Raw genomic sequence first — 72,089 nt, 5'->3', positions numbered from 1 at the left:
GAGCAATGAACGCTTGCTCGAAGTATGGCTGACGTGATGCTTAAAGGGTCGCGAAAATCCCACTAGCGTCTTAAATCGATCACAACTATCCAACTTCTCCAGCATGTTTGGATGGCTTAGATCACGCCTAGGAACATCGGGCAGGAACACATAAGTTCACCGTCTGCCCAACATGGGCCCCACACGGTCGGTCTCCCCAAAGGAGGAGCATAGCCTTCCAAACCGTTTGGACAAAGTTGCGCACGCATGACTAATCCAAAACCCTAATTAGGGTTTGTGGCATTACATATATGTCGCAGTTTGATCATGACCATCCATTTCGACAGATCGGATGGAGGGTATAGATATAGACTAAGGAGGTCCGGAGAGCATCAACATGATCATCATGGGCCCACCTGCGCATATAACCGGTCGGCCAAGGTGGACCATGGCAAGGCGCCTCGAAACGCGTGCCCAAAGATGGCATGTCGTGTCCCCCTAAAATCCTTTGCAGCAAAGGAATTCTGTCGCAAATCGATCACGACCACTCACCTTTGCCAGAAAAATTGAGTGGCCTAGATCGCACCTCCGCGAGACAGAGTGGCATGGACTTGTACACCGGAAAGCCGTCTACATGCGTAGTCGGTCCCGCCAAAAACTTTGTCCATGCTTAATTTCGGTCAAGCTAAAGAGTGATGCTTACGCACCTCTTTAAAACCCTAAAATCCATCAACGGTTGCAAACATGTGCCGCAGATCATCTCGTCCGTCCAACTTTGCCAGCTTGGTCGGACAATCTAAGCTAAGAGTCAAACAGCCAATGAGGCACGTTGGTGATCACCGTCCGTCACTCTACCACAGGGAGTGATCGGCCAAGGGATGGCCCACCCATGCGGCCTTCAAACGATCCCTTGAAGATGTTTGAACATGCTGCTATTTTAAGACGCTTAATCCACGACTTACTCTATTAAGCTTTAAAACATCGATGCTTCATACATATTGATCATATTCGATGCATTACATGCGTAGAATATACACGATATTTTATGAATATCGATTTCTTAAACAACTTAGTTATTTGCCTAATAGCATCACGTGTTATTTCCTGCGGGTCCCACAACTCGACCCACTTACTCGAGACATCAAACATGTCCCAAACTGGGGGATACTTACTGGGGTATTAGTCTGGCGGTTTACAGTGTGCGGCGTGCAACACGCCCATATATAAGAACTTGTCAGGAGGCATGGACGGTTAAGATGATGAGGGAAGTGGGCTAAGACCTGATCGTGCAATCACCTACACGACCCCACTAATCCATCACTCAAATTCCTCCACTTCCTACGAGATGAGGGTTTGAGCTCAATGACTTGTATAAATAGGTCCTTCTCCTATTTCTAAACAACACGAACAAATACAGAACAACACAAGTGTTGTCAACGTATCCAGAAAACAACCAAAACTGATAGCTTACATCATGCAAGCCAGTTCAACATTCTGATAAAATTCATAAATAACCAACACCTTCACAATATCAACACCTTCTTCGCTTCCCTCCCTAAGATGAACCCCATCTCCTTCACTTTGTGACCGAAGCAAGTCTGGAACGACCATTTCTTGGTTTAGGCCACAATTGTACAGATTGATCTCTCGAATCTAAAAGTACTGTCGTGCAGTGCATTTGTTTAGTGTTTGGATTCGTTTCTCATTCACACACACTCCAAATTTACCAAAACCAGCGGAAACAATTTTCATCCTCAAACAGGCTCTATAGCCTCCCAATTCTCCCTACTGGTGCCCCCAACTCTCGATAGACTTTGCTGTGACTTATCCGACCTATTATATACACCACAGGGCCGATTATAACTCCATAAATCTCTTATTTTATTTTCTTTTATTTCACCACAAGTATCGGACTTTCTCTTGTTCTTTTCTCTTCTACACGACTCTGTATTGATCCAAACTTCCCAGAGATAGAATATCTTCCCCTTAATCACACGAGTAACTTCCAAAAATACACACCATTAAAACCCGATAATAACTTATCTATGTTTCATCGAGAATCACCGTGGACATCCCTGTTCTCTTGTTATCAAAGGCCATACCAACTACAGTTCATCGAAACATGCCTAAACAAATCCATATCCACGAAACGGTTGCGTAAAATCTCGTCCGAAATCATCCATGAAAATATGCAGGTTACCAGAACTTCAAACTCCCTGTTTTACTCTTATCTCGAATCCTAGCCAAATTTAATCCAATCCAGTGACCTTACCGGGCCTGTTTAGGTCTTATGAGTTCATTCAAACTATTTCTGCTGATTGAATCTCTTCAGAAATCCCCTAAAAATCCAACCCTAATTTGTTCCGTGAAAACAAGTCTTTCCCGCCAATTTTGAAAATTCAAAATGTAAAAGATAACCCCCCTATCTTGTGCTGGTCTCCCTTTAGCAACTGGGCGGAAATAGTAATTTTGGGGTGCGCAGATTAATTTTCCTGAGTGTCTTTTGAATTCTTCTGGGTGCCTTTATCGCGTCCTCTAGGTGCTTCTAGTAATTCATCTCGGGGGTCCAAATACCACTTTTCGAGCCAATTTTTCCATAAAAGCTTATTTCTCCAAAAACACGTACAAAACAATAAAATAACCAAATAAGTATAAAATCGAGCATTATAAACACAAAGAATTGAAACCATATCATACAAAAAAATGTGTCTATCAGAGGTTGAGGATAAGGAAGAACCTTGGCAGCGACTTCTCCAGCATCTGACTGTGCAATAACCTCAGAGACCGCAGCCATCTCAGTTCCCTCTGTAATATCAACCTCCTCGGGAGGAGGAGAAGGCGTAGCATCAGGATGATCCATACACGGAGGAGGCTCAGCAGACGATCTAGGCCTCGTGTCCTTCTGCGTAGGTTTCTTCGGAAGCCTCATAATTCCTAACATCAGCAGGAAGAACAGTCTTCAACAATGACGGACCAAAAATTGCAGAGGAGATAGAAATGCAGTAGGGGAAAAACTAAAGTATTTTTGGCATGGGTTTCATTAAACCAACCAAGGGAAACAGTTAGAACCAATCGCAAAACATAATGAAGAACAATCTCACATCAACACCAAAATCATGAAACCAAAACAGTCATGAAGGAAGATCGATACATGAAGCAGTTGAAGTAACACCCAATTCCACAAATTACAAGGAGAATACATTGAAGGCCACAAACAATACATGCAAAGATTCAAGAGCATCAAGGATGCTCGGAACGAGGAAGTTAAGGTAAAATCAAGATTAACACAAGTCAAATACACGAAGAATCAAGAAGAAAGACGAAGAATTACTAACCTGTGAATAATGATTAAGCGGAAAAAAGGCAAAACCCCAGAAAGATAGAGTGAAGAACCAAAACAGTGGGCGATGAAAAACTCCTGGAAAGAGGATGGAGAGTGACAGTTCACACAAAAAGAAAGGGAGGTACTGAAATATTTAGGATTATTCTTTTCTTATAGGCGGCTAGAGAATCCAAAAATTTGGAGGGCCCCAAATTCAAGGGGAAGTTATTGCATGAAAGTACATGTAGGGACCACCCAATCGGTACGTGCAAAAATGGCGGCGTTACAAGAAACGTTTTTCTTCCAATCCTACCGGATGGTAGAATATGAAAGAAATGGGGCAAACTATGAATATCAATATTCCGCGGAGCACGTGTCACGATCTCGGCGGTCGTATACAAGATAACTGCATAGCCCTTGTTGTACATAGGAACCTGAGCAGCAGAAGATACCTTCGTAGATCTACTTTATCTTCCCCCAAGAAGAAACGTCTCAACGGTCAAGATGAATAAAGTAAAACCTAGCCTAGGGGAGGCAGCTGGCGAAGGGACAAAGTTAGATAACAAATCTAATCAGAATTAAATGCACAAATCTCTTATCTACACGCATAATAAAAGCACCTGGAGAGAGATGACGTGGCGGGACCCGGTAGGAGAAAGCTAGCGGCGAGCTAAGGTACAATTTGTACTGAGGCTGGGAAGTTCCCGAAGGAACGTGGGTCAGCTGAGGTGGCAGAGTTTGACTGGAGGAAACATGCGGTGAACGAAGGTACTATTTGTATGGAAGGTATATCAGGATAACGATGAACTCCAAGACAACAAAGATATACCTGGAGTCGAAGGGGATATAAATACCAAGCCTCACCAAAAAATTAAGGCATTCAATTCTTAGAGAAGAAGATCTAGTCTTAAGCTTATACCTCTTTAATGTTTAGAACTTAAGTAGATACAACAACTTGAGTTCTCTCTATTACTTTGGGAAGCATTTAAGATCTCTTGTAACCACCTAAACTTAATATAAACAATCACTCATTTCTCCGTGGATGTAGACTAAATAGTCGAACCACGTAATCTCTTGTGTCACATGATAACTTAGCTTTATTTATCTTCCTTATTATTCTTTGTTATTATTTTGATCTTGAGTACTACTTATTTACTTAGCATCATCAGTTCAACAGAGGTATCCACACTACTTAGTATACGATTCTCTAAGTTGTATACATTACGTAGACTATGCAAAAATTAGTAGTCACAAATACGAAGAAACGATGAACCTATGCAAAATAGGAAAGAAAAAAATAATAAAAAAATATTAATTGAGGCACTAAGAGACCAGGCCCACCGGCCGGTCGAACACGCCGCCGTGGCTGGTCCGACCCTCTTCCCATATTTTATCTTATTTTATTATTTTCCTTGATCTCATGAAAACTTCTTCATTTGAACAAACTCCTTCGTTTTAAGGAAACTCCTCAGTTTCATGGTGTTTCCTTCATATCAAGGAAATAATATAAAATCAGGAAAAGTGTCACGGGACAGGGTCTACTAGCCGACATGCCCTAGTTGTGACCGGCCCCACACCTTAATTCCTTAATATTTTATTATTATTATTTCCTTCATTTTATGAAACTCCCCAGTTTCATGATATCTCCTTCACTTCAAGGAAACAATATAAAATTAGGAAAAAGTGTCACGGGACTGGGCCACTAGCCGGCCGATCATGCCCTAGCCATGGCCGGTCCCATACCTTGCGCCCCTTATTTTATTATTATTATTTTATTGTTTCCTTCATCTCATGGAAACTCCTCGGTTTCATGGTATTTCGTTCATATCAAGGAAATAATATAAAATTAGGAAAAGTGTCACGAGACCGGGTCTACTAGCCAGCCGGCCATGCCCTAGTTGTGACCGGTCCCACACCTTAATTCCTTATTATTTTATTATTATTTCCTTCATTTTATGAAACTCCTCAGTTTCACGATATTTCCTTCACATCAAGGAAACAATATGAAATTAGGGAAAAGTGTCACGAGACCGGGCCACTAGCCGGCCGACCATGCCCTAGCTATGGCCGGTCCCTTACCTTGCATCCCTTATTTTATTATTATTATTATTATTTTATTGTTTCCTTCATCTCATGGAAACTCCTTCGTTTCAACAAAACTCCTTAATTTCATGATATTTCCTTCACATCATGAAAATAATATAAAATTAGGAAAGGTGTCATGGGACCGGGCTCATTAGCCGGCCGACCATGCCTTAGCCATGGCTAGTCCCACACCTTGTAATTCTTTATTTTATTATTATTTCCTTCATCTTATGAAGTTCCTCAGTTTGAGCAAAACCCTGATTTCTTCATATTTTCCCAAATGTTGCTCAAATGCACACCAGAATATATCAAAATTCTCAGGACTGAGACACGGACACTCTGGTGACATGGGCATATTACCTTGACCGACCAAAGTTGGCTCTTTGGCTTGCAAGAATCCGGTCCCACATATTTTCGTAACTTGACCTAATTCGTTCACATTAGGTTCAAACTCTTCCAACTTGAAATTTCATCAATCGACCGTCAGTCGGTCCCATGACCAACCAGGACCGGTTTCATGATCCCTCGGTCGGTCCCTTATTCCGTCATAATTAGGTTTTATCACTCATATGAGCATTATTTCAATAAATGATTAAACTAGCATTTAATGATCCTTTCACCAACTGGTATTCAAGAGACTTTGGTGTTGACTCACTCAGCATCTAGGCGCTACATGGTCGACCCATCATCCCATGTAGCCGGTCTCTCTTTCACTCCGTGATTTATTTCAATAAATCATTAATTGATCGACAATTGATCGAAATTAGGGTTTCGGATCCAAGGTTCATAATTCCAGATTCAAACACTAATAATGTTATGTTGATCCCGTAATCAACACTTTAATTATTATACTCGGTTCAGTTGTCAGTATCTTAAATTAATATTTTATTTGGTCTTGGCTACCAATAATTCATCAAACGAGCAACATTTCCTCAGATGAGCAATATTTGCTCAGACTAAGGAATATTGGTTCAACTATCAATATTCAACAATTCATCAAATGAGCAATATTTGCTCACCTTAACTATCAACATCTATTCGACAATTATACCTTTGTCTCAAAAGACACGTTCAATTCATGAGTCCTAGAACATTTGTAAATCATGTTCGACTCAGCAATAAAAATATTCTTTGTTTCATCAAGTAAACAACTGACTAACTAAAATCACGAGATATCAATCATGTCACATGGGGGATATCAACTAGGGTTTTGGTCTGGCGGTCTACAGCACGTGTGTTCATCCACGATGAGAATGTGAGAAAGTCGTGCAAACAGTTAGAGGGGTTAGCAAAGTAGTGGTTGGACAATCAACGAAGTCTCCCACGATGAGAAACTGGTTTTAACACTATTTCCCACTTCCCCACTCTTTGACTCCATCAACTGTCACACTTCATGGGATCAATGTATCTACTACTTCTGGCAATAAAAATAAGTCTCTGAATCCATGATTGAACAACAAGACAACATTTGTCTAATAGAGAATTTTATACGAGCACTCACTCTCAAGAATTAGATCAATCAATCAGAACTTATTCGAACTCAAAAGTTCGTCAAATTTGCAGAAACCTTAAACATTCACAATCCTTGATCACCATTGATCTCACACATTTCTCAGCTTCCCTCCTACAGATCGACTCATCCTCTCTTGTGACCGAATTGACTATGGAATGGCCATTGTCTTGGTTTAGGACGGGGTCCTACAGATTAATCTCTCGAATTCAAAGCACTCCCTTTTTGCAGTGCATCTGTGTGAGGTTACACAGTTCGCTCGACTCAAGGAGTTTCCTCCGCACGGTCATCTCCTCAATTCCTTAAAAACCATCAACTCGTTTTGCCTCATCTACAGAGGTATTAATGATTCCAAATATATGCTGAATATAGATGATGACTTCTTCGAAGTGTCCTACACGACTGTTAGAACTCATCCTGGTCATGTGATAACTTTCCTTACTAATTCATAGGATGTAGAGGTTGCGCCATCAATTTCTCCAGAACGTGTAATAAGGTTCTGTCTCCAGAAGAATGAATACCTAGATTCTCCAGTGGACTTAAAGATTTGTCAAACTCCATTACGCTCTTGGGATGGGTGGATGATATATATGTGTGGTGATGATCACGTCAGGGATAATATGGATAAGGCAAAAATCTCTGAAGTTGTTAAGGCGTCTGCAAAGCTCCATATTAAGAAAGATGTGCCTGGTTTGCTTACTTTCATTTCTCGATGGTGCATTCCTACTCAAGCAACTATATGTAGGTGGGGTGAAATGACTATCACTTTGGAAAGCATAGCTACTATGTTGAGTTTTCTGGTTGTAGCAGGTTTTGACTTTGATTGGTCTGATGAAGATGATGTATGCCACGCAGCCCTGGTTGAGAATATATCTAAGTATAACACGAAGGATGATCCCGCGAAATGTTTCTGTACTTGGCGGGCATCTGAGTGGTTCCTTTTAGTACCAAAACTGGGTCAGGTGCTGACTCGCTCAGTGTTGTCGCGTTCTTGTGCCTATGGCTGTCTAGAGATGTTTTTGACGACGGTTCTGGTATAAAGACAATAAGATCGAAGTTTATTCCAATTTCCATAAAGCCGCCACATGGTGTCGTCTTGCCTATAGGTAGCATGTTCCCTGGTTCCTTGTATTCCCATCTTGATTCTTTAGTATCAAATGTGTACGTCTCCAATGGGTATTTGTAGGTAGAGTCTCATGTTCACATTGCCTTTCTTCAGGCATGTTTATGGGAGAATTTTAGTGACTATGCTCCTACTCCCTGTACTGCATTCTCAGATATATACTGAGGCGCTAGAATACTCCGCAGGTCAGATAGATGCCCAAAGCCTAGTAGAGGACTTATCGATTATTTGCACAAGGTGCACAAAGTAGATTATCGTCCTTGGGCCCCAGTTCGCCCATCCGCGGTTCAGCCAAACGCCCAGGTTGAACCAATTTTCATTTTGATAATGGTGTAGCCATATGCGTCCCTGAGTATTCCTTTGTGATCTCTGACTGAGATGAGAGCATGAGTGTCCTCTTGTCGAGTGATGCCTGCAGATCTAAGAGTATTCAAAGGAATAACATTGATAGTTGTGCCAACATCGACCAATGCTCTCTTGAATTCATTTCCTTTGAGATTGACTGTGGTAAGAATTCCCCATTCATACATCTCCTTGTCAGTAACCGGAGGCTCAGGGAGTGTTTCTGGAATGGACAGACGTTTCCCGGACACTATATGATTCAAATCCGCGAACATGTCCTTCCTTTGGGCCTTGGACAAATAAAGCAATTCACAGATATGCTCGATCAACGATTGAACTGCTTCTTTGACTGGTTGTTCAGAGAGTGTAAAGGTTCTGACTGGGAGAGGATTCTTGTGTACTCCTTCAGTCCCCAGTTCTCCTGAATCGGCCTTCTCTTTGAATATGCGTTTCAAAACTCTGCAATCACTTGTTGGATGATTGACAAACCTACGAAAGCGGCAGTAGCGCGGATTCTCCATTTCCTCCTAAGTTGGCTCTCTCCTAGCAAGAGGTAGTTTGATCGCACCATCTTGGATCCAGACTTCCAATAGCTCGATCACCTCTTCAATGGGGAAAGGAAAGTCTGGTTCTTCTTGGTCATTCTGCTGACACTGAGTCGGTGCTTGTGCATTTTGAGTTTGGTTGTCCTTCTTTGATGCTTTTGTAGGATGGGACGTTGGAGGAACGTTCTTATGCTGTTGCGCTTCGGCTTTCCTCCTGCTTCCTTCAGCAACATTCATGAAAGGTTGGAAAATTGTACTGCTTGTTGAAGTAGCTCTTGTTCTTTCCAATAAGGTCGGAGCAGTAGTTGCTGATCGCTTGGCCGCTTCATGAAGTTCTGAGAAACTCTGGAACCAGATATTTTCTAGCAAGGCTGTGTAGACTGGAATTATTCCATTGATGCACAAGTCCACCAGTTGTTGTTCAGTGACATTCGGGTCATGACAATCCAGAACTTGGACTCTGAACCTTTTCACGTAGTCGTTCAGATGTTCATTGTTCTTCTGAGACATTCTTCCTAAATCAGAGAGAGTAATCTGCTCTGAGACGAAGAAATATTTCCGGTAAAAAGCATTAACCATTTCTTCCCAACTAATGATGCTCCCTTGGTGCAATGTTGTTGTACCATGTATATGCTCGGCCTGTCGGAGACTTTGAAAATTCTTTCAAACGGACGGCATGATTGTGTTCATGCTCTCCTAATACCTCGAGGAATCGAGAAACATGTTCCCGGGCATTCCCCGTTCAGTTTTAAAGTGTGAACATTGGAGAAGTATAACCTTTCAGGAAAGGGTCCTCTGTGTAGCAGCAAGATATGGAGGTTGGTGACGGTGGAAAGATGATGCCTTGGCCTTTCCTCGAGCCTCCAGAAAGCGTTCCAGGTCTTCACGAATGAAACCTGTAGATTCCTTTACTGGTGGGTCTTCTGCAGCTTTGCGGACTTCATCATCATCAGCTGCCGGAGATGTTTCTTTGGATTTTCCTTTCTCCTGAGTTTTCTCTGACATCTTATCTGTGAGAGTAGGGGTGTCAACGGAAAAAAGTCCGTCAGATTTTGACCAATCCGTAAAGGTTAAGGTTAACTCTTATCGGAAATCCGATAACATCCGACGGAATCCAAAAATCCTAATCCGATTCCGTTAGGCTAAGTTGTCGGATATCGGATTTTTTCCCGATAAAATTCGATTTCCGGGGCAAAAAAGAAAAAACTTAATATTAGAGTTAAATACGTCAATTCAGTTCTAAAAATGTCTTCTTCTGTCTTCATACACATTCAAAATGTTCTAAAACAGTGTTCAATTCAGTCTCTCAGTCTCACCCATGAAAAGAAAGTACAAAGACAACCCACAAAGTCACAAACAAATGCAGAACATGCAGCAAAAGAAATAAAAAGTCCATGGGCAATGGCAGACTGCTAGTGCTCTTGCTTGGTTGTTGCATCAACTTCAGTCTTTCCATAGCTGCATACTACACTTTCCATAGCTGCATAGTACACAGTAACACAAACATTCAAGTCAGAGTTATGGAAAATGGAAAACATTCAGTGATTCCAGTAATACTAGACTGCATAGTACACAGTAACACAAACCATTTAACTCTTAGCATATTTAAGCCTGCAATCAACTAGCCTAAGAGTTCCAGTAATACTAAGACTCCCAAGGAGAATGTATCATTCTCTGCAATCAAATGTATTTAAGATTCAAACCTGGAATACTAAGCCTGCAATCAACTAGCCTATTTAAACCATCTTCAACTAAAACAGTCATTTTCAGCACCAACAACTAGAGCCCAATGGCAACTTAGCAGTAGCCAAGAACATGCCAACTATTCCCTCCATATCTATCATGTTCACCCCCCCAATAATGGTGAGTTCCACCTAGCCAAAGGCAGGATTCAAGAAACCAATCCTCGAATGTTTAATGAGCAGTCCCTGTATAAATGGTGCTCTTATTGTTGTTTTTTAAGGCAAAAGTGGTTCATTTTTTTAACACCAAGTCGAGCGCAATTCATGTCCTGGCTTGGCATTAACTACTTCTACTAGGCAAGAAGGTATGCATATGGACAGCATAATCTTGTTCCTATTAGCTGAAATGTCTCTACTGAACAGGAAAATGTTTTCCTTGCTAATAAAAATACATAAAAAAATCTAAATGTGTATTACCTTTCCATTTCATTCCATATTTCAATTTCCCTAACGATTGACCGTTTCTAATATGCATGTTATCAATTTCAAACGAATATGAAGACATGGTGAGAAAATTCCTGGAACTTATACAAACTATTGAAGCCAAAGGGAAAGAATGGAACCAAAACATTAAATACTTTATGAAAAGATCATAAGATAGTTGTGAACCTTTTTGTTGGCGCCATCGTCTTCTGGAGCCATGTCTATATGCATTTCTCTATAGAAGCTAGCCGACTAAAATTCTCTCTGGATACGGATGTTCATATGAGTTCACACAGCGCATATCTTGAAAGTGTCCACGACTTCTCCAATTTCGGTGTTCTCCCCGTGTATCAAATCCTAATGATTCTTCCTCATTTGAAACTGAATCAGATTAACATAATACCATATCAAGTCTATGTGACATTTTCTCGAACAATGTTGTGTGAACTCATACTAAAAGAAAAGCATACCTCCAGACTAAAAGAGAACACTTGAATAAATTATTGTCATTCAGAAGTTTTGACTTGTTTCAGAATATTTGGGGAGGAAGGAGAATCAACAATTCTAGCAACAAAAAGAGAAACACCATCTCCATCAGAATCTAAACACAACGCAAGAGAAAGGGTTTCTACAGAATTGATTAAAACCTAAACATGCAATCGATTTGGAAAAAAAAATCAAAACCTAATTTCTTAGAATCAAAACATAATTCAATCATTACTGACCTTGTTAGTTCTCTGAGAATCAAGATTCAAAACCTAATCGATTTCATCTTCTCTCTACGACTCTACCGATCACTAACTTAACTCTCTCGATCTCCCTCTCCTAGTCTCCTGCTAAGACTAACGAGTATGTTGAATGGAAAATTTCTTGTTTGGTCCTAGGCCCATATAATTATTTATAGTAGGGTCCAACCGGAATTTTTTTAATCCGGAGGTCCAAAATTAATTAAAAACATGGAAATGTCCATAACGCCCATTACTACCAAACGTGTGTGTCTACAATGCTTACAAATTTGAGTACATATCTGGTACACTGCTTAAAAATTCGAGTACATATTTGCTACACTGCTTACAAATTTGAGTACATATCTGTCTGAGTACATATCTGTCGTACTGCTTACAAATCCGATTATATATCTGAATGCTTACAAATTCGAGTACATATTTGTTGCACTGCTTCCAGGTAGAGTACAAATCTGTAAGAATCAATGATAAATAAATTAGAAAACGTATTACATCACATACATTGTAGGATCATACAATGTAGCAACCCAACCTTCTATGTTCCTCCAAATCCATTTGCAGCACACCTTCTTTCAACCACACGTCACAACCAATTTGTAACTTCATCAAGAACACCACCGATTTCACAAGCTTTCAAATCTGAACCAACAACAACTCATGTTCCTATCATTCAAAATCTGTCATTTCTTGCAATAAGTTCTGAACTGCAGCTCCAGATCATCTCCATATCCAATTCCAGTACTGAATCAAACGTAACAAAGAGCATCTATTTCAGTATTTCATATACGTACTGAATCAAACATAACAAGGAGCACTTCCTATGAGTATGCGATACATGTACTGAAGATTCATGAACTACAAATCAACAGTATGACAACAACAGGTGACATATCTATGAAAAATAAGAGAATCGAAAGACATATTACAGTATTTTACATAAGTACTGAAGGGTAAGACTAAAAAAGGAGCAAAAACACAGCAAATAGCACTTCTTATCAGTATTATACATACATACTCATGGATCGAACCAAAAAAATTGGAAAAACTTCAAATAAAACAAAATTAGAAGAGTTTTGTATCAGTACGCCATATATGTACTGTCAATTCATACACGAAAAACAATTGTAACAAACCTAAAAAATGTTATAATGTTGAACCAATGATAAATCACAAATAACCGCTACAGTTTTAGTTACCTGTAACCCTGGGAAAACATCATTATTAATCGCAGATTCCATATCAACCCAAAGAACAGGATCTTTCTTGAAGAAAATCATGCCACCTCTGGGACCTCGTAATGACTGCAAATTGAAACAGAAGACATAGTAAACAACATGACCCTTGAACCTAAACCAATAAAAAAAATGATGCTTGTGTTGGTGTCAGTAGTTGCAGTCTTGCAGACTTCATGAATGGGACTAGGTGTACCTTGTGAGTGGTGGATGTTACAACATCACAGTATTCAAATGGGTCGGCAAGTACAGATGCAGCAACGAGACCACTTATGTGAGCCATATCCATCATGAGAAAATCCCTTACAGAATCTGCAATCTTCAAGAAACATAGCAGGAAAGGGAATTAGGTGTGCGTAATGGGTTAACTAGTCTGATTCTCTGATCACTAAGAATCACAACTGTTGACAATCAAAAGATATGTGTATACCTTTCTCATTCGAGGATAATCGAAATCACGAGGATAAGCACTAGCACCAACAATGATGAGTTTTGGGCGAAAGAGGGTGGCAGTTTTCTCAAGCATAACATAATCAATAAGGCCTGCAAGTGAATTTGTTAATGAATGCGAATTATCAACGAATTATAAATGAACAACAATAGACCACATAGTCATTACACAATATAAGAATGCAGAGCAGCACCTGTTGATTCATCAAGACCGTAGGGCATCGATTCAAAATAAATCGAAGTCCCAGATACCCGTCTTTTAGGAGTCATAAATCCATGTGACAAGTGACCTCCATGAGGAAGATCCAGACCCTGTGCCAGTTACATGAACAAATTAATACAGCCCCATATTTTGAAAGGAGAGTTGATTACATCCCTTAGGGGTTCAAAACTGATTTCAAAAAATTGGAGAGAAAGAGAAAGAGGCCTCAACTTACCATAATACGGTCATGTGGGTTGATAAGTGCAGTGTAAACTTCAAAGTTAGCAGGAGAACCAGACAGAGGTTGGACATTAACTCCCCATTTCTTTGGGTCTAAGTGAAATGCAGCCAAAGCCCTTTGTTGACAAAGTGTCTCTAGCTCATCAATGTACTCATTGCCACCATAGTACCTACATTGCAGAATGAAATGATCAAATGCATTTCAATACAAATACAGGGAAAAAATACAACATTAAGCACCATCTTTACCTTTTACCATGAAGCCCTTCTGAATACTTGTTTGTGAGACAAGAACCCACAGCTTCCATCACTTCGCGAGATGTAAAATTCTATGAAGCAATGAGCTCCAAGCTGTTAAACTGACGATTCTTCTCACTATCAATTATTGAACGTACTTCAGGGTCTGCCTAACTTGAGAAGGTAATCTATCCGCAGTAGTAGTACCCAACTTGGGAAAAAAAGTTGAAGAACCTTTAGTAAAAAGATTGGGTTGTTGTACAGCAACACCCATTATTGCAGCTCCACTGTATGCCTGCATCTTCTTCACTTCTCCTTAAACATAACAAGGAGCACTTCCTATGAGTATGCAATATACGTACTGAAGATTCATGAACTACAAATCAACAGTATGACAACAACAGGTGACAGATCTATGAAAAATAAGAGAATCGAAAGACATATTACAGTATTTCACATAAGTACTGAAGGGTAAGACTAAAAAAGGAGCAAAAACACAGCAAATAGCACTTCCTATCAGTATTATACATACATACTCATGGATCGAACCAAAATAATTGGAAAAACTTCAAATAAAACAAAATTAGAAGAGTTTTGTATCAGTACGCCATATATGTACTGTCAATTCATACACGAAAAACAACTGTAACAAACCTAAAAACCATAAAAGCGTCAATCAAATCGATTTGATTATCAGAATACAATCAAAAAAACAAATCAAAAGAAGAAAACCGAACAAAATAATCAAACAAGATGATTAGAAAGCATACCTGGAAACAGAAAACAAATATTCTCCTCGTAAATCATAAGAATTTTATATTAGTACACCAAATATGTACTGTCAATTCATACACAAAAACAAAACTATAAAAAACCTGAAAATATAAAAATGTCAGGAAAATCGATTTCATCTTCATAATACAATCAATAGAAGAAAAACGAAAAAAATAATCAAAGAAGATGATAAGAAAACATACATGGAAACACAACAAATCTTCTTGTCGTAAGTCATAACGATACATCTTCTTCTTCTTCTTCATTCAAAATAAGCTAAGTTTCTGTCAATACAGGATATACGTACTGTTGTTTCATACAAAAAAACAAATCTAAAAACAACAAAATGGAACTAGTTAGATCAAATCTAATAACGAAATGAACCAAAAACGTGATTATTCATCTAGATCTAGTAAATAATCAAGAAATCAAACATGGAACTAGTTAGATCAAATCTAATAACGAAATGAACCAAAAACGTGATTATTCATCTAGATCTAGTAAATAATCAAGAAATCAAACATGGAGATCAAAATCTTAATCAAACACCACAACGATTAGACCATGGATCGAACAAAAAAACTGGAAAAACTTCGAATAAAACTTGCAGAGCTCGAACAAAAAATCGTTGTGATGATTAATATCGTAAGAACAAAAAATCTACCTACCGATTACACTTGCAGAGCTCGAACTCATGAATCGAACAAGGACCTCAAATAATCTTCACTTGCAGAGCTCTTCTCTGAAAACATAAATTGAGAGAATGAAAAAGAAACGAACGTGTTTCTTAGCTTAAAAAAACTTGCGGGGTGTTTTGGGAATTATGATAATACGTCACATGTGTCCCGCACGTGTACAGGACCTAGGATTAAAAAATTAGGTCCAGTTTCATGTTTTCTTTTAATTATGGACCTATGCTTACTGGGCTTTAGTGGGTGGACCTGCCATTAACTAAGACTACCATAATAGTACCTATTGGTAATTCCTACATGTTGAATCTCGACAGACAGATAATACCCAGGGATCGTAAATTACTAGTACACCCCTGGGCTATCGGATATCGGATATTAGCCTTCCGTACATTGCCTAATCCGGTTCTATTAGAGGCTAAGGAGCAAAATCCGACAACTATTCCGGTTCCGGAACCCGAAATCCGATACGTCGGATTATATCATATAGGATGTCGAATTTTTGGAAATGAATATTGGATTTCGGAACCCCATTGACAGCCCTATTTGAGAGTTTTGAGATAAGTGCATAACTCCTTCTGAGTGGTAGCCATGTCAATTTGATTTTTGGCGAGAGTCTCTTGCACCTTCATGAGATCAGCTATGGTAGGCGGATTATCTCTGATTTCTTCGGGAGACCCACCAAAGAGAGGATTGCTTCCGATGTTGGTTTGAGGAGGTGTGTTACCACCAACACCGTTGTTGGAAGCGGGAATAGTTTCTGGAGTACCACCACTATTGCTAGTGCTAGCATTGTTTGGGTTAGGATTTGTAACTGAACCTGACCTATGTGAAAGTTTGAGATTGCAACCGAGAGATTAATATCCCACTGTAGTCGCCAATCTGTTGATGGGGAAAAACGACTTGCTGGTTTTTCAAGGAATGGAGAGACGACCGTGCGGACAGAGGCTCCTCAACCGAGCAAACTTCTTAACCTCAAACATATGCACTGCATGGGAGTGCTTTAAGTTCGAGAGATCAATCTGTAGGACTCCAGCCTAAACCAAGAAATGGTCGTTCCAGAGTCAATTCGGTCACAAAGAGGGTTGATCTGTAGGAGGGAAGCTGAGAAGTGTGCGAGATCAATGATGATCAAGGATTGTGAATGTGTTAGTGGGTTTCTGCAAATGAAGAATAAGTTTGAATTCTGCTCAATTGAGAGAGATAGTTACTTACACGATGATTGTTGGTTAGACGATGGATGTTGTCTATTCGACCAGTGTTGTTCTCAATCGTGAATTCAGAAACTTATTTATATTGCTAGAATGTATACACATTTATCTCTAGTAAGTGTGACGGTTGCTCGAGTGAAAGAGTGGGAAAGTGGGAAATCGTGGTTTAACTATCTCCAGGTCGTGCGAAGACTTGGTTGATTGTCCATCCACTACTTTTCTAATTCCCTCAACTGCTTACTTGACTTACTCACATTTCTCATCGATGATGAGCACACGTGCCATAGGCCTCCAGACCAAAACCCTAATTAATATCCCCCATGTGACGTGATTGATGTCTCACGAACGTGGAGTCTGCAAGGCAGACGTGTATTTGATCAGTCAGTCGTTGACTTGATTAGACGATGAGTCTAAGTATTATTCAGTCGAGCATGATTCCCTAATGCTCTAGGATTCATGGATTGAACATGTCTGCTGGGACGTATAGTTCTCGAATGAATGATGTTGATAATTGAATCAACATAATGAATATTGAAAGTCTGAGCAAATATTGCTTGTATGATGAATCAATATTCCTCGTCTGAGTAAATATTCCTCGTCTGAGTAAATATTCCTCGTCTGAGCAAATATTGCTCATTTGATGAATTACTGAATATTCATAGTTCAATCAATATTCCTCGTCTGAGCAAATATTGCTCATTTGATGAATTATTGGTAGCGTGACCAAATCAAAATATTAATTAAAATATTGGTAGATGGACCGAATATTATAAAATTAATCCAAATTTTGATTGCTGGATCAACATAAGATTATTAGTCTTTGAACTTGCTCAGAATTATGATTTGCAGAGCATTCGTTCGAAACCCTAATTTTGACCAATTATTGATCAATTTAAGATTTACTGAAAATAATTCACTGAGTGAAGGAGGGACTGGCTACATGGGATGATGGTCGACCATGTAGCGCCCAGGTGCTCAAGTGAGCATGCACCAAAGTCCTTTGTTGACCAGTTGGTGAAAGGATGATCAAATGCTGGTTTAATCATTTATTAAAATAGTGCTCGTCTGAGCGTTAGGTAATAAAACCTAGTTATGGAGAGATGAGGGACCGACCAAGGGGTCATGGGACCGTCCCTTGGTGGTCGTGGGACTAGCTGATGGTTGATTGAGCAAATCCCCAGTTGGTTGGAGAGAGTTTGGAACCAATATGAACTGTTGAGAGATAATTAGGTCAAAATTATGAAAGAGTGTGGGACCGGATCCTTGCAAGCCTAAGGGCCGACCTTGGTCGGTCAAGGTGGCATGCCCGTGTCACCATACTGCTCGTGTCTCAGTCCTGAGAGTTTTTGTATTTTCTGGTACGCGTTTGAGCAATATTTTAGATTTTCAAAAGAGTTTGATCGTGACTGAAACTCTCGATTTTGCTCAAATGATCAAGTAAAACTTTGCTCGTGCGACCAATATTTTGAGAATATTAAAATAATAATATTTTAATTTTTGACATGAGAAGCCTAGTCGGTCATGTGCCATTTGGCTTTTTCATGATTTGAGCAATATTTGAGAAAATATTGAAAAACTAGGGTTTTCGCTCAAACGATGGAGTTTCATGAGATGAAGGAAATAATAATATGAGAAAATAAGGAATTGTAAAGTGTGGGACCGGTCACAACTAGGCATGGCCGGCCGACTAGGTGGCCCGGTCCTGTGACACCTTTCCTTTTTTTTACTATTTTTTCATCCTTTGAAGGAAAATATGGAGAAATTAAGAGTTTTGCTCAAACGAGGGAGTTTGCTCAAATGAAGGAGTCTTCATGAAATGAAGAAAAATAACAAAATAATATAAAATAATGGAAAGAGGTGCGTGACCGGCCACGACGGCATGACCGGCCGGCGGGACCGGTCCCCTTAGGCGCCTCTTTATTATTTTGTTGATATTATTTTCCTCCCTATTTTGCACAGGTTTCCTCGTTTGTCCATATTTTCAAATGCTCGATCGTGCGTTCAGCTTCTCGTTTCTGCATTATTTACTAAGTATACTGATCGCTGTCGTATGCGTCAAAAATAATTACACTTTCTTACTACTCAAAATATAAATATAGCAAGGGCAAGAAAGGATCGTTCCCACAGAGAGGACTAAGGTTGTCAAATTGTTTCGGTTTCCTATAAATACCAGTGGGGGGTTTTCTGATTTTTATATACTAAAATAAAATAAAAACAAAACAAAGAAATAAACAAGCAAATCACATACAACAAATATTGATTAAGGATTCATCTTCATTCACAAACATGCTTTTGAACAATAACTAGAATTGATATTTAATCTCTCTTTTATCAAAGGCCCTAAGATACCTTGATCGCAAGTATATCCCGCAAATCTCCTCTTGTCATCAACAAACACATTAAAAGATGCGAATATGAATTCTATCTTAGAGAACAACCTAACGTGTAAAAGCACTAATCAATTTTAATTCCCTAGATGCATTAAGTTCTATGAAATCAGGCCAATCAAAGTAATCGAACGTGGAAAACGCACTAATCCGATTTAATAAAGGTTATAACTCACTTGTGACTACTAGGATGTATCACTACAAGCAATAATCACAATTATGCTACTTGTATTCAAGGTGTATCACATTTACGTATAATAAACCCTAAACTAGCAATAGATATGATTACAAGTTCTACCAATTTGCAACTTGACAAAACTAACAATTAATCATACATGGCGATATTTCTAGCGAATCATAATCGATAAAACATGAGACAAAACTAATCTATTGAACAAAACTCATGCTTGGAAATCCAATTTATTCTTTAACCAATGATAAAATTCTAACTCGTGTTTTTGGAGTTCATAACAAGAATGAAAAGAAAAGGTTTCCATGTCTAAACCCTAGAACAAAAGTAGAAGAAGAGATTCCCTCCTCTGTATGTTCTCAAACCCTTTTTATACAGCTTTCCAATTCTGCCGTCGACTCCAATTAAGTCTCTCACAGCCCATTAGCCAAGCCCAGTCAAATACAGGTCCAAGCCAATCTCTGCCAACTCGGGATAACCGACTGAGTCAACTCAGCCATAACTCAGCCGAGTTTCTACTGCCGTTTCCAGGCCAATTCTCCTCTCCTGTGCAATGTCATTAAGTCAATAGCAGCAACCCCATTTCTTCTTGGTTCAACTGCAACCAAGCTCAATCGAATCATGCACAACTGGCAGCAGTATACCTCCTTGTTCATTCAAATGCAACTGCAAATCACATTCATTTATCACTTCAGTTCAGCTGCAATACCCTCCATTTATTTCACCATTCTCGCTGTAAACTCCACCTGCAGTTCACGACTCATTACTCTTTGTAGCTTCGCCAGTAGTCGACAAACCCTGTAAATCATCATACTAACAACTCCATCCCATCTGACCAATTCAATACATGCCCTGTAATTTCAGTCATTTCTGTCACAAGCACTGTCCCTAACTGCATCTGCGCTGGCCTATAACTCCTTGTATCTCATACTTCTCTTATTCTTCCAACAGCACCTGCTCTTGCTTAGAGACTCCACTGCAAACCAGCCAGAAACTGCTAGCACCATCAGTTCAGCTGCAACCATTCTAACCACCATTCCTTCTCAGCTAACTGAACTTCCATTCTAGCCATCTCTGCCAACTGAACCAACACCCAGCTTATTACCTGCACTTCACAGCTCAGATTGAACTCCAATCAACACCAAGCAGACTGCCATTCAAACCAATAATGTGGCAAGGCTTTCATCCATCTGCAACACGCTCTTCCCTGCATTTGCACAATCAAATCTCCACCAGTTCATACCAGCAGTACCATTTGATAACGCTGCACACTGCCATCACAGACCACTACCAACAATTCCATCATCTTATTCTCCTTCTCAAAATCTGTAGCAGCAACAACTCATTCTCACAACACAGGCCCATACTTGCTATTCCATCAACCTTGCATGACTGCCACCACAATTCCTGTAATCTGAGCATCACCTCCATGCCATCTTCTTATTCCCTGTTTCTGTCACCAACATCAACAGCACCAGCTCAAACCATTCCCATTTTCAGTTCACGCACTGCAATCTCAGCTCAATATCTAGCCATACTTCAACATCAGTTCCACCCAACAACCATTTAGTTCACTAAACCATCTCAGTCAGCTCCCTGAGTTCATCCTTGGCTTCAAATACTCATCACTGCCACCATCTACATCTTCTCAAGCACCAGATCTGTCATTTACTGTACTGCAACTCAGAAACAACAGCAACCCCACCAGTATATGCTACGTAGCTTGAAATCCATCTCAGTAATGCTAAGTATTCATTTCACTTAGAAACACCATAACAATCTTCCGTTTCCTCAAACCCTAGCTTCTATTTTGCTGACAATCATCGAATTAATTCAAACCCACTCTTCCTAATCCTTCAAACTCGAATTACTCCATTGAATTTCACAGTTTCACCAAAATCATCATAAGAACCCTAGTTTATAGATCAGAAGTATCTCTGTCTCTCTTGTTTTAGATCTCAACTTCAATAAACCACAAAATCAACCAAACCCATGTCTTCAATATCATTATAACCTTGAATTACATCAATATCTTCTGCACTGTTTTCTCCCAGTTCTTCTCAGCATGCCCTAACTTCAAGTTCTGAGCTCAAATCCTCCACTGCATCAACATCGTTTCTTCCTCTATTTCTTGGTACTTGATTCAACAGCAGCAGCATCTCATCTTCCTCCCTGAATTTCATCTCTAACGACACAGAACATCGCCTCCTTTTCTTTCTCCTCTCAATTTCAGGTGAACTCGGAATTTCAGGTAAGTGTAATGAGAAGAGAGAATTCTTCTCTGAATTTCAGAGCTTGTAATGACCAAAATGATATAGGCACCCAGCAGATTAATACAGGCCACTACGGTTGTTTGTTGCTTCTCCAGCCTAAGCTGCAGTGTTTGTCCCCTATCTTCGGCTTGGCTCAGTTCTTCTCCCAGTAATTTTTCAACAGCGAATTGTCCTTTTTGCTCTTTACGCTCTAAATGGACACTTTTTCCTTCTTTTGTTCACAATGACTCCAAAGTACCTAAATAACTCAAAAGCACACATAAGATACATTATTTATACGTCAATAGCAAAGAAAGCATAAATACTAGATATAAAATTAGGTGTTTTAAACACCTATCAAATTCCCCCACACTTAGACTTTGCTAGTCCTCGAGCAAATCAAACAAAATAATTCTAAAAACATACATACAACTCCGTGTCGTCGAGTCTACGGTCACTTTTAGCATAAATAAGAAGCCTTTGAACCCCTAGGTGTCCCTAGTGGACGAGTTATAGTCTCGTGAAGGTTAACAAGAGGTTTGCCTACAAAACCTATTTTTCAAACTCCATCTACTTGTGAAAAATCCATGAATGAATCCAAAATGGTTGCAAAAGGAGGTACATTGTTATGAATCCAAATTAATACATATAAATTAAGCTCTGTTAAGAAAGTCGAACAAGCCACAATCTCGGAAACTAACAAACCACAATCACAAATGAATAGATAAAGAAGATGGAAATGGATATACATGGTTGCGATGTTTACTAAAGTGAATGGTGTTTCCCATATCTGTCTGAAGGTCACCGCCAAGATGAACCTATAAATTCTATTGGATTAAGATACTAGTCTGAATTCTAGTGTCAACACAGCTGGCATATACAAGGGAACCAGCGGTCGACAATCTTAATTCTAGATCAACTCAGCTGGCATATACAAGGGAACCAGAAGTCGATTTTATTGAACAATAATAATACTTTTTTTTTCTTTCTTTTTCTTTTCTTTTTTCAATTTTTTTTTTCAAATCGACAACATGATTGGATTTTTTTTCTTTTTTTTTTTAAGAATCCAAGCGCATGATTCTTGTTAGCAGATTACATGGTAATTCCCTTGGATCCTGCACTCCACGCTTGCTTAGGCGACGGAGACAGGGAGAACACACACATATTGTTATCCAAGTGTCAGTCTTATTCCGTTTGGTCAATTGGTCGGTCTTTTATTTTATTATTTTATTTTTTTAGTAACTCAATCACACTATTTCATCCTAACAGCAATAACAAGTCGACGTTAGTGACCCACCAAATCACATAGATATAATATAAAGGTTGCAAAAGAAAAAACAGAAAGTGATATGGTGATATTCCGACATATGGTAACAACTTTCATATTATTTCTAACACTTGAATAATTCTGTCATTTTAGTTAATGGGTTCCTCAACTCCCGCAGCCAAAATGGTTCCATCCATTTAGATTGATAGTGTCATCCTAAAGGCACATATTTCTATGTTTCGGAGTGTATAAAGCATTTTTTTTATTTATTTTTTTATCATAAAAGGGAAAAACTAACAAGGCTAAAAACTCTATATGCGAACACACTCCCCCACACTTAAACTTTACATTGTCCTCAATGTAAATTAAGTCATCCAAAGTAAAATTTAAGATGGGAAATTCATAACATGATATATATACACAATAAGAAAATAAAATGCATGATAAAAAACTGATATTCCAACTCATAGCTATTTCTGAAAAATAGAGGATAAACACTAAACAAGCTATTTAGTTGGCATCTAATCCCAACTCAGCCAATATATATACCTCATCGTCAAGAAAAAATTCCATCTACTTAGAAAGGCTAGTGTTTATTCTAAATTGTTTAAAAATTTCTAAAAGTTGGAGTTTTGATATGCAAATATCCAAAATAAGAAAATAAAGATAAAAGACTTGAGAAATAAAAAGATAGAGATAGATACACAAAACCAGTGGGTTGCCTCCCATTTAGCGCTTGGTTAAAGTCGTCAGCCCGACTTGTAAGACCGATTCCCCATACACCAATAACCTAAAAAGTTGAGGATCCTTCCATAGAACCTGTTTTGCAAACACTAGATTCGCACACATATTAGTAATATAAAACTGAAACGAAGCTACTAACCGATAAAAGTTTCCCCCACACTTATTCTTGTCCACACTTGGAAGTGGATATAAAATATAGAATTCGGGAACTTTCATGGTTTCTTGTTCACAAACCTGCATAGCATGAGAATCAAATGTTTTGAATGGCGGATATCGAGAAACAAAGTCATTCAACAATGTTTTCGAAGCACATGCATTCAAACCAATAAGAGATAAAGGAGAAGAAAAAATATGCAAAGGGTTAGACAAACCTTGCACAATCTCTTGTATTACGGAATCCTCTTCATCCTTGAAAAACTCAAGTGAGTTATTCACCTCTTTTATATCATGGTCCTCTATCAAACCTTGCAACCATTATTCGTCCGTTTCTGCCTTCACCAAAGTCTCGACATAAACATCATCATTACAATCCTTTGCAAGCTCAATTGGGTCTTCCACAATATTGGTCATGTCGGTTTCATTCTCAACACACTCTTCTTTGTTGTAAGGCACATATGCTACTGCGGATTTAAGTCTCCCCATAAGGAACTTTTTAAGAACACGCATTGCATCATTCTCAAGCTCTACCTTTTGAATAGGTTCTTGATAATTATTAAGATCAATGCTTGAGTAAGCTGCACTAGTGTCATCATATTCCTTTTCAGTTTTCACCTTCACCTTGATCGCACAAAGACTCCATTGCACACTCCTCGGGGATGTCACCATAAATTGGTTCAAGTGTTGTACTTTCATAGTCATCGTCACTATCATAGTTGACATAAGATTGGCTACCACTTCCCAAAGATTGGTCTTTCGCAGAATTTTGCATGTCTTCTTTGTATTCTTCAATGCCTTGTCTTAAAATGGAAACACCTTTTTGAAGCTCTTGGAGTGATCCATCCAAATTTTGAAAATAGTGTTCCATTTGTTGGTAAAGCTCGTTCGAAAAGTAGAATCACTTACTTCAGTATTGCTAGGCCAATTATCTTCCCTTTGAATGGGTGAATGATCATAACTACGATCAGAGATTGGGCAAAACATACTATTAGCATATTCGGTCGACGAAATTGGTTCCACGCTTGGTTGTCTACAAACTGACTCCATGCCCACCACAAATTGTTGCATCTCATCTACCAAACTCGAAGAAATGTGAATAGGAGTACAACTAGGCTCCCCTCCTTGTGGTTGCTCACTTACATACCTACCTTAAGAAGGTTGGTATGTATGAGAATAACTCAAAGGGTACGTGGAATATTGACCATAACCAAAGGATTGGTTTTGATTGTATTCCCCATAAGGGTGATAGTTGTCATAATGTTGTTGAGGTTGATAACCGTACCCATTGTTCCAATATGCTCCGTCCATAATAATTGGTACCTGAAATACGATTATCAAAACAAGGTTAAAAATCAAAAAAATTAAAAATTAAAAAAAAAAAAAAGACTAGAAACAAAAATAAGAGACCAAAAAAAAATGACAATCGCTGCCTCCCCGGCAATGCCGCCAAAATTTGATCGTTGTAGTATGCGTCAAAAATAAATTACACTTTCTTACTACTCAAAATATAAATATAGCAAGGGAAAGAAAGGATCGTTCCCACAGAGAGGACTAAGGTTGTCAAATTGTTTCGGTTTCCTATAAATACCAGTGGGGGGTTTTCTGATTTTTATATACTAAAATAAAATAAAAACAAAACAAAGAAATAAACAAGCAAATCAAATAGAGCAAATATTGGTTAAGGATTCATCTTCATTCACAAACATGCTTTTTAACAATAAGTAGAATTGATATTTAATCTCTCCTTTATCAAAGGACCTAAGATACATTGATCGCAAGTATATCCCGCAAATCTTCTCTTGTCATCAACAAACACATTAAAAGATGCGAATATGAATTCTATCTTAGAGAACAACCTAACGTGTAAAAGCACTAATCAAGTTTAATTCCCTAGATGCATTAAGTTCTATGAAATCAGGCCAATCAAAGTAATCGAACGTGGAAAACGCACTAATCCGATTTAACAAAGGTTATAACTCACTTGTGACTACTAGGATGTATCACTACAAGCAATAATCACAATTATGCTACTTGTATTCAAGGTGTATCACGTTTACGTATAATAAACCCTAAACTAGCAATAGATATGATTACAAGTTCTACCAATTTGCAACTTGACAAAACTAACAATCAATCATACATGGCGATATTTCTAGCGAATCATAATCGATAAAACATGAGACAAAACTAATCTATTGAACAAAAATCATGCTTGGAAATCCAATTTATTCTTTAACCAATGATAAAATTCTAGTTCATGTTCTTGGAGTTCATAACAAGAATGAAAAGAAGAGTTTCCATGTCTAAACCCTAGAAAAAAAGTAGAAGAAGAGATTCCCACCTCTGTGTGTTCTCAAACCCTTTTTATACAGCTTTCCAATTCTGTCGTCGACTCCAATTAAGTCTCTCACAGCCCATTAGCCAAGCCCAGTCAAATACAGGTCCAAGCCAATCTCTGCCAACTCGGGATAACCGACTGAGTCAATTCAGCCATAACTCAGCCGAGTTTCTACTGTCGTTTCCAGGCCAATTCTCATCTCCTGTGCAATGTCATTAAGTCAATAGCAGCAACCCCATTTCTTCTTGGTTCAACTGCAACCAAGCTCAATCGACTCCTGCACAATTGGCAGCAACATACCTCTTTGTTCATTCAAATGCAACTGCAAATCACATTCATTTATCACTTCAGTTCAGCTGCAATACCCTCCATTTCTTTCACCATTCTCGCTGTAAACTCCACCTACAGTTCACGACTCGTTACTCTTTATAGCTTCGCCAGTAGTCGACAAATCCTGTAAATCATCATACTAACAACTCCATCCCATCTGACCAATTCAATACATGCCCTGTAATCTCAGTCATTTCTGTCACAAGCATTGTCCCTAACTGCATCTGCGCTGGCCTATAACTCCTTGTATCTCATACTTCTCTTATTCTTCCAACAATACCTGCTCTTGCTTAGAGACTCCACTGCAAACCATCCAGAAACTGCTAGCACCATCAGTTCATCTGCAACCATTCTAACCACCATTCCGTCTCAGCTAACTGAACTTCCATTCTAGACATCTTTGCCAACTGAACCAACACCCAGCTTATTACCTGCACTTCACAGCTCAGATTGAACTCCAATCAACACCAGGCAGACTGCCATTTAAACCAATAATGTGGCAAGGCTTTCATCCATCTGCAACACGCTCTTCCCTGCATTTGCACAATCAAATATCCATCAGTTCATACCAGCAATACCATTTGATAACGCTGCACACGGCCATCACAGACCACCACCAACAATTCCATCATCTTATTCTCCTTCTCAAAATATGTAGCAGCAACAACTCATTCTCACAACACAGGCCCATACTTGCTATTCCATCAACCTTGCCTGATTGTCACCATAATTCCTATAATCTGAACATCACCTCCATGCCATCTTCTTATTCCCTGTCTCTGTCACCAACATCAACAACATCAGCTCAAACCATTCCCATTTTCAGTTCACGCACTGCAATCTCAGTTCAATATCCAGCCATACTTCAACATCAGTTCCACCCAACAACCATTTAGTTCACTAAACCATCTCAGTCAGCTCCCTGAGTTCATCCTTGGCTTCAAATACTCATCACTGCCACCATCTACATCTTTTCAAGCACCAGATCTGTCATTTACTGTACTGCAACTCAGAAACAACAGCAACCCCACCAGTATATGCTACGTAGCTTGAAATCCATCTCAGTAATGATAAGCATTCATTTCACTTAGAAACACCATAACAATCTTCCGTTTACTCAAACCCTAGCTTCTATTTTGCTGACAATCATCGAATTAATTCAACCCCACTCTTCCTAATCCTTCAAACTCGAATTACTCCATTGAATTTCACAGTTTCACCAAAATCATCATGAGAACCCTAGTATATAGATCAGAAGTATCTATGTCTCTCTTGTTTTAGATCTCAACTCCAATAAACCACAAAATCAACCAAACCCATGTCTTCAATATCATTATAATCTTGAATTACATCAATATCTTCTGCACTGTTTTCTCCCAGTTCTTCTCAGCATGCCCTAACTTCAAGTTCTGAGCTCAAATCCTCCACTGCATCAACATCGTTTCTTCCTCTATTTCTTGGTACTTGATTCAACAGCAGCAACATCTCATCTTCCTCCCTGAATTTCATCTCTAACGATACAGAACATCGCCTCCTTTTCTTTCTCCTCTCAATTTCAGGTGAACTCGGAATTTCAGGTAAGTGTAATGAGAAGAGAGAATTCTTCTCTGAATTTCAGAGCTTGTAATGACCAAAATGATATAGGCACCCAGCAGATTAATACATGCCACTACGGTTGTTTGTTGCTTCTCCAGACTAAGATGCAGTGTTTGTCCCCTATCTTCGGCTTGGCTCAGTTCTGCTCCCAGTAATTCTTCAACAACGAATTGTCTTTTTTGCTCTTTACGCTCTAAATGGACACTTTTTCCTTCTTTTTCTCACAATGACTCTAAAGTATCTAAATAACTCAAAAGCACACATAAGATACATAATTTACACGACAATAACAAAGAAAGCATAAATACTAGATATAAAATTAGGTGTTTTAGGCACCTATCATATACTCGCACCATTTTTTCGGGTCTTACTCGATGGTGGCCCAGATGCCTGATCAGTGAATATTTATTACTAATTCATGAAATTCAGATGAGAATGATTCATGAAATGGAGTAATAAAAATTATTTGAGTATTTATTATTAATTCATGAAATTCAGCTGAAAATAATTCATGAAATGCAGTAATAAAGTGAGTTGAGTATCTATTACTAATCCATGGAATCCATTTGAGGATCAACCATGAAATGGAGTAATAAGATAGAATAGATTATTTTCTAGGAATTCATTCGATGAATGACACAGTAGAATTAACCTATTTGCAGAATTGAGATATGAGATAATTGAAGCATCATACTCGTTCTGAGGGGGTGTATAGTCAGGGAACAATGAATGGCGTGATGATAGGTATCTAAAACACCCAACTTTACTAACAATTTCTTACACTTTTCTTATTAGTTCTCTTGAAATTTTGTATATTACACATCTTTTCTTTGTTTTTAGGTACAACGGCTTGAAGTTGCGAAAAGGAAAGAAAAACGCCACTAATTTTATTTTCTTAAATGTTTTATATCAAGAAAATTCCCAAGACATGTTCCCATCATAGTTTCAATTTGGTTACACCAGAATGGAACTTGTGTGGTGGCTTCATTGGGTGGTGGAACTGTTGGCCAGTTGTAATGGGCCTAAGAGTAATTCCTATGGAATGAACAAACCTGGAGTTTATTCATTTTTCTCCCATTATGGAATGAACAAACATGAAAAATGGATGTTCAAACCGTCAGATTTGTTGGTTTGAACATCGAGTCGGAACAACTAGCGTGCGTCTGTGGGAATGACGGGCGTCATTCATACCAACGCTGGCGGAAGAAAAGAAAACGCCAGCGTTTGAATGTTGAACGCGCGTAAATAGTTATAGCGCCCGCGTCCTTAATAAAAACGCCAGCGTCAGACCCAAAAACGCCAACTGCTCCATCTGAACGGCTGAAAACTCTTCTGATCCAACAGCTACAATTTTTTGAATTCTATAAACACTCCTCATTTCAACTCCAAATTCACACATTTTACACATTTTTCACTCTCAAAGCATCTACAAAAATGCCTCCCAGAGTTCGTTCTGTTAGATTCACTCAACAAGAGGATTTAGCTATTTGTAGAGCCTTCGTTTTTCACATACAAGATGTTGTCTTTCATAATGTAGCCGTATCGACGTTGACTTTCTGGGAGAAAGTTTTCAGAATGTTCAGCGCTGAAATAAGGAACATTTATGGGCATTATTCTCACGGATTTTCGCATCGTTTTAGTTCAATTAGTATCCATGTATTGGAGTTCATGGCTTTACTAATGGATAATCACAAAAATAAGCTCAACGGTGAAGCAGAACATGAAGTGGAACCCAGAACTCTAGCGATGTGGCCAGTATCTCACATAGGTCGTCCTTTCGACTTCCATGTTTGTTTCAACATTCTTAGGGTGCTCAACAGATACGATCCCCTACTCTAGGAATTCCACCACCCACCGAGAATTAGGACGCCTATGTAGTAGTTGTTTTAATCTAATGTATTTCTTTTATTTTCATGTATGATGTGGTTGTTCAATGCAATACGTTTTTATTTATGATGTTAATATTGATGGTTCAATATTAACATAATACCATAGTGAATCGATTTGTCCTACAACTTCAATCAGCCCACTCCACCAAAAACACCTGGGACATTCCCAGAAATGCCTTCCATATGTGTCTTCTTCAGAAGAAGTTCTCAAATGCATAAAAGTCCTGCAACCGGGCTTTGAGCATGAAATGATTCTCTGTGGAAAGTGTTTGTATTTGGTGATCTCCATATCCACAATGCTTGCAGTGTAATAACTCCTTCAATTTGGATTTAAGTTTGAAGTTTTTGCAGAGTGTTGCAATCTTTCTTCTTCTTCTTCTTCTTTTTTAATCTTCATAGCATCATCTAGCATATGTGGTTCCTATATACAATTGGGATCTTGACATTGCAAATACCTGAGATTTTCCGGTTGTGATTCAATCATTATTCTGATGCGTGAACAACCTTCCCATGGACAATTTGAATACATCCAAGGACATTGCATAAGACTGTGGTTATCCATGAAACATAATGGGCAAACCTCTTTTGCTTCGGCACATAATATTTGCTTCGCTTTGCCTTTAGAAAACATGGTGGATGATGAGAAAGAAATCGATTTGGTTTAGAATAAAACCTAGTGATGTATTTATAATAGAAAATAGGCGTTGGTAATTCAAACGGGCTTTCAAAGTCGCGGGTGATTTTACTTTGAACGCCGACGGATAAATTTCCATTTCGAATGGAAAACTTTTCTTTCTCAACCTATAAATTTCATTCCTCCTATCTCCAAAATCACTTATTCTTCTTCTTATTTTTTCCTACATCTCTCCTCCTTTTGTAGAAATGTCTGTTAGAAATCGTGGTCCCAAGTATACTCAAGAAGAGGATATAACTCTATGCAAAGCATATTTATTTCATAGGGTAATCACTGGTGTTGTTATTTCTCATGATAGTTATTTTTGGGAGAACGTTTTTTCAATGTTCGTCTCATTGTCGGGAAACCCAGGAAACCGAGATGCTCGTCGATTGCGTGCTCGGTTTCATTCTATTAGGCTTGCAGTCCAGCCATTTCTTTCTCTGGTAGTAGAAATTGATCAAGAAAATTTCAGCGGTGTAACTGAAGATGAAGTGATCCAAACAGCTCTTGATAATTGGGAGGAAGCTCACGGTAAGCCTTTTCGTTACGAAGCGTGTTGAAAAAGCGGGGGTCTAACAACACCACCCAATATTTCGCTTAGAAATCTGTATGGACTAACTCCGAAATACTTTCTAGGGAATCAACTAGACAGTCAGACTCGATCTAGGTAAAAGTATCTCAAGGAGTTAATATCTCTCTCTTGTTTTGATTTACTCGAGCTAATAGAAATCAGCGAGTCTTTAATCAAACACAAGGAATAACTTGGATGGTACCAAAGATTTATCCAAGGATCAATCAATGACAATCAACAACCAAAGGTTGGATTACTCTAATTGATGATATAACGCACAACTTGTATTATTTCAATTATAAAGATAAAACAATATAATGCGGAAACTGAAATAACACAGACACCAGAAATTTTGTTAACGAGGAAACCACAAATGCAGAAAAACCCCGGGACCTAGTCCAGATTGAACACACACACTGTATTAAGCCGCTACAGATACTAGCCTACTCCAAGCTAACTTCGGACTGGACTGTACTTGAACCCCAATCAGTCTCCCACTGATCCAAGGTATACGTGTACTCCCTACGCCTCTGATCCCAGTAGGATACTGCGCACTTGATTCCCTTAGCTGATCTTAACCACAACTAAGAGTTGCTACGACCCAAAATCGCAGGCTTTGACAATAAACAAATTTGTCTCACACAGACAAGTCTATCAAAGGATCAATCTGTCTCCCACAGAAAAACCCTAAAGTTTGTGTTCCGTCTTTTGATAATAATCAAGGTGAACATGAACCAATTGATAATCCGGTCTTATATTCTCGAAGAACAGCCTAGATAAATTAATCACCTCACAACAATCTTAATCGTATGGTAGCGAAACAAGATTTTGCGGAACCACAAACAATGAGACGAAGATGTTTGTGACTACTTTTTATATCTTGCCTATCGGAGATATTAATCTCAAGCCAATCAACCTGATTGTACTTGTACGATAGGAGATGCAAGATTAGATTATCATGTACCTGGATGGTACAATGACAGGATAAACACTTGATTCAGAGAATCAAGTTTCTCTGTTCTTGCGAACATCCTAAAATCGAGTTAACGATCAATTTGATTATAATTTGCTTAGAGTTTCTTTACAGGTTCATTAGCTTATATAACCCTCATTCACTACCTAGCATCCAACGGATAAACATCCCCCAGGTGGTTACATCAGCCCACACCCTTACAATTTATAAGGACACCCACTAATCAGCTAGTTACTACCAATGATCCTAATACTAAGTATTTCCATTGAATATGATAAGGGACACCCTCTTCTCATCATGTCAGGTATATGACATTCCCCACTCCTTGGAAACATCCTTGTCCTCAAGGATGAGAACTGAGCTGCCAAGTCCTCTTCTCATCATGTCAGGTACAGCCTGGTAGCATCATGATAGTACTTCCAACTAGAGGTAGAAGATCGGAATCCAGAATTCCAGTGATCACCCTTAGTGTGGTGTTGTCGCACTTGAACTCCAAGCCCAGCAATCCAGTGTCCACTAGACCACGAAATAAAATGAGCACACAAGGTAGTAGGTCCACCCAAAATGCAATTAGGGAACTGAACTCGCTCGTGCTTGGTGCTCGACAATAAGCATGTCCAAAATTATCAAAATTCGGAACTTGGTAGTCACCAATAGAAATGGCACTAGGAATAATGCTCATGGTGGCTGAGATATGAATATGAATCTCCAAGTCTGGAAGAAAATTTACGGACCATAACCAGAGGTGTTGTCTTGACAACCAATGTTGCCACTACCTACAAAAGTTGTTTAACAGTTTACCTGACACCAAGGACACTGGATTTGCACTAGTTTCTCGTCTGTAGAATTTGCATTAGCTCCAAAAATTTGCACCAATTTTCTAGCCTGACCAGAAATTTGCACCAATATATCATTGAGATGAACATCATTATCTGTTGTAAGTTCAAACTTCCATGTCGAAAGAATTACCCTCAGTGGATAAATTCCTATGATCCTAATGATAACACAGTCTATACAACCATAAATATTCACCATTTGATGTGTCAAACCCCATAGAGCAATGTAACAAGGAACATAATATTCACCACAATCAAATTTGTATAAATCTGTCAGTTTCATGCAGTGCGGGGTAAAATACCGGGCAAGGTAACACGAGTGCAGATAACTCCAAAGGAACTGCCTAACTTGCAATCCAATTCTCTCGTGAATCTCCAGTCTTCCACATACTTCTGATTGAAGCCACAGAAAATGCAAGTATAAACCTATCTAGGACAGATAAAAATGACTGCTCACATTGTTATAAACTGGAAGGACCGTCAAGAGAATTTCACACTGTTTCGAAAGAATCTGTAGCGTAAGAGGATGTCTCCCTGACAGCGCAATATACAGCTTACGGTGACCACTATTATTCTCAGCTTTAGCAGACAATGCACAAATAAAAACATAATTAAGGATGCCGGTATCAATTCCAGTTGGTACCCAAGTTCCAAAGCCAATGCAGGAGCAGATTTGCTAGCACAAGCATCAATAAAATTCCACCCAGTACGAACAATCAAACAAGAAGTAAAGTAGAATTTTAAAGTATGTCTATCAAAAGCAGACCACCTACCAACAGGTTCAATTTCTTTACCACGATCAGATATTAGGCGAATATACTCAGCAGTAGGTAAACTAGCACAGCTAGAAGTAATCAGAATTAAGTATCCGAAGAAGTGTACCTTGGTGAAACCGGTTGTGTAGGAAGGAATTTGTGGAAGAAGCAGACAGAAATAATGAATATCGAAATTCTGAATTCTTATTTTCCGATGCTTCCCCACATAATAAGCAAAGCCACCACTGACTGAAAATCTTCCATAAACCGCGAATGTAAGCAAATTCAGCAGGATATGAGCATCAGTAAAAACAAAAAGGTTAACTTCAATAGGTTTTGGCAACGTTGCTTGCTTATAATACCACTTTTGGTGCCCTTGCGCATCTGAACGAACCTCTAACGAGTCGTAACAATAAGCACACCAAATTGAAGTTTTGAGAGAATATCTGCAACACCATTACTCACTCTCCACACCAAGCTCTCAGCGAATTTACCAAAAATTGTCTTACTCGCAACCACTGTAACAGTCAGTTCCCTCTCAACAACAATTGCAGCATCATGAACACATAAAGGAACAAGCAACACTTGAAACATTTGCGATAAAACATGTCGAACATATGCATAACTTCCATTAATTTGGTTAAACCAAGTACCCTGATCCATAGAAAATCTCAACAGATAAAGAAGTGGAGCCCCAATAATGAACTGCAAAGCCAGTAAACAAGTGGGAAGAACAGATAATAATGCACAAGGCTGAATTATAACCCCAACAAGCATTCTGAACTGCACCCATTCACAACCACATAAGCATTTATAAATATTATGAATTCCACCAATTCGCAGCCACAAAAGCATCAACAAACTATTGGTAAAAAAATTCGTAAGCAACAGGTGGACAAGCAATTGACTGTTATCCCCATAAGCACTAGATGTAACAAAAATAATGAATAATAAGTCCCTAAGCCACACTTTCATTGATGGACAAACTTAGAATCAAGTGCAGGAAAACAAGAAATCCATATAATAAGGTTTATCTCCTTCCCACGATCAAACACACTGCGGATAAAATCGAACATAGGGAAGAAACATTTATCAACCAAAAACTTATAACACACCTGACCCATTTTGAGCCGTAAGAGTAAATCAATTCCTACACTACTCAAACTTCCAGGTTCACTGTCAGGCATTTTATCAAACAACATCCAAGCAATACCAATAGCACCACCTTTATCTAAATTAAAAGCAACTGTTTTCCTAAACAACCCATCTGAATGATACCCTTGTTTGTGAACCAGTTTGTAATTAAATTTTGCATTGTTATTATCCATAAAAATTGATCTATCAGACGCCTTCCCACGATCAAATAGGGAACAAATACAAACGAAGTAAAGATAGAAGCAAAAACCACCAGTAGAATTCATACAAACATGTATAATTGAGCAATAATTAGTTAGACCAAAACTAAATTCACAGTCAGCCACAGAATAGGAAAGTCCCTGAATTAGTTCTGATCTTTTTCCACGATCAAATAAAACTCGAGAATAATCAGAAAGAACAGGAAAACAAACTTTACCCATTTTGAGATTATTCCTATCAAAATCAATCACCAAAGCGTCACCGATTCCTTTAAATTCAAAACTCGCAATAACAATGGAAGCATCAGCTTCGTTTTCTGCAAGGGAAAATGAAGGAATATACTCCAATTCGAGAGAATCCTTTTCGTCATCAACAACAGGAGGAGTTGATTTGATTTCCTCAGATGGAGAGACAGTAATATCCTCAACTGAAATAGTAGACTCTTCCATGTTTGATGGCTGAGGTAGATCGACTCCAAGCAGATTCAGAATACGATCCAATTTAGTACTCATGGAACCAAGCACAAATTTGATTTCAGTGATTGAATCTGTATGTTGAGTAACGGTAGTTAAGATTTCTTCAAGTTTTTATGTGGTAGCCATGGTTACAGGTTCCAGGATTAGAATCTGATACCAATTTTCATGTACCTGGATGGTACAATGACAGGATAAACACTTGATTCAGAGAATCAAGTTTCTCTGTTCTTGCGAACATCCTAAAATCGAGTTAACGATCAATTTGATTATAATTTTCTTAGATTTTCTTTACAGGTTCATTATCTTATATATCCGTCACTCACTACCTAGCATCCAATGGCTAAACATCCCCCAGGTGGTTACATCAGCCCACAACCTTACAATTTATAAGGACACCCACTAATAAGCTAGTTACTACCAATAATTCTAATACTAAGTATTGCCATTGAATGTGATAAGGGACACCCTATTCTCATCATATCAGGTATATGACACAGATCACACAACTACGATAAAAGTAGTATCGGTCTGGCTTCACAATCCCAATGAAGTCTTTAAGTCGTTAACCTGGTTTTAGAAGAAGAAAACCAAAGGTTAAAGGAGAAACGACTCTATCACGCAAACTAGTATCACACGTGAAGTGTGGGTATTAGTTTTGCAGAGTTGCTAGATGTCCTCTTATATAGTCTTTCAAATCAGGGTTTCTCCTTGGTCACAAAGTAAACAATATCCATCGTTAGATGAAAACCTGATTTAGATTCAAGCTAATATTTCTCAACCGTTAGATCGAAAACTTAGCTTGTTATACACAAATGAAATGCATGCTTCTAGGTTTGTTAACCGTACCCAAACGTGTACATTGTTGGTTCAACAACAGTTAACCAAAAGGCTAGCCATATGAGCATTTCATACCAACCATATTCTTCCTCACTATAACTAGTTCAAATGACTCAAATTAACTAGTTAGAGAGTTGTTAAATTGCAAGGAAATCTTATGTACTACACAAGACACAATTGAGGCAAAGATGATTTGATTCACTCGAATCGGTTCATGAACTTTATAGCCACGGTTTGCAAATTGCATTCCTTAGTCTTTATAAGTTTAAGTTCAGAAATCATCTTCAGATATATAACCTTCTTAAGTTCGCACACTAGGTTCGCGGACTTAAGCAACCGGGCAGAGTTTACAAACTCCAGTAGAAAATCTCGGGAAATATTTTCCGCCGGTTCGCGGACTGGTACTCACGTAACAAGTTTGTCAACTCCAGCAGAATTTCTCGGGATGAGAAGTTTGGCAGTTCGCGGACTGGGTTCGCGGACTTGGCAACAATCCATTTTTCCGGTTTCTCTTGATCAACAAAGTTCGCAAATTTTGGTTCAAGGGATATGACTTATGCACATATGTGTTTCCACAATAATACTTATGTCCATCATTGGTTATATAATCTAAACTCTCATTCCAACCATTGAACATTCTTAGAGAACGTTATATAGTTTTTACACCATTTCTCGTCAAAGCAATTTTCAAAGTGATTGAAACATATCATGACTTACGTCACTAGGTAAAGATAAACATGGTTGAGGCGAAACGCTTACCAACACATATTTTGAGATATAGATAGGTGAGGTATACTCGGCTCGAATTACCAAATGTGTATAATCGAAGTCTATATATAGCATACGACTTTTTGTCTCAAGAAGTAGGAGATAGAGTAGATAGACTATTGAGTGACAGATAAGTTCAAGTCTTCACATACCTTTTTGTCTAGAAGTTCCACCGGTTCCTTGAGTAGTTCTTATTCTTGTATGATGAATCGCCATGAAGTCCTTGAGCTCAACTACACTTTCTATCCTAGTCCGAGACTTAGCTATAGTAGACTAGAAATCAAGACTTATAATTTTGATCACTAACATTGACAAACATGCTTGAGATAGCAACGCATGCGAGTTCGACCGAGTAATGCTCTAACAATCTCCTCCTTTGTCAATTTTAGTGACAAAACTATCAATACATATGAAATACAAAAAAGATAAAGAAACTTTAGTAGCTCCTATTCCACATGTCTAATCTTCAACATTCCTCGAAATCTTCGTCACTTCCAAGTACTCCAATGATCCCAAAGGTTGTAAGTTTAGCATCACCATTGTTGAAGATCCGTAGCTATAAAAATGAGAAAGCATCGGTCTCGATCATTGTTATTTAGTGTCATAGTATTATTACACAGTGTCAAAGTCCAATTATATCACAACTTCAACAATAATACTATGGTGATATGTATCGCTCACCCTTAGTCAATACTCCATCTCACATGGAAACCACTCCCCCTTACACAATGATCCGAAAACCATATGTATTTGTAGTCTGAACTACATATTAATTCTCCCCCTTTTTGTCGATAAAATTGGCAAAGGTACAAGAACGGGATCATAATGAAATTTCCGTAAGAGACATTTCATGACTAAAAGAAAATACATACCATCTAATTTAGATGCAATCATATAGCCGAAGCTAATAGAATTCATTAAGGAGTTTAAAGATACAAGACATCCCCTTTAAAATTCCACAGCCGCACACCCCTCAAGATATGACCATTAAGCACAAGTTCAAAAGAACGCTCCCCCATTTGATGTCATTCCCGAAAGAACAAAAAGAGCGACCTTAATTTCGAAAGAAAAAAGATTTTTATTGGACACCAAAACCATAGGAATGATTTTTATATCCAAAAACTCAAGCAAATTAATCACAAGTAAACCCATGGTTAATTTAATCGGAATACGCAATCAAATTAAACACAAAAAATGATCAATTAATTGATTATGCTCAACATAAGAGAACTTACGGATCTACGACTAAGTTAACCATATAAAATGATTAGCTTAACCGTTCGTATACTCAACACAAGAAAAACTTATGGAGTATTGCAGTATACACATAAAATATGGATCATGGATGATCAACACTGCAGAATATACAAGGATTCATTCTATTTTCCATCACTATTTGCATAACGACAATCAATAGACATAATCCTTGTTCACAAAAGATTTTAACCTATCTTCCACCCAATATTGACATAATAGGCTTAACTTTTGTATTTGTCAAAAGCATATTCATTCTTTTATCAATACATGCATATCGACATACGAAGGAATTTAGTTTTGACAAGGTATGGGACAATCATAGTTCACGGACGTAAACACACATATCCCATAACAATTTTGCAATATATAAAACCATAAAGATTAATACTGCAAAAATCATCTTCCAAAGAAATTTAGAATTTAAACCAATAAATCTAAAAACATGAAGATGAAAACTTTGGACATAGCCATGTGTAGTCACAATAATTGCTATTCCAAACTCTAGTAATCCTTCTCAAAAACAAGAATAAATTCTCATAAGAAGTTTCCTAGGCATCAAGACAAACTCGTAATGCACATATAAGAATATTTGTCCTTAGAGAGTATAATCAATCTTTTTCTCCCAGATTTATACTAAGAATAGCTTCCAAAGGTGTATAAAAACATTTCAAAGAAGAACATACAAAGTCATTAACGACCATGGACCATAGTTCACATAAAATGATTGTGAACATTCAAGAATCCCATAGTAATGCGTACTACTGCCCATTCTTGAACTTCTTTCTTTGTGATTCACCAACAACATTCTTGTAAAAGCTACAAATGAGCTTAGAAGAGTAGTACTCCAAGAATCCAAGTTCCCAAGTTCAAGAATAAGTGGAACAAGTGCAACAAAACGGAGCAAAATACTCAAAAACAAGAGACGGGACAGATACCAATCTTAATTCATCCAAATACAAGAATTCTCGTATTCATTTTGAATAGAATTCAAATAAAAAGATAATGAAAAAAGAATGAGGTCATTCCGAGTTAGGACGAAGAAGTTACGGCCAAAACAAGTTTACCGAATATCGACTTCAGGTATGCATACGGGTTTACAAACGAAATTTTCAAGTCCGCGAACTTAAACCCCTGGATTTTGATTTTAAAAGATGTTATGCATACCTGGTCGGTGTACCATGAAGTCCAAACATCCCAAACTACTATTTTTAAACCTAAACGTTTAAGAACTTTAAACACAGATCAAGTTAGGTAGAAATGAACAATAATCAAGGTACATGGATCATAAAAACACAAATCTTGCTCAGTTTTATAGACATACCTTTTTAGAAGAATTCAGTCGAATTCTACAACCTTACCGAACATAATATGTGTGCCCCAATTCTCGTGCTTCCCTCACCGTATACATAACATGGCATTTCTTTGTAAGGATGCACTTACAACACAATCAAGTTGTGTTGGGGTGAACAATGTCTTGCTCACCACAAGTGACCTTTGGATTATCATGAAAGAGATCGCTTTTAGAACCTTTCACATCCAATTCCATTTTTCCAAAAAACTTGTTAAGTTCCAACATCATGGATATTACCTTCTCCATAGTCATGGAATTTTCTGGGAGATCATTCCTTTTCACACTCAAAACATCATTGGATTTCTTTGGTACCCACTTCTGAGTGCGTTTAGGAACAATCTGAACCTTCTTCCCTTTACTCTCTTCTAGATTTGAAGAAAGAGAATTGGATTGACTATTCTTTTGTAAGTTAGTATTTCTCCAATTGGGAGCATCGGATCTTGTCTTCTCCTTTATAAATTTATTCTTTTGATAATCATTACAATTGTGAAAATACTTCGCATGACGTTTATAGGCAAATCTAGGATTATCACAACACTGATTCCTTTGCCTAAAGGTTGGACGTTTACAACCCGTAATGTCAAGAGTGTTAGCCTTAACATATGATCCCGGTTTAATCATTTCATTTGACACCCAAACAAGAATATCATGAAGTTTTTCATTCCTTATACGAAAACAACATCTCCTTTCCAGGTGACCTTTGTTTCCACAATAATGACAAATATAAGGAACGTTCTTACCCGGATTCATGTGTGCTGGTTTTGGAGGTTGATATACTTTGCTCTTTTGAACCTTAACTGCCGGTGAAGGTATTTCACTTTTTCTATCAGTGGAAACGTTTTGTTTAGAAGAATCACTGGCCTTGACAAATTTTACCTCTTTGCTAATACTTGGAGCATTTATTCCCTTATAGCCCAATCCTCGTGTATCACGATGATTTTTACTTGATCCTAGCATAGTGGTTAATTTGCTTGAACTAGTATTGAACTTTTTCAAGTCATCTTCCAACATCTTGTTTTTTATCAAGAGCAGCAGCTAAATCAGCCTCAAGGTGTTTTTATCGAGCGAGACAAGCACTTTCTCTGTCATCAAAACTAATTTGTTGAGAGTTAAACCTTGCTTCAGATTCTGCAAGTTTCTCTTCCAACAAAAAGTACTTTTGATAAATATTATCACATTCAAGTGACTTCATACGTAGGTTTTCTTCAGAATCCCTGAGGATCGATTCGTTAGAACGATTCGAAAAATAAACGCCTGTGTAACATCTTCTCAATTTCTTGTTTTCTCGACAGAGAGGAGTCAGAAGAGGTGTGACATGAGAAGTTGTAATCTTCTTCATTTTCCATGAATCCAAAACTTAACATACTCCGAGACTTCCTCATCAACATCTCTATCAATATCTAAATCACCTTCATCAGAAAGTTCACCCAACTGTTCTTCTAGAAGAGTTTCCCAATCAACAGTTTTTACATCAAGAGAATGTTTAGATATTGACTTAGATGTGACAGTTATCTCAGTTGAATCCAAGCTTTTAGAATCATCTGGTAATTTCTGAACTGGTACATCATTGAGATAGACTTGTCCATAATCAGATCGCTACAAACACAGACTTATAAGGTCTTTAACGTGTTTGCCTGCTCTGATACCAGTTGAAAACGCGGGGGTCTAACAACACCACCCAATATTTCTCTTAGCAATCTGTATGGACTAACTCCGAAATATTTTCTAGAGACTCAACTAGACAGTCAGACTCAATCTAGGTAAAAGTATCTCAAGGAGTTAATATCTCTCTCTTGTTTTGATTTACTCGAGCTAATAGAAGTAAGCGAGTCTTTAATCAAACACAAGGAACAACTTGGATGGTACCAAAGACCAATATACAAGGATCAATCAATGACAATCAACAGCCAAAGGTTGGACTACTCTAATTGATGATCTAAAGCACAACCTGTATTATTTCAATTATAAAGATAAAACAATATAATGTGGAAACTAAAATAACACAGACACTAGAAATTTTGTTAACGAGGAAACTGCAAATGCAGAAAAACCCCGGGACCTAGTCCAGATTGAACACACACTCTATTAAGCCGCTACAGACACTAGCCTACTCCAAGCTAACTTCGGACTGGACTGTAGTTGAACCCCAATCAGTCTCCCACGGATCTAACGTACAGTGGTACTCCCTACGCCTCTGATCCCAGCAGGATACTGCGCACTTGATTCCCTTAGCTGATCTCATTCACAACTAAGAGTTGAGACGACCTAAAATCGCAGGCTTTGACAATAAACAAATCTGTCTCACACAGACAAGTCTATCAAAGGATCAATCTGTCTGCCACAGAAAAACCCTAAAGTTTTTGTTCCGTCTTTTGATAATAATTAAGGTGAACCGGAACCAATTGATAATCCGGTCTTATATTCCCGAAGAACAACCTAGATAAATCAATAACCTCACAACAATCTTAATCGTATGGTAGTGAAACAAGATGTTGCGGAATCACAAACAATGAGACAAAGATGTTTGTGACTACTTTTTATATCTTGCCTAGCGGAGATATTAATCTCAAGCCAATCTACCTGATTGTACTCGTATGATAGAAGATGCAAGATCAGATCACCCAACTACGATAAAGGTAGTATTGGTCTGGCTTCACAATCCCAATGAAGTCTTTAAGTCGTTAACCTGGTTTTAGAAGAAGAAAACCAAAGGTTAAAGGAGAAACGACTCTAGCACGCAAACTAGTATCACACGTGAAGTGTGGGGATTAGTTTTACAGAATTGCTAGATGTCCTCTTATATAGTCTTTCAAATCAGGGTTTCTCCTTGGTCACAAAGCAAACAATATCCATCGCTAGATGAAAACCTGATTTATATTCAAGCTAATATTTCTCAATCGTTAGATCGAAAACTTAGCTTGTTATACACAAATGAAATGCATGTTTCTAGGTTTGTTAACCGTACCCAAACGTGTACATTATTGGTTCAACAATAGTTAACCAAAACGCTAGCCATATGAGCATTTCATACCAACCATATTCTTCTTCACCATAACTAGTTCAAATGACTCAAATGACTCAAATGAACTAGTTAGAGAGTTGTTCAATTGCAAGGAAATATTATGTACTACACACGACACAATTGAAGCAAAGATGATTTGATTCACTCGAATCGGTTCATGAACTTTATAGCCACGGTTTGCAAATTGCATTCCTTAGTCTTTATAAGTTTAAGTTCAGAAATCATCTTCAGATATATAACCTTCTTAATTTCGCACACTAGGTTCGCGGACTTAAGAAACCGGGTAGAGTTTACAAACTCCAGTAGAAAATCTCGGGAAAGACTTTCCACCGGTTCGCGGAATGGTACTCATGTAACAAGTTTGTCAACTCCAACATAATTTATCGGGATGAGAAGTTCCGCAGTTCGCGGACTGGGTTTGCGGACTTGGAAACAAGCCATTCTTCCGGTTTCTCTTGATCAACAAAGTTCGCAAACTTTGGTTAAAGGGATAGGACTTATGCACATATGTGTTTCCACAACAATACTTATGTCCATCATTGGTTGTAATCTAAACTCTCATTCCAAAAATTGAAACATTCTTAGAGGACATTATATAGTTGTTACATCATTTCTCGTCAAAGCAATTTTCAAAGTGATTGAATCATATCATGAATTACGTCACTAGGTAAAGATAAACATGGTAGAAGCGAAACGCTTACCAACACATATTTCGAGATGTAGATAGGTGAGGTATACTCGGATCGAAATGCCAAATGTGTATAATCTAAGTTTATATATAGCATACAACTTTTTGTCTCAAGAAGTAGGAGATAGAGTAGATAGACTTTTGAGTGACAGATAAGTTCAAGTCTTCACATACCTTTTTGTCGAGAAGTTCCACCGGTTCCTTGAGTAGTTCTTCTTCTTGTATGATGAATCGCCATGAATTCCTTGAGCTCGACTACATTTTCTATCCTGGTCCGAGACTTAGCTATAGTAGACTAGAAATCAAGACTTATAGTTTTGATCACTAACATTGACAGACATGCTTGAGATAGCAACGCATGCGAGTTCGACCGAGTAATGCTATAACACGTGTTCCAGAATTTTAAAAGATGGTCCATCTCAAGCACATCGTTACTGCACTCGAATGTCACTGCCGGAATTTACAATGGAAGAAGATGTTGCTCTTGTTCGATGTTGGTTACATCGTATGGTGAGACCAATGAACAATGACAATTTCTTGGAAAGAGTATTGGGACATTTGGTAGCATCGCGGAACGAAGCCATAAGAAACAGTAAGAGCCTAGAACTAAGAATTGCATTCATCACTAATCAAGTCAAACAATATACGGAAGTATTGCGGATGGTTCATCGTAGCAATTCTGGATTATCCAACGAAGAATTGGAAACCATCGCTCAGACCAAGTTTACTGAAGAAAGCGGGAGAGAGTCTAGGCATTTTGAATGCTATAAACTTTACAGAGAGAATGTCGCTGGATTTGATGTAGTTTGATGTTTTTGTTGTGATTTATTAAAATGTAGTTTGATGTTATTTGCAAATTTAATAAATTGTAATAAATTTCACTTAATCTGAGTGAAAATCTATTTTAAAATATAAACATTTTCATTCATTGATATTACTGCCAATTCTTTTACAAGATATAAACTTATTAGACAATAATAAAAACTTCAATAAAAATCAAGTACAAGTTTTGGCCTTCTGTTTATCTTCATTTGACGTATTTTTTATTCAACGCGCTCTTTGATAGTTTCACCTTTGTTTTTGAATTTTTTGTTGTTAAATTTCAAAACTGGAGCTCTTCTTTGCCTTTTAGCTGAACATTTTCTTGGAGCAACTTCAAAAACTTGCACTTCTCTCTTAAAATTTTCAATCTTTTTAAAACTCCCACATATCTTAGAAACAACAGCTTCAAGTTTTGCATCGCAAAAAAGTGTGATCGCCTTTTCAGCCATTGAGAAATAGATTTTAGAAGAGAAAATTCAAGAGAAGTGAATTTTGGTGTGAGTGAATTGTTTGAATTGGATGGTAATTTATAGAGGTAAAAAGTGAATTTTGAATTAAAAAAAAACCGTTGGCGTTTTTGCTACAAACGCCAGCGTCATATGTTAGGACGCTGCGTCAAAGCTTCGTTCGCCGGCGCTTTTCTCGCAGACTCCAGCGTTTTTCCCTCGGTCGCGCGCTTAGTTATCTAACACCCAGTACTTTACCATAGTGGAAAAACCAGTTTGGCCATCCACCTGGCTCAACAAAATTTTGCATCTGACCATTGCCATAGGGTTGCCTTAACAATACCAATGGCTAGGCTAACTTGTACACTGGTAGAAGAGATGGACTTTAAACTGTTAGGCCCCTTCCTATGGGGTGGCAAACATTTATGTTTGCCATTTAAGCACCCAATATGGAGGGGGAAAACTGGTAAAATCTCCTGGCTAAGTGGAAAATTTTCCACTTAGCCAGGCCAGGTCAAGTTTCCACCAAGTCTCGACCGCTCGGTCCAGTTTACACCGTTAGGTGTTTACTGCACCGCTACCGAGTTTTATTAGACCGTCCGGTTTAGTTTGCAACGCTGAGTATAATCTGATCCAACGGCCATAATTCCCCCCCTATAAATACCATATTCCTCTAACATTTTAACTCACACATTCTCTTCTCTACTCTTCACATTTGTTAATCTAAAACAAATTTCATCATCTAACTATTTCATTCACTTGTATTGTACAATTTCTTTAATATGTCTCAATCTAATACTCAATCTAAACAACAAAAGAAGAAGATTAGGGGTCCAAAATTTACCATAGCCGAAGATGAAAGCATTTGCAGAAACTATGTGTTCTTTACACAAGATAGTATCGATGGTACCAGTCAACAATCTACCAAGTTGTAGGATAACATATTTGCTAACTTTCGAAACGAAACTATGAACATAAACGAGCGTGATGCAAATGGATTGTCCGGTCGCTTTGTTATGATCAACGCCCAAGTTTCCTTGTATGTCGCTGCTCTAATGCAAGATGCTCGTGGTCGAGAGAGCGGTATTGTTGATGTTGGTGTCGAACGAAAGTGTCGAACTGATTGGCACCATAAACGTGGGACAAATTTTGCTTATGAAAGTTGTTATCATATTTTGAAAGTATTGCCTAAATATAATCCAGAAGTGTTAGCAAACATGCAGAATATACCTAGAAGTTCACCATACACTTCTGTACCTTCAACTCCAGTTTCACAACAACCATCTCAATCATCTCATCCCCCTTCAGATAATCCATTTTCTTCACCAGAAACAACAATTCCAACTTGAATGTCAATACTTCAATTAAGAGAAAATTATTATGAAGAAATCATGCAAGAGCAGCGAGAAAAGCTGCCCAAGAAGGAGAAGCAAGTGAAGGAGGTATTAGTACTATGGAAACTTTGATAGAGCATCAGAAGACCGTCGAAAAACAAAGAGTTGTAGACCGAAGTTCTTGACTAAGGAGATGAAAAAACATCGAATAACTCAAGAAAAATTTATTTTAGACTATGACAAAAATAAGATTCTAAATGCAAACACCGAAAAAATGAATCCCAGACAATTCATGGCATGGGAGATAGAGATGGAAAAGTTAACATAGGAATTGGAAGAAAAAAGAAACATGGAAAAACAATTTGGGGTTCAAGCTGAAGATGAGGATGATGAAGACGACGATGAAGTAGTGCCACTTAATTAATTAATGTATCAGTTTTAATTTTAATGAATATGTAGTAGTTTGGTTATGGTAAATGAAATTGTTTTGTTGGTTTTTTTAATTACACATTGTTCTACTTTTTCATTATATTAAAACTTAAACTAATTTTTTGCAGTACATTAAAACTTAAACTTGACAACGTCCATGAAAACATTATTAAGCTTAACATCCCGTACGAGTTATTAAAAACTCCTTAAGAATTTGGTAATGCGCTTCGTGTTCGAAATCTTTTCGTTTCCATCTTCGCCACTCGTCTCGAGTTCGTATTCCCAATTCAGCATTAGTCTCACCTCTAAGACGGTATCGAGTGACAATCCTTTTCATAACTATAAAATCCACAAACTCTTTTTTGATATCCATGAATCGGCAAAACAAAGCAGCACGCTCCCGGTTATGAGGATTACCTGTCTCAGTGCAGAAGGCATCATGAATTTTACCCAAATAACTCATACTAGGTAAACCGTTCATCCGTCGTTCTTCATCTCTCTTCCGATAGTGTATTACATAGTTTCTACAAAGAGATAAATCTTCATCTTCAGTGAATCTAGGATCATCCATAATTTAACTAGAAAGTAGAGAAGTTTTTGTAGAGAAGTGATGTATGAGTTTGAAATGGATGAAGTGAAGGATTTATAAGGAATGCTAGCGGTTGAGTCTAGACCGCTAGCGATGAAGTCTAGACCGCTACTTTTAATGACCGTTAAAAAATTTAACTTAAAAAACAACTATAAAACAAAATTATGGAACAACAAATGAAACATAAACAATTTAAAAAAATAAAAATAAATAACAAATGAAACAATAATGAAAAAACAAAAACAAATGAAACAAACACTACTCAATTCGTCCCCCATCTCTTCCAAACTCAGCCCACAGATTCGCTCTGAGATCTTCCCTCAACCTGTTATACAAAGTTCTGTTCTCAATATGACTAGTCATTTACGCATAGTTCTTTGCAGGTAATCCTCTAGCTGGTATAATCTCAGGCCTTAAGTCTTCGTCTTGATGGTTAGTCCAATTCTTATTACGACGGGTCTCCTGGATAACCATGTTATGCATAATGATGCAAGTCAGCATAGTCTTATGCATTTCACGAGCACTTAAACCACGATAAGGCCCACAAACGATTGCGAACTTCCGCTTCAGAATTCCAAAAGCCCGTTCCACATCCTTTCTCAGATTCATTTGTTTACTATTGAAATACGAGTATGAACGACCCATTTCACCGGCAGGTGGCTGACGGTAACATTGAACTAAAGTTGACCATTTTGGATAAATTCCATCTGCAAGATAATAACCATGAGTGTAGTGATTCCCGTTGATACTGAAATTTACCGGAGGAGAAATTACATACTTTAAATCTTCAAACAAAGGCGATTTGTGTAAAATATTTATGTCGTTTTGAGATCCCGGGAGACCAAAAAAAGCGTGCCATATCCAACAATCATAAGAAGCAGCAGCCTCAAGGATCACTGTTGGTTTTGCGTAGTGACCCTTATACTGACCGAACCAATAGGTAAGGCATCCGGTCCATACCCAATGCATGCAGTAAAGACTACCCAGCATTCCAGGAAATCCCCTTTCCTGATTCTTCTTTAATATTTCTCTAACATCTGCATCAGTTGGTTTTCGTAAATAGGTAGGACCAAAATGATTAATCATTGTTTCGCAAAACAACGCAAGATACTTGTACGCAGTTGTTTTTCCAATGTGAAGGTACTCATCATTAGAATCTAGAGGTCTGCCATATCCTAAAATCCTCAAAGCCGAAGTAACCTTTTGTTCAGGGCTATGACCCCTAATATTCAGTGCATCATACTGATAATTAAATTGAGGTTCTACCTGACAAAGCTCACCAATAATCTTTAGCACCAAATGTCTGGGCATGCGGAATCGTCCTTGGAAATTTTCATCAGAGAACACACAATCAGGAATAAAATAATCGAGCATCAGCTTCTCGTGTCATTCATCCCGACCCCGGTACGTATATCTTCTTGTGAAGACTTCTCTTGGCTCTGGATCTCTAGGTATTTTCCCCGATGAATATAGTTGCATCAAGTTGTTTGTTAGTTCTTTATCTTCATCTGACTCATCATCAATTTGATTCAACGCCTGAACGAATATTCGTTGTTGTTCTTCAAATTGATCCATATGAATACGCACTTCTTCGTCAGAAGAATCCATATCCATTGAGTTGAAAAAAAATTAAACAGGTGAATAAGATACAAAAGAGTGAGTAAGATAGAGTTAATGAGAAAATTAGGTGTGATTAAATTGAATTGAATGGGGTGAACTTACAGGGAAACGTGGGGGGATAGCCGTTATTTCACTATTTGATAACCGACGATTACAAGACCGACCGGTGTTAAAGAGACCGCTAGCGATCTTCTTAAGGCCGCTCGGTCTTTGCTCAACCGTTCGGTGGAGACTCAATCGCTTATGTTTTCTCCCATAGTGGCCCGGCCAATTTGCCAGGCCAGCTGGCATGGCAAACGGAAGGTTTAGCCTGTTGTCATAGGAACCGGCCTTAGAGATGGACTTTAAACTCTACACCAAGGTGTGGCACATGCAGTTGAGAAGGGAAATTAGGTTTCCTCTTGAAACCAAATCGAGAATCCAATTCACTAGCAGAGACATGAGATGAGAGTGAAAACCAAATGCCGGAGTTCCCTGTTGCTCCAAGACTCACTCGCCGTCACTGGCCAAGGTTCGATGTTAGTCTGCCAAGGGTTGGAAGAAGTATTCTAAGACGAGAAGAACACAGAAACAAGATGGGTTTTGTCTGAGAAGATTTGTCGAGAAGAAGAAGGGAAGAAAGGCTGCTACTGTTGTGATTCGAATCGCAAAGTTATGGTGGAGTTTTGAACAGATTTCATATGCCAAGAAACCAGTGGAAATGAGTTGTTGCTGAACTGTTTTTTTTTTTTTTTGTGGCTGTTAACAAGGGTTGAGAGTTCCATTTGAGACCGAACATACAAGGCAGAAGAACTGATGCTGTTGTTGTTGGTTTGTGATGATAAATGACCCAGATTTATGATGATATGGAATTATTAAAGGAATTTGAATGTTGGGTTGTGATTGAACTTGAATTTGAATTTGCAGGAAATGGAGAACTAGACAGGGGAATTCTTAATTACAGCAGCACCATCAATTCTGCTCATATGATGTTCGCTGAATTGTCTTAACTAAGAAGATGCAGAATTTATATGGTGTTTAAGTCAGATACTGGCTGTACATGCAGCGAGAAGAGGAGGATGGAACTGAAGCTAAGACTTAGTTGCTGAATAACTTGTTGCTGCTGCCATGAATGTATGTGAGCTGTGGTTGTTATCTCAGCTGGAGAAACCCAAAGAAGTATTGCTGCTGCTGGGATATGGAGGAGATTCAAATGGGTTTTCGAACCTGAAATCTGTAGCCTGGATTTGAGCTGGAGAAAGAGGAAGAATGTGTTGTTACCAATGGATCCAGTTTGGAGATCGATTTTGGTGGTACTTTGAGCTGAACTGCATTCGAGCTGAAGTGTTGCTGCTGTCCATTGTGCTGACATTGTAATGGAGTTTGTGCTCGAGGTTAAGAATTTCAGGAGATGGAAGTGATGTTATCTTCAAAAGAAGGAGATGAGTTTGGTGAATTGTTGGCCTGAAATCTAGCTGAGGAGATGTTGTTGCTGTGAGTTAAATGGGTTGCAGTTGACAGGGTCTTGTGTGAGTGTTGCAGAACATAGTGATGCTGCTGCCATGGCCATGTGGATTGTGTGGATGAACTAGTTGGGGTCGATTGTGAGCAGAAATGGGTTTTTGAATCTGGAGAGAGTGGATTGATTATTGGTGCTGATGCTATTAAGACGAGCATAAACAATGAGTTAGTTTGCCAGAATTTCTCGTCATTATACAAGGCTACAATTGGGTTGTTTGGATTGTATCTTGAGCTGAAATGCAGCTGCAACAGGTGTACTGTGACTGAGCTTACAAGGTTTCGAATTCAATGGCTAGCCTTGGCTCGATGGCTATGTATGAGGGTCACTTGGCAGAGGCTAGGAAGTAGTTTGTTGGTTGTCTGCAACGGTTAGTTGCCATGAGTCCGGTGAATGTTTGGCAGCAGATAAGGCTAGACCAAGAAGCCTACAGGATATGGAGATATGGTACCACATTATTTCAGGTATGGAAAGAGTTTCTTGCCGAGAAAACAAGCCACAAGTACTGTCTGTGCGACTGATTATTGAGATGAATGGCTGTGATTATTGGTTGTTTTAGAGTTTATAGTAAATAAGGAAAGTGGATATGCGTCTAGGTCACGACATTACAGCGCAGAAGAGCTATATAAGGAGGCGCAGAAACAAATAGAAGACCTACCTCTTTATCACCAGTTTGTGCTTGCAGATTGTTGCAGAAATTCCTGCGAGAAGAAACTACACGGAACCGGCACCTGAACCTGTTTTCGCAATTGCTGCAGAGTTTGCTTTAGCCCTGAACCTTATTTACTTTGAATATACCTTTGTGCTTAAACCAAAACTATGAGCAGCTAATAACTTTATTGATTGGGGAGGATTTCAAAACTCCAAGCATGTTTTATTAATCAATTCAAGCAAGTTATTCTTTCATAAATATTCTTTGGTTGATTATCTTTTACCGTTTATATGACCATGAGATGTATGCTTGCTAACTAAGCGCGCAATTAGGTATTTTGTATGCAACTCTAATGCTAGTATAGAGAACTTTAATCCGTAATTGTTAGAGTAATCTTTACATAAGTAGCGGTGCACTATTTGTCGCAAAGGAATTTTGTATGCAATAGTGTGTAAAAGATAATCCTAGGTTAACGTGTCGAGCTTACGAACATGTGGATAGGAGCAACTTGATTCACAAATTTACCAATTGATTGAATTACACCTAGAGATCTTATTTTAGGTGATTCATTTGATTAGAATCTGCTAGAGAACTTATTCTATGCGGTGATTTAAGGAATCTAAAGATTAGTTGAGCTTATAACTCGTCTTAAGTTGTTAACAAACGGAATTTATTTGAAAGGTACACTTGTATGATTAATAATATCTTGTTCGGTAGTGGCGAATGAATCTCTAGTCAATTCCATCTCTTAATTTGAAGTATAATCCTAGCAATTTTTCAGAATTTGTGTTATTTAACAACATCAATTTGTCTTTCATAATAACTTAAAACTCACACCTCCCTGTGGACTTGAACTCGACTTGCCTCACTACGTCTTTATAGATTTGTGTAGCATAAGAGAATTATTATTGATAGGTTGACACCCTGATCACGTGACGTCCTGAAGGCGTTAGGCTCTATACTAGCATACAATATTAAGATATTCTATACATAGTCTCTCTACGTAGTCAGGGAACAACGAGCAGCGCGACGTCCTGAAGGCGTTAGGCTCGGTACTAGCATGCAATATATCTAGGAGCCGCCCAATCATTTTGATTATATGTCGAGGTGATGATGAAATGTGTGACGCATCGAAAGCTCAGCTGAGAGACCTTTCGAGAAACATGTTTATCATAGCTCTGAGAGGAATGTTCGCTCAGTCAGAGATCGTGAAATGGTTCACGGATCATAAAATATGAACTGTCACATACATTCCTGAAGCCGAGCCAGAAACATGCAGTATCGTGATTTTACGATTTTACCCTTTGCCGAAAATCCACCATCAACAATTTCTCATGGTGGTAGAAGGACAAGTCATGATGGTTACGGGACCACTTTCTTTGCTAACCACATGGTTCATGGAAAAATATGGAAGTTTCATGGGTTTTGATTGAAAGAGGAATCCTTGAAAGAGAAAAACCCTAATAATAAAAATAATATTACTATAATAATAATAAAATAAGGAAAAGAGGGGAGGGTCGGCTAGAACCGACGGCATGGCCGGTCGGCTAGCCGTGTGGGCCCACCCTCATGGTTCCTTTATTATTTTATCTCTTCCCTTTCCTTCTTTAATTAAACTTCCAATCCTAGTTCTTCCATGAATGCTCCTTTGAGCATTATCACTAAATACACCCGTGCCTCTTGCTTGGGGGTTACTCTGGATGCCCCAAATGCCCGAAACGTAAATATCCATTACTTTCCATGGAATTCGACCTAGAAAAGTCACAGCTCCTGAGTAGGTGAACATTTAGGGTTCAATTAGTGTATAATCTCTAGGAATTTAATCCGATGAATACTGTGACTAGATTTAATTAATCCATTGGTCTATACTAGCATACAATATGTCTAGGAGAATTCAGATATGATGTGATCAACATCATCCGTTGTTCTGGATTGATTTAGACACCAGAGATGAATTCTGAATTCAATAAAAAATGTACCGAGTCTTTCAGCTTTAATCATGAAATACATAGAATATTAAAAGTTTTACCTCAGGAACCCTAATATTGTTATTATACATTATCACTGCCATGATATTACAGAACTGTGGTTCACCCCTTGTGAAGATACAAATTTCTTATGATTCTGATACCAATCAGAGATACATGATTTCCGATGTGATTTTACGAATATGACCTTCGTCAAAAATCCACCATCAACATTAAGTCCCCTTCTTAGTGTGGGACAGTCATGTTCCACAATATGCATATAGATGGTGATTTTTACTGACATAAACGAAATAAATAAATAAGCTCAGCTATCAGACGTTACCAGGATTTCCGATCCAATAATGTTCCAATCATGTCGAATGGTCGTTAAAGGAGCGATAGTCGTAGGAGCTCTTGCACGGTGACTGGGCATCTTCCATAGAGCATAAAATGATAAGGTACGCTGATTTTGTTGGTAGAAGGACCATGTTGATCCGTGCATGGCGTGGGCGTTGCCAGAAAGAGGAGTCATATTTTGACCGAAACTAGGAAAAAGTATAAAACGGAGTGAAACCCTTTATTTTTTCCACGTTCTCCCATCACCACTGACCGAACAGCAGGAGCGCTTTCCTTTTCTTCTCCTTCCGTTCAACCGAGGCAGCAGCAAAGCTCACCGGAAATTCCCGTCGGCCGGCCAATTTCCGGCGCCGGCACCGACCAAGCTCCAGTAAGTTTTTTTTTTCTTTTCTCTGCAACATGATGCTTGATCCATGGAAAGAAAAATTATTTAGTATCTGTACGAATTAATGAAGTTTTTAGGTCAAAATACTGTATTTTTGACTTTCGATGCTTCAAACGTCTTCGTAGGTGCTTTAATCAACTTTGGTACAACAAAGAGGAGGTCCTTGTAGCAGCAACTCTTGTGCCATCACCACTGGACATTTAACCAAAGCATTGCAATATATGAATACCCGCTTCACTTCATTAGTTCTTGCTCGAAAAGACTATTTTATATTCGATTCCGTTGTTGACTTCAAATATTTGTTTCCATCTTCTTCGTAACAGATCATGATGTCTCCCAATCATGTTTTTAATGCCGGGTTTGTAGAGAAACCAAACCATGGGGTAGCCAAAACAGCAAGGATGAAGACTTTCGAAGATGCTTACCCTGACTTATATATATATATCTGTTTCGATAGATTGGAGAGATTGATAAAAGATATGCCTCTTAATCGTTTGGATATTGTACGCCATCGTACTCATTCCTTTTTGGACTAAATATCAAAATAGGAAGAATTAGGGCGCAATGAAATTCTTCAAAGGAGGAAAGCCGAAGATGAAAAACTTGCTGAGTTTCAGCAAAAACGTCGTCGTCTTGAACATAAAGCAATTGAAGCTGGGGAGGAGCAACATGCTCATATTGAGGGCGTCACTTCTGACTCTGATGCAATGAGATATTCCCATGAATGGAAGCCTGCTGATCGTGAAGTCGAACCATATTCTCCTGATGCGAAATCTGAACTACTGGTAGTTGCTGATCTCAAAGCCGAACAAGAAAAAGACGAATATTCAGATATGATTTACAACAATTCGGATGATCTCTTGAAAGAAGACCCAGAAGAAGGCTCGAATTCTGATCCAGAGGAAGACCTCGAGGAGGAGATTAATGATGAGCAGCAGGATAATGATGAACCTGACGACTGATCCTCTTGCTTGATACAAGCATACTTTATTTTTCGTAGTTTTGTAGATTATGTTTTAACGTTCCAGTAATTCTTATATTATTTGAAAATGCGGGGGTACAACAACCACACCCAACATTTCGTTTGGAAATCTGAGAGGACTTACTCCAATATACTTTCTAGAGAATCAACTAGAAAGTCAGACTCAATCTAGAGAAAAGTATATACAAGAGTTTATATCTCTAACTCTTAATTCAATCTACAATCAGCAAATAGAAATTTGCGAGCCCGATTGAATATAAGAGAAGTAACTTGAACAGTACCAAAGACCAATGTTAAAGGATCAATCAATTTCAATAAACAACCAAAGGTTGGATTTCCTAATTGATCGATACAATGCACAACCTGTGATATTTCAATTATATAACAAAATATAATGTGGAAAAGAAATAACACAAACACCATAATTTTGTTAAGAAGGAAAACCTAAAATGCAGAAAAACCTCGGGACCTAGTCCATCTTTGAACACTACACCGTATTAAGACGCTACATACACTAGCCTACTACCAATGAAATTCGGACTAGACTGTAGTTGAACCCTAATCAATGTCACACTGATTCAAGGTACAGTTGCGTTCCTTACGTCTCTGATCCCAGGAGGATACCGCGCACTTGATTCCCTTAGCTGATCTCACCCACAACCAAGAGTTGCTACGACTCAAAGTCGAAGACTTGATAAACAAATCTGTCTCACACAGAAAAATCTATTGGAATAGATAAATCTGTCTCCCACGGAACTATCTATGAGTTTTTGTTCTGTCTTTTGATAAATCAAGGTGAACAGGAACCAATTGATAAACCGGTCTTATATTCTCGAAGAACATCCTAGTATTATCAACCACCTCACAATAATCTTAATCGATTAACGAAACAAGATATTGTGGAATCACAAACGATGAGACGAAGGTATTTATGATTACTTTTCTATCTTGCCTATTGGAGATTTAAATATCGAGCCAATTCTTACAATTGTACTTAATACGATAAAAACAGCAAGATCAGATCACGCAACTACAGAGAAAATAGTTGGGTCTGGCTTCACAATCCCAATGAAGTCTTCAAGTCGTTAACCTACATGGTATCTTGAGAAACCTAAGGTTAAAGGAGAATCGACTCTAGCTATGAAACTAGTAACACACAGAAGTGTGGGTATTAGGTTTCCCAGTTGCTAAAGTTATCCTTTATATAGTTTTCAAACCAGGGTTTGCAATCTAAGTTACCTTGGTAACAAAGCATTCAATATTCACTGTTAGATGAGGTTCAACCAAGACAATATCTTTCAATCGTTAGATTGAACTTAGCTTGTTACACACGAATGAAATGTACCCTCATTTAGGTTTATGTAACCGTACCTAAACGTGTACACCATGTTTGATCAAAAATTGGTTAACCGAAGTTAGCCATATGAACACTCTCATATCAACCTTATTCATCTTAACCATAACTAGTTCAAATGACTCAAATGAAACTAGTTAAAGAGTTGTTCAATTGATATTTGCAAAGATTGTATTCCTTATTATGTAAACGTTTAAGTTCATGTACATAACCTTTTTTAGAACTTTAACCTTCAAGTATGCAAACGGGTACGCATACTTGAAATACCCGAACCAAGATTGGGTTTCGCCAGTACGCAAACGGGTACGCGTACTTCCAATCCCAGCAGAAATATTCGGACATGAACTTTACGCCTAGTACACGAACGGGTACGCATACTTAGGTTCCCGATTTCTCAATCCAACAGGTACACGTACCGGTACGCATACTATGGTTCCCGGACATGGATTACATATGTGCAAGAGTACACAACATGTCATATCCAATAATGGCTAAGTTTTCTAAACTCTTGTTTCAATCATTGAAACTTTCTTAGAGGATGACAATAGCCATTTTCACACACTATTATCATCAAACCAATTTTCAAGTTATTGAAATAATCATAACGAAACATTTCCAAGTATACACCAAATGATTGTATCAAACAAACCATGTAAGATGTTACTCGGAAATTTTCACATGATCATATTTTGACTTGCATCAAGAATATAAGATGAACTTGGTCGAAGCGAAAGCTTGCCAACACATATTGCGAGAAATATGTAAGCGAGTTAAACTCAGCTCGAAATCTCAAAAGTGTATAATAGAAAACTATATTGTAACACGACTTATGTCTCAATATAGGAGATAGAGTAGAAATAGACTTTCAAGGTGATAGATGAGTTTCAGTCTCCACATACCTTTTGTTGATGAAGTTCCACAAGCTCTCCTTAGTAGTTCTTCGTCTTCAAATGATGAACGCCGTGAAGTCTAAGGCTCAACTACACATTCTATGTCCTAAACCGAGACATCTATAAGTAGACTAGAAATAAAGACTTATAGTTTTGATCACTAACATTGACAAACATGCTTGAGATAGCAACGCATGCGAGTTCGACCTAGCAGTGCTTGATCTCCTTGGCATCTTCAACATGACTCAAAATCTTTGTCACTTCCAAGTACTCCGTAACGATAACATTGAGAAAAAAAATGCTCTCAATCATTGTTGTACAGTGTCATTATATCATTACGCAGCATCAAAGTTCAATTGTATCATAACTTTGACAACAATACTATGGTGATATGTATCACTCCCCCTTAGTCAATACTTCATCTCGACATAAAAACCACTCCCCCTTACATAATGATCCGTAAACCATATGTATTTGTAGTATGAAACTACACATTAACTCTCCCCCTTTTTGTCAATATAAATTGGCAAAGGTACGAAAACTAGTGGGATCCTCATGAAATTTTCATAGAGATACTTCATGACCAAAACAGAATAACGTACCAACTTATTTAGATGCAATCATATAGCCGAAGCTAAATACATTTATCAAGGAGTTTATAAAGATACAAGATAACTCCTACAATATTCCACAGCTGCACTCTTCACAAAGATTTGGCAATTAAGCACAAGTTCAAAAAGAACTCTCCCCCATAAAATGTCATTCTCGAAAAAACAACAAGAGCGACCTTATTTTTACGAGAAAAGAAGGATTTTCTTTGGACATAATGAAATCACATGGGAACATGAATTTGTATCCAAAAATATCAATTGAATTATCCATAAAAAAAATGATCAATTCAATTGGCCATGCTCAACATAAGAGCAACACAATATGTGCACAAAGATGTGGATCAGGGAAAGACCAATACTGCGGAATATTCAAGGATTCATTCTATTTTTCATCACTATTTGCATAGAGACATATAATATACTTAATCCTTGTAAAAAAAAGTTTATCCTTTCTTCCATCAAAAATGACATAAAAGTCTTAACTTTTATATTCAATAGTTTATTCGGTCTTTTATCAATACTTTTATACCGACATAATAGAGATAACTTTTGAACAAGTATGGGACAGTCAAGGTTCATGGACGTAAACAACATATCCCATAACAATTTGCAATATATGAAACCATAAAGATTAATACTGCAAAAATCATCTTCCAAATAACTTAGAATTTAAATAAATAAATCTAAAAACATTAAAGACGAAAACATTGGACGTAGGTATGTGTACTCACAATAATGGCTATTCCAAACTGAAAAGACGAGGGTACCCAAATATACCTCAATCTAAAACTTTTCCACCTATAAGTCCTTTATCCGAAAGTGACTGTTTATGGAATGAGTCGAGAAAATACAACAAATCGGTTAACACTTCATGTGATCGTCTATGGATACGAGATCAAGACAATACAACAACGAAGTATGTTTACTTGATAAAAGGTTCGGACTTAACCAAACACAATAGGATTGCTTAACAACTAAATAGGAATTAAGATTTGTGTAATTTACTTTAAATTATAATAACAACAATTATAATTGCGGAAAATAAAAGTAAATGACACAGCAAGATTTTGTTAACGAGGAAACCGAAAATGCAGAAAAACCCCGGGACCTTGTGCAGAATTGAATACTCCCAGGATTAAGCCGCTATAAAAAATCAAACCAACTTCATATAGTTGAGACCAAGCAACTAAACCTATAGTTTACCTAGTTCCGTATGTATTCCCACGCCTCCGACCTGTAATAAGTCACGCACTTGGAACAATTCCTTTGGTTCGTATTCCAAACAGTAAAGGAACAACAAATATGTTTGGTATCAACTCTTTTCAACCAAGTGATATGAGTTCGACAAAGGCTCTTCTGTTTATCTCAATAAACTCCTTCGTCAGGTTCTTAGATCTATCTTATTTATCAACTACCGAAGTAATTGTTAAAATTTTACAATCAATACTTTTAATCACAAAGAATTGTATTGATTCTGATCTACACAACTAATCAATCTAATCTACCACAAGGATAAACCGATTATAGTTGTATCCTCTTTTACCGAAACAAGTATTGTGCACACCAAAGATTATGAATCCCAAATCAGAAATCTTCAAAGGTTTATTCGTCTTCAAATCTTCTTAGATCTTAAATAAACACCTGCACATAATCAACTTGAATCTCTTGTGATCAATCATGCACAAAACGGAGTCTGTTAACAATGGATTATCACAAGATATCTTTAATTCTACAAACAGTCTAAAGATCCCCGTCGAAACTTCGATCTAGTTTGAGTGAATCTTATATCAGAAGAGAAGATTCTCAAGCATAAATAAACTAGGTGAAATCAAAGTTCAACCACCGTTAGTCAATCAAATCAATCGAAAACAAAAGATAAACCACAATTATCTAGTTTCCTACCAACGGTACTAATAGATCTTCTCAATCCCAAAGAAGACTTTACACTGAGCGGCCGTAAAAATATTTCGCCTAATTAGGTTATTCTCCTCTCCGAATAGGCGGCTTCACCAGTAGCAGCACAACTGAGATAGTTCTTGCTGTATGAGGATTAGTTTTCCCGAAATGCAAACTTTCATATTTATAGACCAAGGAAGTTTGTACACCAAGGAATTTCCAAAACCGAAAATATTCTCAAGATATGCAATATATTCCAGATTCGGTTTCCATAATTCCTGGAAATGCTTTGTCCAAAATAATGACCGAAATTCTCTTAGAAATTCTCCAACTAGCAAATGCACATTACTAATTTTCATTTTCCAAGAATAAAATTAAAAACCTTAAGTAAAAGATTCTCAATTTATTTTATTCGATCTGGGATTTTCTTCCTTTAGCTATTAAGGAATAACTTTGAGCAATTAAAGATAAGCGTTACTGCACATGTTCAAAGTATGTCGACATCTTTACTTTGTAAGTCCTCTTTCATACTTACAATCTTGAAACAGATTTTCCACACTTCGAAACAAGTTTAAAACTGGTTCATCTGACTTTCAAGAACTATGTGATTGATCAAGAACACTCAATCACAAATCATGGGTTTAACGGTTATACCAAAACAAGTTTCGGTTCTACCTCCATGTGAGTACTGTACATAGTCACACTAGCTTTCCAAAATTGGTTGACTAGGTACTAGGATCGGTTCCCCACATATATATGGCATCTAACTTGTACTTGGTGCACATGTCCATAGGATCGGTTCCCCTTTGCCTAAAAACGTGTTGCACATGTCCATAGGATCCGTTCCCCTTTCTGCTAAAAACTTGCTGCACCTCATACAAGGATCGATTCCCCTTTGTAATAGGTTGCACCTCTTACTAGGATTGGTTTCCCTTTACCTAGAGTCGGTCATACAATAACACAAAATCGATAATACCATCTCAGGTGATTACTTAAGATCGGTTTCACTAATAAAAGTCATACCAATACAAAAGTCAGGATTTTGTGAATAGTTTTACCAAGAACATAAACAAGTCATGAGCGGTTATACTAATCACACATATTGATAGTTCAAAAGATATGCAATGAATAACATACCAATAATTCCTGGCGATTTCTCTTTCGATTCACAAAATAAGTTCATGAATTTACTTCCTTAAAACAAATGTAAAATATTGTTTCCTATGATGAAATCTTCACCTTATACCCATACATAATCAAAATAGCATTCAAACGATTATGTCGATGTCTTATGTACAAAGTTTAATGGTTAAGCAATAAACCTTGTATTGTATTCCTTAATACCATGTCTAACTAGAGTATAATCATTCATGCTTCGCAGTTTTGTTTTCAATATGCCCGACTTGAAAGATACATTAGGGAATGAAACATTTCAAATCAAATATCATTAACCTCAAGTGGAAGGATGATGTTGTCATTGTAGCTCCTTACTTCTTCACTTCTTCAAGTCTTCGCAATACTTGTAATGTCTCATATCCTAATACTTTCAAGCTAACCTATACGAAGTTGACTCTAGTACATAATTAATCGACTCTTAAATGTGTTTTGGCTCACTAAAATATGACAACCAAACTTGACATACCTACGCTTGGTGGGTTCAACCGAGCTATGCTCTAACAATCTCCCCCTTTGTCAATTTTAGTGACAAAACTCTTACATCATATGGATAAACAAATTACAAGAATTAATTACACATACGCTTGATTCCCGAATTCAACAACACAACAACATGTATACATTCAATCCTTAAATGTCGATGTTGACATTATAATAAAAAAGCTAATACTCCCACTAAAGTTAAGATAGGTAGATTTTATTAATCTGCACGTCTTTGTTATTTCCTTTGCAGTCCATATAACTACAAGTATATGATATGTTACTCCCTCTTAGTCTATGCTTTCACTCTTTCGTTAGATAAACGTTTAAGCACCAATGTCCTTTCCCTTAGTGATACCAATAAATATAAATCAATACCAGTATCACTTGTTTACTTCATATATTCCTCCCCCTTTTTGTCACAAAATGACAAAGAACCGAAAAATAAAGGACAAACCGAAATGATCTTACAAATCTTGATAGACTTGCAACCTATAGAGTTAAGCACGAGGGTTCCACACACCATTTTTGATAACAATTATCAAAACCGAAACTACAAAGTAATTTGTTTTATATGTTACCAAAGAAACAATTTCCCGAAGCAATTTTCCCTAATAGTTTAACAAACCAAAAATCAACAAAGCACCTTGGTTTCTTTGCTAAACCAATTGTACAAATACAATCGCTTGTTCGATAACACCAAATAAAGATAACTCTATTTTTCTCATCAGGTTATAATTATCCATATAACTTAGACCTTTAACTTTTAAACAAGACAAGTACTAGCTTAGTTAACTAGCATTTCTTGTTAAGGCATTCGATTAGAGTTGAATGACCGAAACCTCCACTTTGATAAGTCTAACTAAGATCAGAATTAACTTAGTTTCTCTTATCCAGAATCGAATTAGACTAAAAAATTCATCCCGTAAACCTTTTCTTTCGTTAAGCCATAAACAATTCATACAAACCAAATAAATCAACTTGCATAATTATTCACCTCAACCGGAAGCAATTGAAGCAACATAGACATTAAAGCACCGCGATTGCACCGAAATTTTGTAAGCCCAAACAATTGATACCACACAATAAAGCAAGATAACAATAGTTTTTCTTAACCCGAACCAATTGAATCACACACACATCCATACACAAATAATGGAATAAAACATCAATTGTACCGAATTTTTTTTAAGCAAAAGCAATAATTATATGCAATAAAATCAGGATTTTCTTAAATAAGAAAACAATTAACAAACAAGATTGTTACCTCAAATTTCGCATCCACTTCTCCAATATGTTTGCATCTTCTTCCAGGAAGAATTGATATCGAAATATCATTATGTTGTCATCCTTATGCAAAACAAAAGAATAACAACAACCAACCTTTACCAGAGAAAGGTTGAAAACCGGTTTTTAACTATTGCAAGAAAAAGTTGAAAACCCCGAAACACATATGCTTTTATGCTAAACCAAAACCGGTTCAACATATTGTGACTTTTTCACATATTGTTTCTATCAGAACCCCTCATGATCCTTTGATAAATCCTACCAACATGGGCTAGAACTTAATCCTGCTAAACCAAAAAGTCACCCAAACCATAAGGGTTCACAACATATGAGATCGAATATTAAGGTTATGAAAATCGAAATCAAATATCCCATAAAATCAAATGCAATACACCATAAATATTCAACAAAGAATCAGGTATTTCAATTACCTCTATCTTGTAGGGAATTGAATTGCGAAACCAACACAAAAAGAATGAGGTCATTCCGAGTTCGGACGAAGAAGTTATAGGCAAAAAGGTTTTACACTCCTTCGTATTGCATCTCTCACTAGGATCGGTACCCATGTGTTGCACCTCTCACTAGGATCGGTACCCATGTGTTGCTAGTGAAGGATCACAATACTAAACTGTTTTTGACATAACCTTTGCGCACGGTGTTCGAATTTAGTGATTTTTTGGCTCGTTTTAACTGTAAAAACAAGATCTACACGTATATGATCAGTAAATATCAACATAATCAACTCAAAATTACCGTTTATATCAAAAATCTCAAATATAGATAGAGAAGGTATGAGTATAGAAGAAAATAAATCTCCCTAAAGATGTTAATTAGTCATATAATAACCGAGAGATCATGTGCTCAGTTTTTGATGTGCTTTCTCACCTTTCAAAAGATTGAGCGCTAAGGTGAGCATGCACATTCTAACACAACTAGGTTGTGTTAAGTTGAGCCTTGTCTTGTTCGTCACGAGTGACTAAGACAGAATCATCATTCTTGACCTCTTGCTTGGTTTGTTTTCTCTTGTTCCATCTCTTGTTTTTCTTCTTTGACTTGTGATGAAGAGTTTGATTATCACAACGTTCATTAGTGATATAAGTTTTTACTTCAACCATGGAATCTCACCTCGTCTTTCTTCATCTTGATTTACAGTTTTCTTCCTCTTCTTTCAATTCTGTTTTTCGTCTCTTCTCCCTTATTTTCAAACCATGGTTAACTCTCTTGATAAGCCTTTAACCCTGTTCCTAAATTTAAAATATTTCGATTTCTCTTGGAATGGGACTGGTAATCAAGGGGTATTAAAGATTTTAGAGAGGTTTAGAGGATCGATTAGTTGGGTCGTCTTTCCGGCTGAATCTATTGATTGGGTTTCGTATATTATACTTGCAGCAACGGAGGGTCTAATAGATTTTATCGTTAGATGGTCGAGAAGGTTCAATCAGACAATTTTTCTTATTAAGATTCTATCGATTTCAAACGGTGTTTTTATAAAGATTTCAAAAACCGAGTCTTCAAAATCATCAAATCCTCGTCTTATTTGCATCCCTAATGGAGAAGGTGGTGCAATCTGGAAACGGTTTTGGACTTTTTTGAAACCTAATCTTCCTAAACAAAACACCATCAGTGTAGCTGACACATACTTTCCTCAATTACCAGTTAAGATGGCAACACAAAATCAGAATCCATTTTCTGGTGGTTTAGTTTGTGTGGTGTTACATTATCATAATGGTTGGAATGGTCTTGCGCGAGCGATCAACAAGTATTTTAATTGTAAAGGTAAATTGTTTTTACGACCACTGAATGGTAGAAAGGCTTTTTTCAACTCTAAATCTGAGGATATTTACCATAAACTCAGTTCTCCAGCATCTATTTCTCTGGGGAAGACGAAAGTGGTTATTAAACAGTGGGAGGATTGGGATAATTTAATCATTGGGGATTCACAAAACCAATCTCATTGGTTTGGAATTCGCGGTCTTCCTCTTTTCTTGTGGAATCGGGAATCTCTGGAGAAAATATGTTCTCAATGGGGTACCCTCAAGTCCATTCATGACAGTACGATGAAGTTTACAAAGCTTAATTTTTGTAAGATAGAAGTAACTTGTGAGCTATCCAAAGTCCCGACTACAAGTTTATTCAACAACATTTGGCTATCAATTGAATAGTTACATGATCTTCAATCAAAGAGTTCTTTTTCATCAGGAATTTTTCATGATCATCATGATCATGATTCACGGGTTATTCATGGTACTGATGAGACTTTTCCAGTCAAACAAAGGATTCGGTCAGTTATTGTTGGAAAATTTGATTCTCATTCCGATTGTGCAGGCATGGGAGGTTATCAACATAAGAATGCTTCTCAGAGTCCAGCAATTTTGAATTTATCGGCACCTTTACAGGGTGACGTTACTAAGTCAACTACTAATTTTTATTTATCAAATTCAAATTCTAAGAATCGAAATAGGAAAGGCGGGAACTCGGTTTGGGTTGCAAATCCTCTTTTTAACTCACACTCGACTATTAAATCGGTAAATCATTCCATCCGAAAAGAATATCATGGAAAGCAGAATTCAGATTTGAGTCAAAATATGGGCCAGGTGGGGTGGTGGAACCCATTGAGTGGCTTTAGAAACTCGGGTTTCGGCTTAGATCCTGTACATGACTCAACCAACTCAGCTAAATTAGTTCACTATACGAGCCAGGTGGGGCGGTGGAATCCATCTCCATATAAATATTTCGGCTTAACTCCTGCCCATGAACTCTTTGTGCCTGTACAGTTGGATACTTATTCGAATAGAGTAAATCTTATAGGAGGTAATATGTGTAACTTGTCAGATGCGGGTTTAGATCCGACATTGCATACCCAGTTTACCAAAGATCAATCAGTATCTGCCTCGTTAGGTATGTCTTTAACGAAGTCTGCTAGGTATCAAAGTGAGGCTTCTAATCCGTTGGATAAAGATATAGTTTATAGTCCATTGGATCAAAAAGAATCTATTTCTAATTCAAAACCTTCAACGGATAATTGAAATGAAGAAATCACATTGATTCCTGAACCTATGGTAACACAAGAGCAACAACAAAATGGTGGATTTCTATTTTTCATTCAACAAATGCATGGGTATCCACTGTGATGATCCTTCTTCACGAATCTTGTGTAAAAATATGCTAATTAGACATAAAATGTCTGAATTAGAAAACCAGAAAGTTCAAAATTCATTTGATGGTTTGGAGAAGATTGATGTGGATTCAGAGGATTTATATTGGTCTATGGAATAACAAAGAGGGGCTTTAAGTTCAGATAGCAAAGTGATGGACTCCCCAGCTGAGGTAAATAGTTTTTCTTCTCCTAAATCATCAGATTCTGCTACTAGGGACACCATGGATTTGAATGGACCATAAAATCCTATCTTGGAATATTAGGGGATTAGGTGATGATGTAAAAATTACAGCAATCAGGAATGCAATAAGAAGAAATAATCCTTCAATTTTTACCATTCAGGAAACAAAGAAGGAATTGATTGATGATTCTTTAGTTAGGGATTTATGGGGGAATAATGGGTGTGACTATGTGTATCTACCATCTGAGGGTAGATCTGGTGGTATCATTGTCATGTGGAATCCAGTTATTGTGTCCAAAGAAGAGGAACTGCTTGGAGCTTTCTCTGTCACTGTGAAGTTCAGGAACATAATTGATAATTTCATATGGTTGCTTACATCTGTGTATGGTGCTTCAGATTCTTCTGAGTATGAACAGTTTTGTCAAGAACTGTTTGATATAAGAACTATCTTACATGATCTATGGTGCATAGGGGGTTACTGTAATGCAATTCTATATCAGTCTGAAAGAAATCAATCTGGTGGTTGTGTCACAAATAAGAAAAAATTTAAGAAATTCATCAATCCTAATAATTTGATGGATATTTCAATGTCTGGTGGTGCATTTACTTGGACCAACTCTCAGAATCCTCCTATACTGAGCAGGCTAGATAGGTTTGTGTTTACTTCTGACTGGAAGGAAAGATGCATCTCAATGGTCCATTACAGATTAAAGAGGCCAATTTCAGACCATGCTCCAATCCTTCTTGATTGTAATGCAGGTAATCAGTCTAAGCCTCCATTTAGATTTGAGAACTATTACTTATGTCATCCTGATTTTTTAAAACAAATGGAAACTTGGTGGGATAACTTGACTTTCAATGGGAGTCCTAGTTATGTTTTTGCTAAAAAGTTACAAGGCGTGAAGTTTTTCATTATAAAATGGGGAAGAGAGGTCTTTGGTTCTTTGCAGAAAGAAGTGCACAATTTGGAGATTAAAATTGATGTTTTATACAACTTTGAAGAAATCAATGGTCTCTCTCAAGATGAATTCATTGAGAGGGAAGTTTCTAAGGTCAGTCACAAAAAAATTTCTCTTAATTTAGCAAGGAAATGGTTTGCAAGATTTAAAGGGAAGTGGTTAGCTGATGGTGAGAGGAATTCACAGTTTTTTCACAAGAATGCTTCATATAATCAAAGAGTAAACTCTATTAACTCTCTGATCATTGATGGTGAAATGTCACATGATAAGGAAAATATAAGTGAAGAATCTAAAAATTTCTACAAGAATTTTTCAGTGAAGATACTCCTCACAGGCCAAAATTTGAGGGTTTAGAAGTTCCAACTGTTTTTGTTCCACATGCTATTATGTTGGAAAATACTTTTGAGATGGAGGAAGTGAAGAAGGTAATATGGGGTTTTGGCTCAAACAAATATCCTGGCCCTGATGGCTTCACTATGGAGTTTTATAAGGCTGTTTGGGATATCATCAAGATGGATCTTATGGCTGTCATTAAGGAATTTGAGCTCAGGGGTGCATTGGACTGGAGGCTCAATTGCATTAACATTATCTTGCTTCCTAAATGTGAAGGTGTTGTGACTATGAATAACTTCAGACCTATAAGTTTAATAGGTGGTGTATACAAGATCATAACTAAATTGCTTGTTGATAGGTTGAAAGTAGTAATGCCAACTATTATATTTGAGTTCCAAGGAGCATTTGTAGACAGTAGACAGATCACAGATGGCATTCTCATTGCATCTGAATTGATTGATTCAAGAGAAAGATACAAAATTCCTGGCCTGGTGGTGAAGCTTGATCTTCATAAAGCTTTTGATAGTATTAGCTGGAGTTGCTTGGATTACACTCTTTCAAGATTTGGTTTTTAGGTGACTTGGAGGAACTGGATTAAATGGATTGTTTCTGAAACAAGATTTGCAATGTGTATTAATGAGGGTGCTTCATCTTTATTCAGAAGTAGCAAGGGAATTAAACAAGGAGATCCATTATCTCATTTCTTGTTTATAATTGTTGTTGAGGTTCTTTCTCTTCTGATCAAAAAAGATGCTTCTCTGGATCTAATACAAGGTTTCAGACCTGCTGTTGGTGCTGAAAAAATTCATCATTTGCAATTTGCAGATGATCTAATAGTCTTCTTAGATGATAATGTTGACCAGATATATAATTTAAAGAACATCTTACTTGATTTTGAGCTTATTTCAAGGTTGAAGGTTAATTACAACAAAAGTGCAATTGTAGGAGTGGGAGATTCTCATTCTGCAGATGAATGTGCTTATCTTTTTGGGTGTCAATTGGATGCTTTCCCCATGAATTATCTTGGCATATCTTTGGGTAGTAAATCCAAAGCTACTGGTGTTTGGGAGGTGATACTTCAGAAATTCCAGAAGAAGCTGAATTCTTGGCAAAAAAAAATACTTATCTAAGGGTGGTAGGTTGATGCTCATTCAAAGTGTTTTATCAAGTTTGCCTGTTTACTACCTTTCTATATTTAAATTACCTGTTTCTGTGGGGAAAAAATGGAGAAGATTATGAGACATTTTTTGTGGGGATCATCGGTTTCAAAACCTAAGAAAAGCTGGGTAGGTTGGATGAATGTAACTTTTCCAAAGGAAGGTGGAGGTGTGGGTATAAAGAAGTTAAAATTAATGAATAAAGCTCTCCATGCCAAGTGGATTTGGAGATATGGTGTTGAGGAAAATGCATTATGGAGAAGAATTGTTAATCAGAAATTTGGAGGCAATACCAATTCTTTTTTTCCTAATCTTACAAAGAAGCCAATAGGGAGGAGTCTATGGAAAGGAATTCTAAAAAGTAAAGAGCAGGTGGAAGCCAGTTCAAGAATCCAGGTCAACAGTGGCAACAAGTGTGTGTTTTGTAAAGACAATTGGGTTAATGGTCATCCTCTGAAGGAATTATTCCCTGCATTGTATAAAATTAGTAAATCAAAAGATGCTACTATTCAAGATCTTTATTCAAATGAAGGTTGGGACTTGAATTTTGCAGGGCTCTAAAGGAGGAGGAAGTAGAGGAGGTGGCTCAGCTTATTCCTCTTCTACCAATCATTAACTTAGATGGTGGAGATGATCAAAGAATTTGGAAATTTGGGGAATCTTTTACTATTGCAGGTTGTTACAAGGATTTAGAAGATGATGGACTCATTTGTTTCCCTCATAAGAGTTTGTGGAATCCTAAAATCCCACCAAAAGTTATATTTTTTGTGTGGTGTTTATGTTATGATGCTGCACCTACTTGTGATAAGTTGAAGGGGAGGATTCTGGTGAATGGTTACCTTCCATGTAAAAAAGATGCTGAGTCAAACAACCATATTTTTCTGCATTTCCAGACTACAAGAGAGGTATGGTTATACTTCTTGAAAGGTTATAATTTGGAGTGGGTCTTTCAGCATTCAGTTAGACAAACACTTTGGGAATTGAACATAAAAAAAGGATCAAATTTGTCTAGAAGAAGAAGAATTTGGGATTTGATACCCTTTGCAATTTGGTGGGGAATCTGGATTGAGAGGAATAACAGAGAATTCAATGGAAAATACAAGACTTTAGATGAGATTATTGACAGTGTCAAAATTCTTATCTACAACTGGTCTGTCAATCATAATATTTTCGAAGATATTTCTATCAATCAAGTGCTAAGTAATTAGGAAGCAATGCTAGACCCTTTTTACCACTAGCTCTACTATAATTGAGCTATGAATTTTTCTTTTTTGACAGTACAATATCTCCTTATTGGTGTCATTGTACTTTTCTAATATATTGCCCTTTTTGAGTAAAAAAAATAAAACAACGTTCATTAGTACAAGAGATTTCAGACATGATGTCTTTCTTTAGTCTTTCAAGAAAACTCTTGTAATTATTGTCACCAACAATTAAATACTGAGAGTCATTCTTATGACTAACTTTTGGTCCCATTTTGGTTATGGAGGATTTTGGGACCCATTTAGAGGAGGGTTTCGCAGGAGCAGCTTTCTCCTTCATACCATTAGGACGATTGTCCATTTGAATACTTTGCGAAATAACTTTTCTCCAATTTAGAACATCATATCTTGTCTTTGCACTTACAAAGTTATCTCTCTTTCTATATTTGGATCTTTTATGACATGACCTTGTTGAGCGATATGCAAAATTTGAACTATCATTATAGTAATTCTTTTGCCTAAACTTAGGACAATATCGATATGAGTTCCTTTAGGGAGCAATCTTAGCAAATTCGTTTGATACGAAAGAAAGTGTATCTTTTATCTTACAAATATTGCATCCCCATTCCACATGACCTTTATCAGCACAATAACAACAATGCTTAGTAACATACGAAGTCTGAGTTTTAATTCTTCTTCTTCTTCTTATATTTTTTCAACATTGTTGGTTTCTAGCCATTAGCAGAAGTGCTTTGTTCGATTGCTGCTAGTTGAACACAATTCTTAGGCTTGACTGGTTTTACTTCTTTACAAGAAATATGAGCATCTTTTACATCGATGGAAGCCTCTGGTTTAGCAGAATTTGTAGCTTTAACACATTTTACCTCTTTGCTAATATTTGAAGCATTTATTCCCTTATAGCCCAATCCTCGTGTATCATGATGATTTCTACTTGCTTCTAACATTGAGGTTAAATTGTTTGTGCTATCATTGAACTTTTTCAAGTACAAATTTTCTTCTTCCAACGTCTTGATTTTATCAAGAGCAACAGCTAGATCAGCCTCAAGGCATATTTCTCGTGAGAGATATGTACCTTGCTTCTCTTCAAAACTATTTTGTTGAGAGTTAATCCTTGCTTTAGATTCAACAAGCTTCTCTTCCAAGGATTGAATATCCAAGGAAGATGTATTCTTGAGAGAATCTAATTCCGCTGTCAAGGAGGAAGGATCATGAACAAGTTTCCTTATCTTTTTAGCCCAAGAGTGATTTCAGTTGCACAAGAGTCAAAAGATTCTTTTAAACCTTGTAGGTCGGAAGTTTTTACACTCACATGATCAACCGTTTCATCTCCTACAGAAGTTTTTTCAGACTCCAGGTCATTGATCATCAGTACATGGCTTAACTTAATCTCATTTTGAGAATATTCAGAAGTATTTTCAACAGAGCTCGTATAAATCGATGAGGATGTCCCTTCTGAGTAAATGACACAGCAAGATTTTCTTCAAATCTTCTTAGATCTTCAATAAACACCTGCACACGATCAACTTGAATCTCTTGTAATCAATCACGCACAGAACGGAGTCTGTTAACAATGGATTATCACAAGACGTCTTTAGGTCTACAAACAGTCTAAAGATCCTCGTCGAAACTTTGATCTAGTTTGAGTGAATCTTATATCAGAAGAGAAGATTCTCAAGCATAAAAAAACTAGGTGCAATCAACGTTCAACCACCGTTAGTCAATCAAATTAATCGAAAACAAAAGATAAACCACAATTATCTAGTTTCCCACCAACGGTACTAATAGAGCTTCTCAATCCCAAAGAAGAGTTTACACTGAGCGGCCGTAAAAATATTTCGCCTAATTAGGTTACTCTCCTCTCCGAATAGGCGGCTTCACCAGTAGCAGCACAACTGAGATAGTTCTTGATGTATGAGGATTAGTTTGCTCGAAATGCAAACTTTCATATTTATAGACCAAGGAATTTTGGACACCAAGGAATTTCCAAAACCGAAAATATTCTCAAGATATGCAATATATTCATGATTCGGTTTCCATAATTCCTGGAAATGCTTTGTCCAAAATAATGACCGAAATTCTCTTAGAAAATCTCTAACTAGCAAACGCACATTACTAATTTTCATTTTCCAAAAATAAAATTAAAAACCTTAAATAAAAGATTCTCAATTTATTTTATTCGATCTGGGATTTTTTTCCTTTAGCTATTAAGGAATAACTTTGAACAATTAAAGGTAAGCGTTACTGCACATGTTCAAAGTATTTCGACATCTTTACTTTGTAAGTCCTCTTTCATACTTACAATCTTGAAACCGATTTGCCACACTTCCAAACAAGTTTAGAATTGGTTCATCTGACTTTCAAAAACTATGTGATTGATCAAGAACACTCAATCACAAATCATGGGTTTAACGGTTCTACCAAAACAAGTTTCGGTTCTACCTCCATGTGAGTACTGTGCATAGTCACACTAGCTTTCCAAAATTTGGTTGACTAGGTACTAGGATCGGTTCCCCACATATATATGGTATCTAACTTGTACTTGCTGCACATGTCCATAGGATCGGTTCCCCTTTGCCTAAAAACGTGTTGCACATGTCCATAAGATCGGTCCCCTTTATGCTAAAAATTTGCTGGACCTCATACAAGGATCGATTCCACTTTGTAATAGGTTTCATATCTTACTAGGATCGGTTCCCATTTACCCAGAGTCGGTCATACCAATAACACAAAATCGATC

At 37.5% G+C, this 72,089-nt stretch overlaps 2 protein-coding genes, 2 long non-coding RNA genes and 1 pseudogene across 4 annotated transcripts; 1 reads left to right on the top strand and 4 right to left on the bottom strand.

Annotated features, from left to right (window-relative positions):
* Positions 1 to 10,119: 10,119 nt before the first annotated feature.
* On the bottom strand, positions 10,120 to 11,931 carry LOC113330710. The gene is made up of 4 exons (XR_003350443.1): positions 11,797 to 11,931; positions 11,542 to 11,635; positions 11,258 to 11,452; positions 10,120 to 10,386 (listed from the first exon to the last, which is right to left on the bottom strand). It is a non-coding gene; the product is annotated as an uncharacterized LOC113330710 (long non-coding RNA).
* Positions 11,932 to 12,110: 179 nt separating this feature from the next.
* Positions 12,111 to 14,342, bottom strand: LOC113330395 (annotated as a pseudogene).
* Positions 14,343 to 32,283: 17,941 nt separating this feature from the next.
* LOC113330333 lies at positions 32,284 to 35,888 on the bottom strand. Its single transcript, XM_026577146.1, has 2 exons — positions 35,386 to 35,888; positions 32,284 to 34,595 (listed from the first exon to the last, which is right to left on the bottom strand). Exons 1-2 carry the CDS (start codon positions 35,678 to 35,680, stop codon positions 34,453 to 34,455), a joined length of 438 nt encoding a protein of 145 aa, XP_026432931.1. The 5' UTR covers positions 35,681 to 35,888; the 3' UTR covers positions 32,284 to 34,452.
* Positions 35,889 to 47,550: 11,662 nt separating this feature from the next.
* Positions 47,551 to 48,498, bottom strand: LOC113330464. The gene is made up of 2 exons (XM_026577272.1): positions 48,299 to 48,498; positions 47,551 to 47,935 (listed from the first exon to the last, which is right to left on the bottom strand). Exons 1-2 carry the CDS (start codon positions 48,496 to 48,498, stop codon positions 47,551 to 47,553), a joined length of 585 nt encoding a protein of 194 aa, XP_026433057.1.
* A 698-nt stretch (positions 48,499 to 49,196) lies between these two features.
* On the top strand, positions 49,197 to 51,215 carry LOC113330372. Its single transcript, XR_003350206.1, has 2 exons — positions 49,197 to 49,617; positions 49,714 to 51,215. It is a non-coding gene; the product is annotated as an uncharacterized LOC113330372 (long non-coding RNA).
* The last annotated feature ends 20,874 nt before the right edge of the window (positions 51,216 to 72,089 follow it).

The sequence above is a fragment of the Papaver somniferum genome, unplaced genomic scaffold (assembly GCF_003573695.1).
Source record: "Papaver somniferum cultivar HN1 unplaced genomic scaffold, ASM357369v1 unplaced-scaffold_118, whole genome shotgun sequence".
In the NCBI taxonomy this organism is placed as follows: Eukaryota; Viridiplantae; Streptophyta; class Magnoliopsida; order Ranunculales; family Papaveraceae; genus Papaver; species Papaver somniferum.
The sequence above is the reverse complement of the archived record's forward strand: the minus strand, read 5'-3'. Positions and strand labels throughout refer to the sequence as shown.

Excerpts from the sequence above, each read along its gene's own strand:
- LOC113330333 (XM_026577146.1), bottom strand. The coding sequence starts at position 35,680 with ATGAGTACTAAATTGGATCGTATTCTGAATCTGCTTGGAGTCGATCTA. Across the intron at positions 34,596-35,385 it reads TAGGAATAATCTCAAAATGG|TTCAGAATGCTTGTTGGGGT; the intron begins GTAAAGTTTGTT and ends GAATGGGTGCAG.
- LOC113330464 (XM_026577272.1), bottom strand. The coding sequence starts at position 48,498 with ATGCCCAGACATTTGGTGCTAAAGATTATTGGTGAGCTTTGTCAGGTA. Across the intron at positions 47,936-48,298 it reads GGAAAAACAACTGCGTACAA|TATCAACGGGAATCACTACA; the intron begins GTATCTTGCGTT and ends GGTAAATTTCAG.